Source organism: Bactrocera neohumeralis, chromosome 6 (assembly GCF_024586455.1).
Source record: "Bactrocera neohumeralis isolate Rockhampton chromosome 6, APGP_CSIRO_Bneo_wtdbg2-racon-allhic-juicebox.fasta_v2, whole genome shotgun sequence".
NCBI lineage: Eukaryota > Metazoa > Arthropoda > Insecta > Diptera > Tephritidae > Bactrocera > Bactrocera neohumeralis.
The window spans coordinates 39,650,205-39,722,293 of NC_065923.1; the positions used below are offsets into that span (position 1 = coordinate 39,650,205).

General features: G+C 35.7%; 4 protein-coding genes and 1 long non-coding RNA gene across 5 annotated transcripts in view; all 5 read left to right on the plus strand.

The window, feature by feature from the left end:
* The first annotated feature begins 17,493 nt into the window (after positions 1-17,493).
* LOC126763591 (pupal cuticle protein Edg-78E-like) lies at positions 17,494-18,207 on the plus strand. Its single transcript, XM_050481234.1, has 2 exons — positions 17,494-17,579; positions 17,677-18,207. The coding sequence occupies exons 1-2, from the start codon at positions 17,568-17,570 to the stop codon at positions 18,088-18,090; spliced, it is 426 nt and encodes a 141-aa protein (XP_050337191.1). The 5' UTR covers positions 17,494-17,567; the 3' UTR covers positions 18,091-18,207.
* Positions 18,208-24,285: 6,078 nt separating this feature from the next.
* On the plus strand, positions 24,286-24,855 carry LOC126763590 (pupal cuticle protein Edg-78E-like). The gene is made up of 2 exons (XM_050481233.1): positions 24,286-24,297; positions 24,364-24,855. The coding sequence occupies exons 1-2, from the start codon at positions 24,286-24,288 to the stop codon at positions 24,853-24,855; spliced, it is 504 nt and encodes a 167-aa protein (XP_050337190.1).
* A 5,803-nt stretch (positions 24,856-30,658) lies between these two features.
* Positions 30,659-31,870, plus strand: LOC126763592 (pupal cuticle protein Edg-78E-like). The gene is made up of 2 exons (XM_050481235.1): positions 30,659-31,171; positions 31,252-31,870. Exons 1-2 carry the CDS (start codon positions 31,160-31,162, stop codon positions 31,615-31,617), a joined length of 378 nt encoding a protein of 125 aa, XP_050337192.1. The 5' UTR covers positions 30,659-31,159; the 3' UTR covers positions 31,618-31,870.
* Positions 31,871-49,085: 17,215 nt separating this feature from the next.
* LOC126763587 (juvenile hormone acid O-methyltransferase-like) overlaps positions 49,086-72,089 on the plus strand; it is a 25,841-nt gene continuing 2,837 nt past the window's right edge. The window contains exon 1 of the mRNA XM_050481229.1: positions 49,086-49,117. The gene's annotated coding sequence lies outside the window, so the exon portion shown is untranslated. The remainder of the gene's footprint in view (positions 49,118-72,089) is intronic.
* On the plus strand, positions 59,818-62,419 carry LOC126763597 (uncharacterized). Its single transcript, XR_007667639.1, has 4 exons — positions 59,818-59,857; positions 62,063-62,201; positions 62,264-62,290; positions 62,370-62,419. It is a non-coding gene; the product is annotated as an uncharacterized LOC126763597 (long non-coding RNA).

The following is a 72,089-nucleotide window of genomic DNA, read 5'->3' on the forward strand; positions in this document are numbered from 1 at the left end:
AATCAACTTATTACACCGCCATTACAATAGCAACTCGATAGCGCATTGGTGTTAGTGTGTTGCTAATTATTTTGTGGAGCAGCAAGTAGATTACAATGTTAATGATGATTTGAAATTTCAAGCATTTTTGGAGTTCGCTCCGCAGTATGTCCCCGTATTTGTTTCGGAGTTTCTTCTTTTTTTTTTTGAAATTGCTCGAGGTATCTTTTTTTACATTAATTATCAGCGCTGTTGGCATTGGTAATTTTAGCGTATAATGTTTATGGTATCATTAACAAGTTGGCAAAATGCGAGCGGCATTGCAATGAAGCCGCTGTGGCATCATGCAAGCGGCGCAGACTAATTAATATTCAACCCACATAAGTGCTTATTTGCACACCTATTCTTCTAAGAATTACAGTTTGCCATTCTAGACATTCCGCAGAAGGCATTGAAATCAGTGTAATTGCCGGAGCCTTTGAACACTTTTTGAAGGTATTTAAAACAACTAAATTTCTGGTGCAATTTCAGGCTTTATGGGTTAAATAAAACCGCTACGGTTCCACACCTTCAAAGGTTAGATACCAATCTCTATTATTTCCTCTTGATATACATAGAACTGCATATACATACTATATACATTTATATATAATACCTGGAAAAAATGTTATATGCTTTCAACTTGCAACATTGATTCTGAAATTAATATATACATTTTGAATAAAATAAATTTATTTTGCCGAAAAAATCATTTCTTCTGTGTTTTTTTTTTAAGTCCTGTTTACTTTGGAACGCACGTTGTATTTGAATAATTTGAACCAATTAAACACACTTGCTTGTGGCAGGCAATTATCACCGAAGGCCTTTCCAACGTTCTGAACGTTTCGGAACCAGAAATTTGTTTCCTTATAAAAAATTGAGTGTAACTTCTTTGTTGAACAATATCACTCATAACTTATATTATTGGTCGTCGACTCAACCCAAGACACTAAATTTGAATGTATTGGGTATATGGGTAAAAGATTAACAAATTAAACGGAATTCATAATATAAAGGATATGGAACTTTGTCCACGATTTAAATCGATTCTTCTTCTTTATTTGCCAATTCGTATTCGAATATTGGTGATCATATAACATTTAGTACTATGTACAATATTAATAAGCTTAATATTAATATAATAATGTATTTACATGTTAAGTATATACTATATATTGTATATTGAAAGAAAAAAAAATAAAAAATATCACAGATTTTGAATTATCGCAGCATATTTCTCTCTATCTCTCGCCACATCTATAAGGTTGCCAATGTTCTGGATTTCTGTCCATTGTCGAAAGTTTCGAAGCCACGAAAGTTGTTTACGGCCAATACCCCGTTTTCCTTCAATTTTTCCTTGGATAATTATTTGTAGGAGCTCATACTTAGAGTGCCTCATAATATGTCCTAGGTAGGCTGCTTTTCTTTGTTTTATAGTCCTTAACAACTCTCTATTGCGGTTGACTATTCTCAAAACTTCACTGTTTGTAACTCGATCTGTTCATGGGATTTTTAGGATTCTTCTAATAAGCCATAGCTCGAAGGACTCTAGCTTGTTCATATCTGTGATTTTTAGAGTCCAAGTTTCCATCGCATAGAGAAGCACTGACCAAACATAACATTTTAAAAAACGTATTTTGGTTGTGATGTTGAGGTCATGGCTACATAATAAGTTTTTGTATGTAAAGTCGTTCGCGCAAATTCGATTCGACAATTTATTTCTTTTGAACAATCCCAATTTTCATTGATCTGACAACCAAGGTACTTGAAATTTTTAACTCTTTCGATTGGACTGTTATTAATCATGAGGTGTGTGTCATTGTATATGTTTTTCCTACTAATAATCATGTACTTCGTCTTGTTTATGTTAATGCGTAGGCCATATTCGTCACTACGTAAGTTAACTCGGCTTACAAGTTCTTGTAATCCCATCAAGCTATCGGCTATAAGTGTAGTGTCATCTGCATAGCGTATATTATTTATGAAAATACCATTAACTTTCACACCTTGATCAATACTGGTTACCGATTCTTGAAATATTACTTCCGAATATACATATGTTAAATAACAAGGGTGACAGAATGCATCCTTGTCTTACACCTCGTGAAATAGATATTTCTTCGGTTATATCACCATTTATACTTACATGGGCAGTTTGTTGCCAATACAGATTTCTTATGCAACGAATCTCTTTGTCATCTATTCCCATATAATGAAGAATTTCCATAAGTTTATCGTGTTTAATGGTGTCGAAAGCTTTCTCATAATCAATAAAGCATAAAAATACATCTTTTTGGACATCTTTACAGTTTTGAACCAAGACTTGTATACAGAACAATGCCTCGCGTGTTCCAAGACCTTCTCTGAAGCCAAATTGCGTCTTACCCATTGACTCTTCACATTTCTTATATATTCGGGCGTGAATGACTTTTAGAAATATCTTAAGAGCGTGTGACATTAGACTAATTAGTCTGTACTCACTACAATGTTTCGCATTATTTTTCTTAGGTAGTGGTATGAATGTTGATTTTAACCAGTCTTTTGGATATTGGCCATTGTCATAAACTTGGTTAAAAAGCTTTAGTAAAAGAGTCATATTTTTGTCATTTATTAACTTTAAAATTTCAGCTGGAACCTCATCCGGACCTGTTGCTTTGTAATTTTTCATGGATTGTATATCTCTCTCTATTTCGCCTTTCGTAATGTAATTGCCAATTGGTCTGTGATGAAGATGAAGATTCTGGTTCAATCTACTGTCATCCGAAAAAACGTTTTCAATATATTTTTTCCATATACTTTTCTTTTCATTTATATCAAATACCACCTCATTGTTTTCATTTATGAGGATTGAGGGCGGATTTTTACGATGAATACCTGCGGCTTCTTTCAATTTTTTGTGTAAATGGAAGGTATCATGTAAAAATTGTAGTCTTTCAATTTCTTGGCATTCATTGTTTATCCAGTTTGTTTTTGCATTACGGATCATCTTCCTTATTTTCCTATTCAGTTGTCTATACATGTCATGTTAAATCGATTACAGGGTTTGTAATAGGACTGATTTTCTTCCGCCGCGACTGTATTTTGGAGCATGCGCGCGCCGACTGGATTCGGTATAGTAGGGTTTTCTTAACTAATGAACGAGCAGCTCGTCAGTTGTCTCCGAGCACCTGGTGACTCAGGACAAACATTTTCGCGCGACGTGAGTGGCTCACAAACGTTGGTTCATCTGGGAGCCCATGGAGCAAAGCAATGTCGCTTTTTGTACGCTTTCAGTTTAAGATCTCGACGTAAAGTGCTAGACGTGGTCTATACAGTCGAATATTATCTTAACAATGAATGCTGGGTCTCAAGATGGGAAATGGTATAGCGAATAGTATGGTCAGTAAGCCTATTATGTTAACTATAAGTTGAGCGAAGCGCGAGTTATGTACATATATTAAAACATTCAATTCCGAAGAGTGATCAAAACTTAATGCTTTATTGTGTTTTTAATTTAAGAATAAATAGCTTAAAGAAAATAAGAAATTTTCTCTACAGCTTAAGTGTAACATGATATGCAATGTTCGTAAACGTAATTAACATAAACATTCTTTACAGAACGTGAATTTTCGTATAAAAGTTAAACGATTTGTAAGTGTTGTTCAGGCGTAAGTCTTTCCATGTTGAAACGCCAAACAGTACTGAAAAAAATAACACGATAGCTTGACGCGACTCACGCGGGACCAGTCAAAAAAGGCTATTGAGAAAAGTACCTCTACTTAGATCACCCGTTATAACTCTATATTTATCTTGGTTTTATGTAATTCATACCGCCGTTAGATGAACAAAACTAGAATAGTCTTTAACAACATGTTGCAAGAGTATAACTAGTATTGTTACAAATATTTTCTGAATGAATATGCATAAATATGTGTACGTAGAAAAGATGCTTAGTTGCTTGGCAACTCCTCCCTTTTGTGATTTGCACTCATGTTAGCACCGATTTGATAAACATAATTTAAGATAATTGTTAACGGCTAATATATGTTAGGAAATACTTGTATATGGTACAAAAACAATCAAAAGTTTGCAATTTCCTGCACAGACATACCATTGCCAAAAATGAATTATCCCTAAATTTCAAACATATACATACATATGTATATATATACATCTCACAAAGTAACCAATATTTGAGCTTATTTTGGATTTGAACAATTTTGGATAATGAGATGGCATACTCTAAAGGCATTATGCAAAGTTTTATTCCGTTATACTAATTGCTGTTTGATGTGTACACTGGAAGGGAAAGAACTTGATAGAAATGAAAATTGTGTTATGTGGGAGAAGGCGTGGTTGTAATCCGATTTTCGGACTGTAACGTAAGAATGTCAGAAGAATGTTACGTAGCAAATTTGATGTAAATCGGTCGAGCGGCGCCGAGATATGTGATTTAGCCTAAAATTTAGTTATTGCTTTATCACACTTTTTTAGATACCAGATGTTCACCCCTCCCATACACTTCGATTGGATTGTATCTATTTCTGAGAATTTGGCGACATTATTTTTTTGAGGGCATAACATTAAACGCAAAGGCTGATTTTTATTGAATAAAATAGGATATTTTCTAAACTGTAAGTTTAGATATATCGGTCTTTGAGTTATTTTTATCTAAACCCAAAACAATACCAAATGTATATAATACATATATAAGGGATTTTATACCTCCTTTCTTGAGCAAATGCATTTTTTCAAGAAGGAAGAAGTCGTACGTTGCCATATCAGGTGATTACGGGGAGTGGTTAATGGTTAAAATGTGATTTTTGGTCAAATAATCGTTCTTCGAATGTTGGATTCTCAGCAATTTTTGGTCGTCAGTCAATATGTGCGGAACAAACCGTGCACACACCTTTCGTAAGCCAAAATATTCGGTCAAAATGCGATAAATGGATGTTTTGGAGATGTTCAATTCCATTTCCATGAATTTCAATAATGATTTCGACTGATTTTTGATGAATTCACGCACAGTTTCGATGGAGTTTTCGGTGATCACGGATTTCGATTGGCCCACATACTGATCGTCAATTATGTCCTCACGACCACTTTGAAAACGTTGAAACCACTCGTGCACTCTGCTACGGGATAGGCAATCAGCGCCATAATCTTGTTTCATCAATTGAAACGTTTCGCTAAAAGTTTTACCAATTTTAAAACAAAATTTAATGTTGGCTCTTTGTTGTTCGAAGCTCATTTTCGCACCGATAATACAAACATACTGACACTTAAAACGCAATAACTGCACTTCCAATCAACGAAATATCATGAAATTCTCACTGGACAATCAATAAATATAGCAGATTATAACGCACCAGTCGACATATAGATGGCGCCATGCGCTAAATTCAAAAAGTCCTGTTTACTTTGGAACGCACCTTGTATAAACATGCCTATACATACATACATGAATACCTATGTACATAAGTTAGTTAATTTTGATTTATTATCTCATGACGGTTTTTGATTCATTAGCTCTCCCTACGGCAAACAAAGAAAAAGTTAATGATTAAAACTTTGTTGCAAATTATGTTCAGCTTTCATAAAGCAGAAATGGTGTAAATTGCAAATGTGCGAATTTTTGAAGGTCTTGTCAGTCGGAAACACAGTATGCAGCTCTAAACTAATAACCCAATATAATAAAAAGAAAAATCATCGACTAAAACCCAGTCGGTGTGTACTTTAATTTGCAAGACCATCACATGTCTGTATATATAACCCTTGCCATGACTCTTGATAGTTAATAGTTAGACTCTAAATTTAGAATATTCTTGCAAATGATCAGCACTTCGGGTTTATTATTAATATTATTATTTTAATATTTCTTTGGATATTTGAACTTAAACCCTAAGGGTAATCTTATATACTATATTACCAATTTTTGGAAGTTGCTAATTACGTCTTAAGCTTTCGTGTCTAACTCAGTGCTTGATTAACAGTATGTATCAATTAAACTCTTTGCAGTTTTGCACTTTTTCAGTAAAAATTTAACGATCTGTCGGAGGCTAAACTATGTGACATTTATAGCGGTCGATAAAATCAAACGTCTTTTGTTTTCGTGAGATAGAAAACTCTCAAATAAAATACCCAAAGCAGTTGTAGCTACTCGACAAAAATAAAACAGATAAAATGCAAATTCTTTATGTTCAAAGCATTTGCCATGGTAGAGGATAATCAACTTATTCCAGTAAGAGAGCGACATAAAATAAAAATATATTTTGCCAGATTTTGAGAAAATAACCAACAAGAAAATCGTTAACTTCAGTTCTGTGATCCTAAAGCTAGGATACAAACTTCGTAGCAAACTTAAGTCGTTTTTTGTTAAAAAAGTTTACACTTAATAGTTTTGGTATTCAAAATATGTTTACAAATACGCTAATATCTAATACTATTTGTCAGATCAAGTCCTAATTTTCAAATATACATATCTGCATTCGATATATAAATCAAAAAAACATTCGAATTTTTGAAATTCACATGAATATAACCACTTGATATATTGGTTATAAGAGAAAAATATCATCCAAATAATCAGAAATCCTCATGGTATATTAAGGAAAAGGGGCTTTGACATGATCACGGTATTCTTCGTATTCATTCGTATTCTTAGAGCTAACACACACATTATATTAACGAAAAAATCGAGTATAACATTTCCCACTGACTTTATTAAGATGTCTCACAATATTTTTAATAAAAAGTCTGTCACAGGAAATGGGGTCCAAACATTCAGCACCTTACCTATATATTACTCATCAAATGGAATTGATTTGAACTTCGTCAAGTAGTTCCTGGGAAATAGGATTTCACCTAAAAATGGGCGGCGTCACTCCTATTGTCCAATTTTAACACAAGCTCTCATAGAGCTCTCCCTTGTCAGCCTGATTATGAAATTTAATGCTTATGACTCATTTATTCAGTGAGTAATAGCAATTTTAGTAATTTTCAACATATATTGTTAAATGGGGAGTGGGCGTGGTCACTATTTGCTAAAAAGACATGTTCTCAGCGAGTTTGGTTAAATTGGTTTCAATTTGGAAGATATGTACATTTAACCATTTACAGGTCGATGCCACGCCCACTTAAAAAAAATTAGCCCACAAGTTCCTTTGGCTACTGGGATACTCTGAACAAAAATACAGTTTTGTGTCTTATTTTAGGTTTTCGTTTAATGGCGTTTTGTGGGCGTAGCAAACGTCCAATTAGGTCATCTACGAACACGTTTACCAAGTTTCTTCACGATATCAGAATTTCTACTCAAATTACTGCTTGCACAGACAAATAGACAGACAGACGAATGGACACACAGTCATCCGAATTTCTAATCGTCCTGATCATTTATAACGGGTGATCCAAGTAGAGGTACTTTTTTCAAAAGCCTTTTTCGACAGATCACGCGTTAGTCGAGTCAAGCTGTCTTGTTATTTTTCTTCGAATTGTTTGGCATCTCATCACGGAAAGACATTTTTTCAACTTTATTACGAAAATTCATGTTCTGTGTAGAATGTGTATCGCTCGTTTCACTCAACATAATCGGCCTAATGGCCGCACTATTCACAACACCATCACCCATCTTGAGACCCAGCATTCATTGTTGGACTACGTCCAGCACTGAGTGAAGGAAATACTGAGAGTATACACGAAGACAGTGGAGAGTCGTTCGCAGCAACTCGGAATGACGTATGAAACAATTTGGCGAATTTCACACCAAGATATAAAAAGCGTACAAAATACAACATGTGCAAAAACTGAAGCCACTCGATCATCCCAAACCTCGATAATCGAAGAAAACCGTCAACATAACCTTGAATTTTGATCTGCTTTGACTTGATTTTTTCGGCTTCAACTCACCTTTGCCACTATATTCGGCTGTTCTGTTTCTGGGTCGTAAGCATAGATCCAAGACTCATCGCCAATAATAATACGTTTCATGATATCCTGTTAGTCGGAAAGCATTGCTTTACAGACGTTAACGCGACGCTTTTCACTTTTCCAAATGATCTTTCAAAAGATTTTCTTGACTCGCCGATTCTCAAGTACCAATTCCCTTTATTATGGATCATCAATAGATGTTGATAACTGTTCTGGATGTGGTTCGCCGTCAACGCGTTCTCGACCCTCTTTGAATAATTTGTGCCAATCAAAAACACTTCTGAAGATTTCGACACCAGAAATTTGATTCCGCAAACAAAATTTAATGGAACTTCTTTGTTGAATAATTTCACTCATCGTAAAAATCGCCGAATGCACTTTATGTTCTTCAGAAAAAACAAGCGTACATTAAACACTAATGATTATTTTGATGTGATATTTGGCATTTTGAGCATGAATAAAGAAACGGTTGTGGGTACCGACTCAGGAACAGGCAACATAAAGTTGGACATGTGAAAAACATGATTCCTCCAAACTCTCACCCCAAAGGTTAAGTGTTTGCCTTTGGGCCTTGTTGATGAACATCGCAAATGATAAACGCACAGAGTATTGTAATTATCGTATTGTAATTGAGTAGAAGGCATACCAGTTGGAATCTTAGGGCTACGCGCTATCAAACAAACTTCTCCTTTTGATTGAGCAGTTAAGATCGTAGCTTCAATCAAATTTGGCAATAACTCTTTCACTGGTGCCATTACACAGTTTTGGTGGATTAATGTTTCGCAATAACATAATCAAAGAACCAACTTTTAGATTCAAGCTATGCGGTGGCATGTCAGCCAGTTCCAATGAATTTAAAAATTAAATTGGAAAATTCATTGCCTCACCTTCTATTATAACACTGTCAATTGATTTATATGTCGTAACTACACCTGGCAGTTTCGCTTGAATTTGAAAATTAATGGCATTGATATTAATGTTTTCGGTGCTAAAATGGCGCGTTCTCCCAACCAATCATGATTCCTATATTCCTATAATTCTGAAGAATATTCGGAAAAGCACATTCAATCCATTCATCTATCGACATACATACATATCTATTATATTTAGCATACACAAAAGGCATAATTCACTCTATATTCTGGTATTTAATCTCGAAAAGAATCGTAAATATAAGAAAGTCGTTCTTGTAGTGTCCCAGGACATTTCTAGAGCTTTTAAAAACGTTTCTACATAATTCTGTTCTGAATATTATCCTACTATACAATATTGGATCCGAAGCTTCCTCATATTTGAAAGAAAAAGATCAGAATGGAGCGACGCTAAAATGACCAAGGAAGTCTGCAGAAGCACTATGCAAATTGGAGTACAATCCCCAGAGCGAGGTGCATCTTTCACATCGAAATTTCCAGAACGGAAGCGAGCGAACCATTGTTGTGCTACACGAACTGATACAGCATCGTCTCCGTAAACTTCACAAATTTCATTTGTGGCTTGCGTGGCAATCTTCCCTTTTTATACCCTGAATAGGGTATATTAAGTTTGTCACGATGTTTGTAACACTCAGAAAGAAGCGTCGGAGACCCTATAAAGTATATATATAAATGATCAGTATGTTGAGCTGAGTCGATTTAACCATGTCTGCCTGTCTGTCTGTCCGTCCGTCCATCCGTCTGTATATATACGAACTAGTCCCTCAGTTTTTAGAATATCGTTTTGAAATTTTGCAGACGTCATTTTCTCTTCAAGAAGCTGCTCATTTGTCGGAACGGCCGATATCGGACCACTATAACATATACAAACTGAACGATCGGAATCCTTCACGAAATTTATAATTATTTTCTAAGGCAACAATATAATCTCTGATTTCCGAGAAATTGTTCAGATCGGTTAACTATAGCATATAGCTACCGTACAAACTAAACGATCGGAATCACGTTCTTGTATGGAAAACTTTCACATTTGACAAGATATATTCACGAAATTTGGTATAGATTATTTTCTAAGGCAATAATGTAATCTCCGAAAAAATTGTTCAGATCGGATTACTATAGCATATAGCTTCCATACAAACTGAACACATAGTTACTAAAAGAAATACACCTGTGAAGGGTATATTAGCTTCGGTGCAGCCAAAGTTAACGTTTTTTCTTGTTTTAAACAAAAATTTGAAAATTAAGCGAACTTCTTCATTATTTTCACACATTTTTGAACAACTGTAACTTTTTTTCAACTTCTCGAATTTAATTTTTTATGAAGTTTAAATCTCATTTTTCCAACACTATATGGTGTGACACAATGTGATTGGTAGCACTGGAGATATACGACTGCAACGACATCTATTTTAAAAACGAAAAGTCTTTTTCGACTACCCAATATTTCAATAGTGCATCAAATGACAAATAAGTTGTCTATCAGCCAAGTTAGACAAATGGGCAACAATTAATAGAACACTTTAGAAAAGTGACTACCGTAAGTATTTTAGTCGCTCATATGCTGCTGTGAACAATGACTGAAAAAGTATTACCATTAAGAGAACTGAGCAGAAGACAGAGAACACCTTTCAGTTTCTGGCAGTGAACAATACATCCTTTGAGAATCTGGAAACTGAATTTTCCCCCAAAAAGGCGTTGATAAATTGTTGGTATTAAAAAGGATGACTTTGTGTGCATGTGGGCTTGCAAGTACGAACTACGCTGATGTACAACCACTTAGTTGCGCGCCATTGTGCTGTCGTATACACAATGCAGCAACGCACTTTTCGCGGGTTTTTCGACAGGTGAAGTCAAACGGCGCACATTACCAGCTACCCGCCGCGTACGCTGTTAGCGCGAAGCATACAAAGTGGCAATACTTAAAACCTGACATACGCGCAAGCTTCATAAATTGCTGGCGATGTGCGCGTGTAGAGATTCCCACATTCAGGCGAATATTCACTCAAACGTAGCTGTTAATGTGCAACTGCTCTGCAACACGAGACGTGAAGGCGAACAATGTGTAGACTGATAAAAGCATCGAGCCGTGCGCCAGCGCCGGCAGCAAAGCTTTCGCACGTGTTTTAAGCGTGCAGCGGTGTGTGTGTGTACGTCTGTAAAAGCATGTTGCATTTGCACAACGGCATATTGCACTTGCTACGTACGTGCAAAGCAGGTTCTGTGGCATCATATTCTGTCTGCGTCCCCGTCGCCACTGCGCTCTGTACGCGTAGGTTCATATCCAATATTTCCTGTTTGTGGCACGTACTCGCCAGCTTCACTACGGAGGCAGTGCTTTTCATTTTCGTTTTTGCGAATTTCGCTTTCAGCAAACCTGACCTAAATTCAATGGGATGCATTAATCTTCAACCGCGTTCGTTCATGCATACATATGACCAGGGGCGTCAGCGAGCAGGGAAAGGCGTTGCACAGTGAACCACTTTTTTTGCTGGCTAACAAGGTCAACATGAATTCAAAGTCATCTTCCTGTCCACTCTGGGCAGTCGTCCATTCACCGAGCACACAAAGCGGACCGGCATATATTTACATATTCATACATACACCTGTTTTCATTACAAAGCCTACAATGTAAGCTTGTAGCTTTGCTCACTCAAAGCGAAATGCTTAATCACTATAGACATATTTTAGTTGGCTTTTGTGCGCCATTTAATTCACAACCATTTATCAGCAGTTTATGCTAATTTACGTAATCGTTTAAATAGCTAATGTGTAGCGGAGTGGAATGAAAAATATTCAAAAGATATTTTTAGCAAACATTTTTTCTAGCCACACAGCAACAAAACGACCAATCCACTGCCACTCTTAGTTTCTCATCCATTTACGTTATATGTTATTGTTATTGTTATTGCTTTTTCGTATGTATTTTTGACCACCTTTGCAAGCCATACAACAATAGCTCATCATTATTGTGTTTATAATGGGTCTTCAGCTGTTGCTTTTACAGCTTCTTCTGCTGCTCCATTTGTGTCATTTCGTTAATTCCAAAGATAAATTGGTCACTCGAACAAGTTTCGATTTCGTTGGCCGTTGGCCGTTGCCATCGTAAGCTTTTCACACTTAATGTTGAACCAAAATAAATGAACAATGTAAAAATATAAAAGACGAATCACTGTTGTTTTCATTCAAATGCCTGTCAAAAAGCAAAGTATTGAAAAATACAGTAAACCGCGCTTACATCAGCCAGAGCACCTCAGATTTATTAGAAAATTACACCAACGATGCAATGAACGGTTTTTGTCCATTCATTCAACCTTGATAGACTAATAGGTCTCATGCTATACCACGTATAGATCTAAACTTTCCTAAAATATTTCATATTTCCAAAAATTTCCTTTTCAACCTTTGACATTACATTTGTAATGTGATGCATGTCGATACTAGGAACGAGATTTCATCTGAGATTCTGGTCAGTCAAGTTTAACCTGACACTACAGTGTTTTAATTATGTTATTCCATGATTCTATATGTATTTAAATGAGCACAACTAGGTCATCCAACACAAAGAATGTGATGTAGGTTAGGAATCTTAAAGGTCGAAAAGAACAAAGAAAAAGTCTTATACCCAAAAATTTAAGTTCCACAAAAATATATTTTTTTATACATACATTTTTTATACATCTTTGGATGTTTGCTACTAGAAAGGAATTTTGTCACAAACTGGTATGAGTCCAATAAATCGACAAATCCGTATTCACACCGGAAGCAAGTATTGATTGATTTAATCAAACTCCACCCGAGCATTTGACGAGAGTTCACATTCCCATTATTTGTGTACACCATTACCTAATTTCAATGTCATACAAAGATGGATTAAAATATGGAAGAAATTATTGATAGCAGCTTTGAGCTTTAATTCAAGTTCAACTAGAGCTTTTGTCGGATTTGAAATCCTCATATTTATTAGATACATTTGGCATATACAAAAGCCATAATGCACTCTATATTCTGGTATTTAATCTCGAAAAGGATCGTAAATATAAGAAAGTCGTTCTTAGAGTGTCCCAGGACTTTTCTAGAGCTTTCAACAACGTTTCTACATTATTTTATTCTGAATATGATCCTACTATACAACGTTGAAGGCTTCCTCATCTTTAGAGCAAAAAGAGCAGAATGGAGCGACGCTAAAATGACCAAGGAAGTCTGTAGAAGCAGTACGCAAGTTGGAGTGCAATCCTCGCTCTAATAGAGCTTTAGATAAAGCCCCGTTATAGCACACTTATTAAATTTTTGTGACTCATGTTATGCTCAGCTTTTCTTTTCTCTTGGGAAAACACTCTATTTGTTTCAAAGCGTCCCTCCTCTTTTTCGACAGTATCTTTGCTAAACTCTTACAGTTATTTTGTATGAACTTAACATAAACGTAAATATTACCAAACATAATAAGTTAGGTTAGGTTAGTCTGGTAGGCTCGTGTGCTACGTACAGAACAGTTTTGAAGCGTTGCCAGATGGAGTATTTTATTAGTTCTTGAGAAGTAGTCATCTCTTCTTGTGTTTACAAAGACGCAAATATCAATAATCTGCCTCCATGACAGGTTGTTTCGATAAATGGGGCACAACTTTCTTTCAAGGACCGCACTAAGTATCTTGAGGAAGTCTTGGATAGAAAACTGCTGTAAAAAGATAATGTGGAAAAAAAGTGAAAAGCGTGTAAACAGATGCTCTGCACAACCTGTGGGCTTTCTCCCTCTCTCATGCACTGTTGCTACACAGCTAATGTAAAACCTATTCTGCACTACTGTGCAATAGTATTGTGTATGATACTACGTTGAAATCCATCTACCGATGGCCAATGGAAAAGAGGCCCTACTTGAAATATTGCAGTGTCGCATAGCTTAAAGACTGAACCATTCCGAATACGGCAAGGAGAGTATTATAGTTTTGTTCACATAACGGACCTTTGTAAGTTAACTAAAAGAGTCAGATACAGGGTTATATAAAGAGTCGAAATTGGTGTGGGCAGTCTTCCGTTATGCAAGCTGTAACTGAGTATGAGATATTGATGAAACTTGGTACACGGTCTTTGCTCCATAAGAAGGTTAAGTTCGAAGATGGGCAAAATCGGCCATCTGTCACGCCCACAAAAATGGCGGAAACCGAAACTTATAAAGTGTCATAACTAAGCCATAAATAAAGATATTAAAGTGAAATTTGGTACAAAGGATCGCATTAGAGAGTGGCATATTTGAACGTAATTTTCTTGGAAAAGTGGGAGTGGCCCCGCCCCCTACTAAGTTTTTTGTACATATCTCGGAAACTACTACTGTTAGCTATGTCAACCAAACTCTTCAGAGTCGTTTTCTTCAGGTATTTCCATTTACAGTTCAAAAATGGAAGAAATCGGATAATAACCACGCCCACCTCCCATACAAAGGTTATGTTGAAAATCACTAAAAGTCCGTTAACCGACTAACAAAAAACGTCAGAAACACTAAATTTTACGGAAAAAATGGCAGAAGAAAGCTGCACCCAGGCTTTTTTTAAAAATTGAAAATGGGCGTGGCCTCGCCCACTTATGGACCAAAAACCATATCTCAGGAACTACTAGACCGATTTCAATGAAATTCGGTATATAATGTTTTCTTAACACCCTGATGACATGTACGAAATATGGGTGAAATCGGTTCACAACCACGCCTTCTTCCAATATAACGCTATTTCGAATTCCATTTGATGCCTTCTCTGTATAATATACATATACATTTGGAACCAATGATTATAGCGGAATAAAACTTTACAAAAATACGGTATTTGAAAAATATGTAAATGACGTATAATGAAATCTCGATTATCACTTTATCATGCGAGAGTATAAAATGTTCGGTGACACCCGAACTTAGCCCTTCCTTACTTGTTCCACATTATCTTTTTACAGCAGTTTTCTATCCAAGACTTCCTCAAGATACTTAGTGCGGTCCTTGAAAGAAAGTTGTGCCCCATTTATCGAAGGGAACCTTCATGGAGGGATTTTATATTTTCTTGTAAACACAAGCAGAGAGAGTGTTGAGAGTGGTGGTCAAATAAAATACCATATATCATGCTAAAAGTATGCAGTCACTTTTTCGTTATTAAGATTGCATATGCCACTATCTTAGGGACTTCGCCGTCTAAGTTCCTTAGCAGTTCATTTACCACTAATGTGTATTAGAAGCTGTTTTCAGTAAAGTAAACAATATCGGATTTTTTTTTTTTTTGTTATAAGGTTTTGTGATTAATCGCTATGGTTTAGAAACAAATTTCTAAACTTGGCCATTTTCATAATATAAAAATCCTTTTTTGATACCTGTCAGAACACAATATTAGATGGCATTTCATGGGTTCGTCGTATCGATAAAGTCGATACTAGAAGTTAAATTATACAATTTGGAAGTAATTACAAGTAGCCATCGTCTTCGAGGAAGTTAGGGTGAGTCACAGCAACTTTTTTTCTAAAAGTAGACTCTCAGTACAGTTATGGTCTGTAGGCGAAATTTTCACATAAAAAAAAATCATAAGAAATTTAAGTAAACCAATTCTGGTATCTTTCATTTGGAAAACATCAAAATATTTGAGCAAATAATTTCGGTTAAACATTTCCTTAAATTAGAAATATAATTTTGTTATAAAAGTAATGGTTATTAAAGTTATTATTAATGATCGTTTGATGGCTGAAATATTTCTGGATAACAACTAGCGTCCCTAATTCATTTAAATGCTTCTGAGCAGAACACACCCCATCCGTCTTCGCAGAAACAAATCCAAAAAAAAAGCGTTCATGTTGAGTTCTCACAGCGTAACTTTGTATTCTACAGGTATATACTTGTACATACTCATACATATTTACAACTAAGCCACTTGCCAATTTTTATTATTATTAATTAGCGGGTAACCCGTGAATGACACAAAGGTTTTTGGTAACCCGTCAAAAAGGTGGTGATGCTGTTTGCTTTTGAAAAATTAACGCTCAATATACCTTTTAATGGGAACCGCCATAAAGCCGCAGCTACTTTGCAGCATAGCATAAGCAAATATAAAACAAAAGAAATATAATAATCAGACACCCACCCAGTAGGAAATATGTAACGTTAGTAATTTATATATCTGGAGTAATTAAAGTATTAATTCGGCATAGTACTATAGATAAAACGCAGAGACGTGCTATTTTTTTTTCTTTTCTATACCTTGACATACATAATATCACCTAATCATAAAATTAAAAAAAATCGATTTTTCGATGAATACAAAGCTGGAGAGAAATACGATTTGTTGACATTATTAAAAATTAAAGCCTGAAAAACCCAAGTTCTTCATACTGTATATTTCTCATAATTACGTGAAGTATCAGTGTCGATAAAAATAGTTCGATTGGCGTAACGCATCGCGCATTTAATATTTAGTCGACATAATCGCCCAGCAAAGTCGGTAATTCGAGCAACCATAAATCGATATCACACCACATTTACTCTGAAGGATACTAGGGACGCTGTTCAGTGCACTCCGAAAACTATGGAGCAGAATATCGAAGAAGACCCGTATGAATACATCTGTCATCGCGCGCAGCAATTGGAGTCGAGTCCATTCACTTCATGGAAGCTTTTGCGAAAAGATCTGAACGACCATCTGCTTGTCCCAAATTCGGTGAATGGGCCAAAAACGTGATGACCACCGATTCCGACTTCCACAAACCAAATTGTCATATTTGGAGTGATGGTAATCCACAAGCCATTGTTGAGACGCTCTTACATTCTAAAAAAGTCACTGTTCGGTGTTCTCTATGGCCATATTTCTTCAAAAATGCAGACGCCCATAATGTTACAGTCAATAGGGAATACTAAAGAGCCATGATTAATGACTTTTTCGTGCCTGAATTGGAGGATATTGATGAAGAGTACCTTTGGTTACAATAATAATGTCATACAGCAAACAAAGTAATCATTTTTCTCGCGTCGTGGGCCTGTGGCGTGGTCTCCAAATTTGTGCGATATAACACCGCTTTTGTAGAGTAATGTGTTGACGTCTTGGAAGAGAATATTTGGCGTATTATTGCTGAAATACGACCCCAATTTTCGCAAAAAGTGGTTACTCACCAGTGATGACTCACCAACTACGAAAGGGTTTTCTCATCGGGTATGTGACGGCAACAAATTGTGTTAGTTTGTGTCATTAATGTTGTGGAACTATTTTTTATGTGCGCAAACACTAATTCACGCCCCTTAAATTTTAATAGGAAGTCTGTAATGGCTGAAGGAAAAGTAAACAAACACTGAAAGCCAACCAAAGCAGCTCGAATAATGTTCCGCATATTTTGGAGCATAAAAAGTGTTAATAAAGTTACACAAAGCAAAAACAAAATTTATATTTGCGGCAATTTAAAAATGAAAATGCACCACAATGGTGGCCACTGTGCAGCTCGGCTTTAATATTTGGGCTTTAATTTAATTTTTTTGCTCATCTCAACTTTATTTATCGTTTCGTAGTAATCGTGTTTTTTCTCCAGAAAGGTACAATCTGGTTAAGCGACTCGATGAAACAGTTCGAAGTGAAACAGAAGAAACTGGTACAATTTGTTACTATAAATGCGCCAGTGGACACTTGGACACATATTCATTCTTGTGTAAACTTTCGAGGCAGAAGCATCTATTTCAACAACAAGCCAAACCCGGCCAGCAAAATGTCAAAAACAGTAAGTGTTGAGAGCGAGAGCTCGTACTTATTTCCAGTTTTCAAGAATGAAAAGGCGTTGTATTCATAAATGTACATTGTCATCGAATTACTTACAGACCACCACTTCCATTGCCATCGCATTCGTTGCCACCATCATACTCTGTCATTGCAACCACTTCGTAGCAGCGCGTCCTGATCAATACGATGCCGCTGCCGAGACGCGAAATTTCAAAAGCGAAGTGAAAGAGGATGGCAGTTACCAATATCAGTACGAAACTTCGAATGGCATTGCCGCTGGCGAATCCGGTGTAGGCGGCTATTATGCGAGCGGCTCTTCAGCCTATTATGCGCCAGATGGTCAGCTCATTCAACTGAGCTATACCGCCGATGAGAATGGTTTCCATCCGGCTGGCGAACATTTGCCCACACCACCTCCAGTACCAGAGGCCATTCTCAAAGCGCTTGAATACATTCGCACACATCCGCAGCAGGAGGACCGCAAGGGAGCCAGCGGCCAAGCTCAGTTCTAAGTCCTTAAATGAATAAGTCCACAAACACATACATGCATATAATGTAGGAGCATGTGCAAGCATATAAATACGAGTACATACATAGATGAGTAAATGGGTTTTTTACTTTTGTTGAAATCGAAAAAATTTATTGTTGTTTTCGTTGGTTTGGTTGCAAGCCTGCACAAATCGCTTATAAATATCATTAGTATGTATATACATATAAATCATGATTTTTGTTATAAAATGATAATAAAATACATTCTTAAAATCAAAAAGTGTTGCTTTCGATATTTTCGTCAACTTATTGGATCCCTAAAATGGTATTCGCTAACCTCGGCCAAATCTTGGAACTTATGACTAAAATCATGTTTCTCACAATATTTGACATTCATATTATTTATTCGATTTTTATATTCATGATACAATTTAGAGATAATCCTGATCCTACGAGTGGTACTTGAAGGAGTAACAGAAACATATGGATATATACTATATATACATAGAATTTTTATAGATGGTATGTAAAATCTATGAAAATTGCATACAGCCTTACTTAACAAGCTGAATATCTCGAGAAATATTAATGATAGCGATTTTGACCTCGAACCTTTTTTATAGCAAATAAAATTTTCTACAAATTTGTCATACAAATTTTTTCTATAGCTTCTGTCATTTACGAGATATGTACAAAAAAATGCGAAATTCTTGGAAAAAATCGGGTTTAGAGCCTTGTACTACCTCGCCGGTGTGAGTTACGACTTTGTTGCACTGGGCACTTTTGTAGAGTGAACAATTCTGAGAAATATGCGTCTAAAGTCAAAGCGATGCCATAAAATACCTCTGATCTGTAGGAATTTAAAGATAAAAACTCACGATTGTAGTGTATTTTCTATGGAAAATTTTTATAGGCCTTGGTCCAGTTCTTAGCTTTAATATTAAGAGCTAAAATTTTCAGGGAATTTTTTTTAGGGTATTTCCAAGGAAATTTCGTGACGGGACTGAAAAAATTTAATAGTTCAATAAAAAAAAAACACCCTAATATATATATTAGACTAGCTTGCTAATCATTTTGCCACCCTTTTAGTAAAAAAAGTTCATTGCTCACAAATCTCTTCTTATGATTGATAACTCATTCCATGTGTTCTCATTCCTCTTGTTCTTCTTTGGCACTACAACCGTGGTTCTTGGCCGAAAACACAGTTACGTGATCACTTCAATTATGCATCCCAAATGCAGACAGGTAGCTTGGTTCTTCCATTGGATTTGTAGGCGCCCTTGCTACTGTTGTCCATCCATGGGTCTCAAGTCGAAAGAGCTTTTTGCTGGAGCATCAACTTCCAAGAGAACAACATAGCCTAACCAGAGCTTTCGTCAGATTTTTATGCTCTTAACTATATCCATGTCCCCATAGAGCTCATACCATACAGTTCGTGTTTCCATCTTCTATTCATCGCTTACTCGAACGGCTTCAAAGATTTTGCGGAGAACAATTCTCACGAAGTATTTTTTCATCATCATGAGCGTTATTTTTGTTTATCGATAGAGGAGCAGATCCCCCTCAATTACTTACTGAGCTCCAAGTAGCACCTGTTGGCAAAAGTTACTCTGCTTAGATTATTGGTGGAATTTATACTGGTTCCAAGATACACAAAGTTCTTAAGTTTTTCAAATGTATAGCTGCCAATAGTGACGTAGCTCCCAAATCGACAGGAACACTTACGATGGCGATACCGCTCACTTTAAGGTAGAATTTCATATATTCGATCAATTTCATTTTCTTGTCATTCTTGTATTGCTACTTCAATATGGGACTACAATCATTCCTATTTCATATGGATCACAGCATTAAAATAGATCAGATTTTTTCGCTATACATTACGTTAATCATCACCAATGCTGATATCGGACCAGGACCTGAGACAACTTTTCAGATACAGGATATGAGAACCTATCTTACCAAAATTAATAAACATACCGGTAACGTAATATACGCTCCCCTGAACCCTTTTATATCCAATATAAAGTGTACATAATCAGAACGTTGTGACATACGAACGCTATTAATGTTTTCTTACAGTGACTTTCAATACTCACCTCGGCCATAAAATGGAATTAAATCGCGAACATTTTCCCGCAATTATTTTTACAACTTTCACTGTGGTTTAACTCCAACAATGCATGGATGAACTTAATTCAATTTTTGGCGATGAAGTTTCATTAAAGAGCAGTGTTTATCGATGGTATGGTGAATTCATTCAAGGTCGTAGATCACTCCATGACGAGCCTAGTGAAGATCGTCCAAAATCAGTTGTTGTTTCGGAAACGATAGCGATGCTTCGAAACACGTCTATGACATCTAGGTAGGTGATAAATCACGGATTTACGCGTATGCGCTCGAAAGTAGTAGAAAGTATGGGTGTTTCCAAATGAGCCGAGTCCAACAAAAGTTGTTCGACTACGAAGTATTTGCAAGCAAATGGAAAAAACTGGAAATGTGACAGCCATACCGCTAGAACAATGCAGAACAGTAAACTCTGAGTGGTACACAATCATTTTTTTGCCAGTTGTCTTTTAAGAAATCAGGAAAACCAACCGCCATAGAGGGATCATTCTTCACATAACATCGTACACACCGAACGGCGGTTGATGCGTTCATATTCCGCATGTTTTGGAGCTGCATCAATCAGAGAGGCGGCAATGCTTCAACCGAATATTTTATGACCTCCAATTTGAAAATACCAGAAATTTTTAGAAAAATTGTCCACGCAATTTAATTAATATATCCCTCATTTTTACTGACATAAACGCTGTAAAATCAGATAGAAAATCAAATGGGATGGAAGTCACTATATTGAGTAAATTGGAACTAGAGAACTAATTGTATAAACTTTTGACATAACATAACTCAAGTATAAATTGTGACAAAAAAGTTCAGCTTCTTCAGCGAATTTTGTTTTATCTCTTCGGTCGACTGAAAACGGTTACAATCGTCTCGATGTGAATATAAAAATTGCTTTATCGGGACGAGTCATGCAAGAACGCGTTTCATACACAAAACATCCACCAAGATTACTCGAACGGTCTCACGGGAGATATCGAGCTCTCTTGCCATCTTTGTAATACTTGTCTGACGATTTTCAAGCAACTTCCCTTTTTTAAAACCTTCATCAACGTACTACTAGAGTGTACCGACTTAAGCAGTTTGTGTAAACAACTTAGTCCTTATATCGCGCTCATATTTGACATAGTAATTAAGGACACTCCTACCAACTTAGCTAAATATATTTTTATACTCTCGCAACAATGTTGCTAAGGAGAGTATTATAGTTTTGTTCACATAACGGTTGTTTGTAAGTCCTAAAACTAAAAGAGTCAGATATAGGGTTATATATACCAAAGTGATCAGGGTGACGAGTAGAGTCGAAATCCGGATGTCTGTCTGTCCGTCCGTCCGTCTGTCCGTCCGTCCGTGCAAGCTGTAACTTGAGTAAAAATTGAGATATCATGATGAAACTTGGTACACGTATTCCTTGGCTCCATAAGAAGGTTAAGTTCGAAGATGGGCAAAATCGGCCCACTGCCACGCCCACAAAATGGCGGAAACCGAAAACCTATAACGTTTCATAACTAAGCCATAAATAAAGATATTAAAGTGAAATTTGGCACAAGGGATCGCATTAGGGAGGGGCATATTTGGACGCAGTTTTTTTGGAAAAGTGGGCGTGGCTCCGCCCCCTACTAAGTTTTTTGTACGTATCTCGGAAACTACTATAGCTATGTCAACCAAGCTCTATAGAGTCGTTTCTTTCAGGCATTGCCATATTCAGTTCAAAAATGAAGGAAATCGGATAATAACCACGCCCACCTCCCATACAAAGGTTATGTTGAAAATCACTAAAAGTCCGTTAACAGACTACCAAAAAACGTCAGAAACACTAAATTTTACGGAAGAAATGGCAGAAGAAAGCTGCACCCAGGCTTTTTTTAAAAATTGAAAATGGGCGTGGCCTCGCCCACTTATGGACCAAAAACCATATCTCAGGAACTACTAGACTGATTTCAATGAAATTCGGTATATAATATTTTCTTAACATCCTGATGACACGTACGAAATATGGGTGAAATCGGTTCACAACCACGCCTTCTTCCAATATAACCCTATTTTGAATTCCATCTGATGCCTTCTCTGTATAATATATAGTACATTAGGAACCAATGATGATAGCGGAATAAAACTTTACAAAAATACGGTATTTGAAAAATATATAAATGACGTATAATGAAATCTCGATTATCACTTTATCATGCGAGAGTATAAAATGTTCGGTGACACCCGAACTTAGCCCTTCCATACTTGTTTTGAAATATCATTTACCCGGGAAATTTGATTACAATTTCCTTTTTTGTCACAATGCATTCGGGAACATGCTTTCATTTTAAGAAGATAACTCTCACATTGATTGAGTCTAATAAAAAATCTTTGTTATAGTAGATAGGAGTTATTTCACATATTTTCGGCATTAAACTCATGTATGTATGTATATTAAATATTATATTTTAACTTAATGATCCTTAATATTCATTCAATATACATATACGGTATAAAGCCAAGTTTGAAATTCTTATTTTGGATATATTGGGGCTACGGGTACTATTACCCGATGACATACAATTTTGCCATTACGACATAAGAAATTCATAAGATATCTCACAGGTTGACCAATCTATGGCGGGGGTTATAGAAACCAACCCGACTTTACCCATTTTTAGTAACGGGACACTTTATAAAGTATTAGGAAAAAACATTTTCTACTTGGAACTTTTACAGAGCCCATAAAGGGAAGCTATGTCGCTTGGGGAGGTCGAATGACTTCATTTTATACGCTTTCAATTAAAGATCTCGATGTAAAATGCTCCAAGTCGTTCCATACGTCAGTCCGAGTTGCTGTGAACGGCGCCAGATCGGCTCTCCACGGTCTTGGTGTACATTCTCAGCTACGGCTGCTATATTTTTTTCACTGCTTGCTGAACTTGATCTATTCGGTCGAAAATTATCCAATAAGCGCGCGAAACACATTCTTTTTTAAAGAGCGTGAGTTTTCATAAAGACTATTGAAAAAGTACCTAACTTGGATCACCCGTTAATTTTAATTCTAATAATGTTCAACTGCAACCAAACGAAACACTTCCCAACATACGAGTATCTAGTAGAGAAATAATACAAAATATGTACATTTGTGTGCAAATGTTTTTATTTTTTCGATTTTTGATGCGAAGTGTGAATATTTTTTTTTAACATAACCCCCTTCTGAAATGTAAGTTTAGTTACGTTATGACGACTTAAGAAGCTTTTTCAAAGCTTTTACATTTCGTGCTTTGTTTACTACCAAAATTAATTTTTGTGCGGGTTTCCATTTCCTGACAGGTTATAACCACTATTGTCAAATATTTTTTCTATAATTAAAAAAATGGGCTTTGTTTGGAACTCACTTACACGCCAGTAATAAATTTGTTGGCGTATTTAGTGCCAAATTTAACCATAAAAGAAACCTACAACTTTAAAGATTCCGTATTCATATATGGCTACATTCAATTTGAAATAAAAGATAATATGTTTTTTAATACTTTTTATAGCGTGTACATACTAAGTTTGTGTGCGTTTGTGTGTGTTTGTGTGCTCGCAGTTCATTCAAAAATTAATAATGCTTAACCAAGCAAGACAAACGCTTTTCTGTTATTTTAATTAGTTTTTATATATTTTACATTTGCTAATTTTATTAACCGTCGATGCACTTGCTCAGACTAAATGTGTGGTCGTATGAATATGTTTGTATGTGTATGTGCATTTGTGATGTTGTTCACATTCGATTATTATTTGACCGCATTTTGCTTTCAAACCCTAAATAGACAAACCGATCTTATACTAGACGTGTTCCGCACCCATTCAAGCCATATGCAGACGCGTTCACCGGGTCAATTGTCTAAGTTATAGCTCGATACGCAAGTCGCTGATTGTGATTAACGCCTTGACGCTTGATATGCATAACAAAAGCCAAACTTGACAGCATTTTGATGTGAATCATGTAGGTTGACAAATGATTTTTCGTATAAAACTAGAGCGATTTTGGCTAATCTTCATCAAATCAATTTAGTGTCTTCGTTAGCAAACTACTGCTTTAGACGTTTTCGAAAGATAATCCGATTAGCTTAAAGATGAATAAATTTGTGAGTTTTTGCGAATAAAAAAAGAAAGTTTTTTCTTGCTGTTTGACGGCCGCTCGTATTTTTCAGATCCTTATTGCCACCATCGCTTCACTGGCCTGTGTTGCCCACGGAGCCATTAGCCACGGCACTCATGCTGAGACGCTGAAACATAACAGCCAACTGAACCAGGATGGCAGCTACAAACACGACTACTCGACTTCCAATGGTATCAGCGCTCAAGAAGAAGGTTACGGTGGTCATCATGCCAGCGGCGGTTTTGCATACTACTCACCTGAAGGAGAACTCATTCAGCTCTCCTATTTGGCTGATGAGAATGGCTTCAAACCACAAGGCAATCACTTGCCCACACCTCCACCAATTCCACCACAAATCCTCAAATCTTTGGAATACATTCGCCTACACCCATACGATGAGGATGCTGCTCATCATAAGCAACAGCACCAGCAACAACAACATCGTCCACAGCAACAGGCTCGCCAGCAACAATTCCATCATGTGGCGGCACCAAGCCATCAAGTGAAGAACTTGCGTCGCCCAGCTCAACGTAGACACTTTTAAGAAACCAAAAGACGAGTAGTTACTTTTAGTAATGGGCTAGTTCCTACATCGAAGCTCAAAGCATTGCATTGTACATATTATTCCTAATATCAATAAATACCATTGTCAAACGAAAAATTACTATAAAACCTCAAAAATTCAAACCGATACAGTTTAATGTTTGTATACATAAACAGTTCTTTCCGTATTCATTAAGACCTGTTATTCGGTAACAAGTACGGGAATCAAGCTCGCATATATAAATAAGATTTTGCCTATTCATCGTCGACTGCGCGTACAAAACATAAATCACACGAAGAAGCCATAACTCCAACATCATCAATAATAATATTCCACAACTTCAGAGAACTAGTTCCATAAAAGCTTAATCTTGAGCGTCCAACCGACCTGTTGACCAAAGTGAAATTGTGTTGAGTTCTCGATGAATTGATATATTGGTATGATATTTTTCTTTAAAAAATGCTTGTTTAAAGGAAAAGCTTACATAAGAGCAAATGATTGAATGGTATCTATAAAATATACTCTTTTTCTACATTTTTTATCTGCGGCTAAGGAGAGTATTATAGTTTTGTTCACATAACGGTTGTTTTTCCTAAAACTAGTCAGATATAGGGTTATATATACTAAAGTGATCCGTCCGTCTGTCCGTCCGTGCAAGCTGCAACTTGAGTAAAAATTGAGATATCATGATGAAACTTGGTACACGTATTCCTTGGCTTCATAAGAAGGTTAAGTTCGAAGATGGGCAAAATCGGCCCACTGCCACGCCCACAAAATGGCGGAAACCGAAAACCTATAAAGTGTCACAACTAAGCCATAAATAAAGATATTAAAGTGAAATTTGGCACAAAGGATCGCATTAGGAAGGGGCACATTTGGACGTAATTTTTTTGGAAAAGTGGGCGTGGCCCCGCCCCTACTAAGTTTTTTGGACATATCTCGGAAACTACTATAGCTATGTCAACCAAACTCTACAGAGTCGTTTTTTTCAGGCATTTCCATATACAGTTCAAAAATGGAAGAAATCGGATAATAACCAGGCCCACCTCCCATAAAAGGTTTTGTTGAAAATCACTAAAAGTGCGTTAACCGACTAACAAAAAACGTCAGAAACACTAAATTTTACGGAAGAAATTGCAGAAGGAAGCTGCACCCAGGCTTTTTTTAAAAATTGAAAATGGGCGTGGCGAAACTACTCGACCGATTTCAATGAAATTCGGTATATAATATTCTTAACACCCTGATGACATGTACGAAATATGGGTGAAACCGGTTCATAACCACGCCTTCTTCCAATAACGCTATTTTGAATTCCATCTGATGCCTTTTCTGTATAATACGAGTATATACATTAGGAACCAATGATGATAGCGGAATAAAACTTTAAACAAATACGGTATTTGAAAAATATGTAAATGACTGATAATGAAATCTCGATTATCACTTATCGTGCGAGAGTATAACATGTTCGGTGACATCCGAACTTAGCCCTTCCTTACTTGTTACTTATACAATAGAAAAAAAAACAAAAAATCGCCATATTTACCTGCGGACTAAGAATGAATACATACTTCGCGTTATAAGACATCTGAAATGGTGCTACAATCTTCGAAACATTTTTTGAAAAAATACATTTCTGGAAATATAGTAGCTTCACAAAACAACCTTCCCACTTTTTAGGACGTATATTCTTCTTGCCGAGAGTCTAAATTTATGGCTTTAAGTAATTTGCATATTTGATGCCTGTACTTTGCTAATTATCTGCAGAATACTTGGGCTCAATAAGGAAAGCATTTCCAGGATAATTAGTGAAATACACTAACCAATTGATTGAAATATGGTTAAGTTACATATTTATACCCTGAACAGGGTATATTAAGTTGGCACCGAGTTTGTAACACCTAGAAAGAAACGTCAGAGCTACTATATAATATGGTATATGCATAAATATATGATCAGCATGACCTGAGTCGGTCGGTTCGTCTGTATATACGCGAACAAGTCCCTAAGTTTTTGAGATACCGATCAGCACACGCCCTTTTCTCTTTAAACAGCTTTGCTCAAACCGTCGAAATTTGACTACTATAGCATATAGCATTTATCAAGTGCTTGCAGGATTATTATCTAAGGTAATAATGTTATCTAATTGTTTAGATTGAATCGCTATAGCATATAGAAACTTAACGATCGGAATCAAGTTCTTGTAAGGAATCTTTTGTACATGTGGAAGGTATTATAGCTTCGGTGCAAAACCAGATTTTTGGTGAATCTATACAGCTCGTAAATTATATTTAATATTACAATATAACAATATACAACTTCGAGGCCGAATATCAGAACAAAAGTTATGTTGAGAAATAAATCGCAACTTTTTGTGTTTCTTTCTAATTAATTGTCTACCTTGTAACTTGGTGGAGAATAGCCCCCAAGGGAATCGGACGCTGAAAATCGAAGGACAAATTTTTATTGTGGTAGAGCGAAAAGGTATGTCAGATTGCATGGCCTTCTGAGCTCGGTTATTTTTGGTGTGGATAGCCTTTTTGCATTCCAATTAAGGGGTCAATAGGTAATCTTTTTTCAATTTTTTTTTTTTTTGCATTTTCGAGACCCTTATACCCTTAGAATTAATGTCGAAACTCAAACTATAAACGCGCTTTTCTCAAAACACACTTTTTTTAAACTGCCGAACATGATCCCCGTCGAACTACTCAACCGATTTGTTTAATTTTTTTTTAATGTTCACAAAATGCCTGGCTATCGTCCCTATATTTTTTATAATTTATTGACAATGTTATGACAAAATTTATGTAAAAAAAACATGGGGAAAAATTAAAAAAACAAAAACTTTTTTTTCATTCACCCAGCCATTTCTCCGACAGATGTCATCAAAAAATTCCGAAAAAATTTGTTTATATATTCCACGATTATACATATGTATGTGAAAAAAGTTTCTATTAAAAAAAATTTCAAAAAAACAGGCCGGATTACTGTGCTGACCCCTTAATAATCATGGCAGTTTGCCAATAACTCTCTCTACCCAATCTCTGCTTCGTGCGGAATTGCTGCTTTATGGTATGGGACCGCACCGCAATGCAGGATTCTGGTCTCATGTTCGTAGAAGAAGAAGACTGCAGCGACTTTTATGAAAAATTTGGCCAGAGAATAATGTTTCCTTCTTACCTATGGTATAAAGATTACACGGTTCTGAGATATACGTCATCGCAAGGCTATACCACATCAGGTGTGGCAATAGAGCTTGCACTCCTTGTTGCAAAAATGTTGGCAAGATGCCAACCTGCAACGAATAAATTCCTGACAGCTAATCCGTGCGATCGGTCTTATAGTATGTGCGACTTGTGGTGGAATTTGGTCGGCCCGATTGCGCAACCAAAAGTGTCATTGTCCTTTTCTTTGCATTGGTCGTATAAGTCAAATCAGATCTTTTTCTGGCTAATGGTGTGCCCGTCTTGCCTCTAGCCAACCTTATGCAGTCTGGCTGTCTCTAAGTCTGGGGAGACACACAGGTATGTTTTCTGATGGTCAACTTTTATAGGAACTGATAGTTGCGAGGCAGCACCACCATCTGTATGCCTTTTAGGACTTCTGAATATTTGCGCAGGCCCGCAACCACCGGTGGAGTGGGGAGATATTAGGTATTTGGAGATCGCCTGTGGCTGCTTCCTCTTTTGCCTCTTAGAACCGGAGGTTCTTGAGACGTTATTTTCCCGATCTTCTGTTTCGCGGTTTGTCCTACATATGTGTGTATACATATATTATAGATTCTCTGACGTTTTCTTTTAGGAGTTACAAACTTCATGACAAAGTTAGTATATCCTACTCTGGGTATTAAAGTACTTGACCTAATATCTTCTTCTAATATTCTTGCCTATGTTCCTAGAGAAACAGCGGTTACGCTGCCGTGGATCAACACACCATCATGAAACCGTAATGCAAAAGTGTTGAAAAGTAAGTTAATGGCATGCAGAATTACTGCTTGGAGATTTGACTACACAGATTGTTACCATCGCAAAGGGAATAGTAAGATCATTTATCGAAATGTACATATGTATTTTTTTTTTTTTTATAGTAGGGGGAAGCATCGAAAGCCGGAGTGCGGAACTTTAATCCGCTAAACCTAACCAACTCTCAACTCAAGACTCTCCCACGGAACCACCGGTTAAGTATTACTTCGTGGGAGGGACAATACATTTAAGTATCCTCTATTGCGCGGACTGACGGACGCCTAGTCTGTTGAAGAGATCTCAGTTTGGTCATTATGAATGCTGACGCTTTGCTGACAGCTTTCCATTCATTAGTTGATTGGCACATGAGTGTCGTTAAATTATCGAACGTAAAACTACCACCGAGTGTGGTTTTTAGCTTTTCCCTTGTATTCGAAAATAAAGGGCAATAAAATAATACATGTTCAGAGTCTTCTATATACTCTGCAACGTCGGACAGTTCGGACTAATGTCGTTTTGGAATCTGAAAAGATAGCTGCTAAAGCATCCATGTGCACTAAGTATTTGGGTCAGATGAAAGTCTAGGTCCCCATGTCGTCTGTCTATCCATGAGTAGATGTCTGGTATAAGTCGGTGAGTCCATCGCCCTTTGGATGAGGAATTCCACCGCTCCTGCCACATTTTAGTGCTCTTGTTTCTCTCATCTGTCCTTGCCTATACTGTTTTAGGTGTTGTTAGCTGATATAGACGCTCGAGTTCGTCTCCCTGGATGTCAATAGGCGGCATGCTGGCTAATACTTCAGCAGCGTCGGTTGATATAGTCCGGAAAGCACTTATTACTCGAATTGCAGAAAGCCTATGCACTGCAATTATTTGTTTAGCATACGCTTTTATATCCATTATCTGTATCCATACTGGTGCCGCATACAGTATTACGGAACTCATTGCTTTCGCTATTAAGAATCGCCGGCTGAACCGCACACAGCCTCCATTGGTCATCATTCTCGATAGGGTATTATAAATTTTGTTTGCCTTCGCGGAAAAATACTCCAGGTGCTCTTTAAATTTTAATTTGGAATCCAATATTACTCCCAGATACTTCAGTCGCGGCTGCGAGGTAATCTCGCACTCCCCTATAGTGAGCTCTATTCGTTCTTCTATCTTCTGAGATTCTGCATTCTGCATACTTTTAGGTGCTTTGAAAACTTTGTTTCCTGTTTTATGTTTAAAAATTGATGGTAGCTGATGATAAATGATGCCTTCATATACATATGTATGTATGTTTCTTAAGAAACACATGTTTGCTTATTGTGGCAGCAGTCAACAGATTTGCTATTTGTTTTCTTCACACTCAATATCTGGTCGTCAGGTATTTTCTGAATAGCTGCTCATTTATTTCAAGGGTTTAGTGACATGTACGACAAGCATATGCAAAAATGCCGTTCAAAATATGATAACCGATATGCAAATACAACTAACACCAAAACTAAAAGACGATGCATGTCAACTGCATGTTTTCAAAATATTTTACGCGTAACACTTCTATGGTCAAAACATGCAAAATACATATGTATTTCTATAAGTATATGCAGATGTAGATATGTGTATATGTATATATGTACGTGTGTATGTGTGCATATGAGCATAGCTCGAACATGATGAAGCAGATTTGCATATTAATAATGACACTCATTATTTTTCTAAAAGCGCATTATTCGGTTGCTCTGCTTTGGCTTCGTCAATGGAACCCTGTGTGGTTAAATCCGATTAATAAATTAAAATAATCTGGCATTTATTTGTTTATGTGCGTATCGGTCGTTACATTTATAATCAGTTTTTTACAACTATTCAGCTACTGGCCCGTGCTACAGCGGCGCTAAAACATATACAAATACAAAAACAACAAGCAACAGAAAGCTCAGCAAACGCGGTCAAATTAAAATTGCAAACTGATAAGCGCGTTAAATAAACTCGTTCAGGGCACAAACAACAATTGTGTTTCGGAAATAATAGTAATCGACATAATCTTCATACTCGGATCGATTATTTGCATATAATCGGCGATATTTCATTTTTCTAATGATGATATTGTAGTACACACATAGTGACGCACATAGCGCTGGCGAGCATCGATGGGTGCAGCGCTCGCAGAAGACTACTAGTTGTGCTTGAAGCACACACCAGGGGTCTACACTTGTGAAATATATAAAAGTGTTTAGAAGCTCATAGCAAATCAGTAACAGAATTACCTCTCACAACGCAAGACAGCGCAGAGCCTCGTAGTCTGCATACCTAAACAAAATTTAATAAATTCTCAATCACAAACTCAATTGAAAAACAAAATGTTCAAATTGGTAAGCTTGGCTTAACCGTCCAAACAACTACAGCTTACCTCTGCTAACATTATATCCAATTTCTCTTCATTGTTGTACAGCTACTCATCGTCACAACACTTTTCGCCTTTGCTTACGCTGCTGGTGATCCTGCGGATGCTCACGCCACCATCCTGAAGTATGTGAATGAAGTGAATCCCGATGGCAGCTACAATTACGCGTACGCAACGTCGAATCGGATTCAGGCGCAGGAGAGCGGTGTTGGCAGCTCGTATGCCGCTGGCTCATACTCGTACATCTCACCCGAGGGTCAGCCCATACAATTGACTTACACAGCCGATGAAAATGGTTATCAACCCAAAGGTGATCATTTGCCTACGCCGCCACCAATTCCAGATTATATTCTGAGAGCGCTTGCTTACATTGAAGCGCATCCATTCGAGAAGATTCAGCTGAAAGGAAAGTAAAAAAGAAATAGAAGTAAATAAGTGGAATTTTCCGTCTCATTTGTGTTTCTAGAAATCGCATTAGTTTAAGAAATTAGCAAATTTTCATTTACTCACTTTGGACAAATATCGCTTAGGCATCAACATATACATATGTATATACCATATACTTTTTATAACACATTAATCACTGTTGAAAAGTTTTTTACTTACATATTAACATAGATAATTGTATTTGTAAATTGTAAATAAAATCATTACCGTAGATAATTACAAAAAACTGTGAAATTTATTTATATTGAAGAACTAATTTAGGGAGAGAATTCTCATATTACTCACAGAGGCTGATTAAACACTGATAGCTTTCTCATTTAAATAGCTCTAATCTGTGGAGTAAGTAATGAGTGGAGTCGATCATATAATACCCTTCACATTTGTATACCCGTTGGTCTTGATTCCAGTGGGACCAGGCTCTTCAGCTGAGCTGTAAGCTATCGGGGAGGTAGGCAGGTCGCGGATAATAGGTAACCGCGATCTCCATCACCATGTCAGGTAGAGCAGTTAAAGTTATTTGACCGATATACATTGGGACGCACGCAAATCTCGACAACGACTTCCCTGCTGCCAAGCCCTTTTGGGCTCTAGTCAAGGAGTTCTTCTTCTTTATTGGCGTAGACCCCGCTTACGCGGGTATAGCCGAGTTTACAAGAGCGCGCCAGTCGTTCTTCCTTTTAGTTGTTTGAGATTCCAAGTGTAGCCAGATCCTTTTACACCTGGTCTTTCCAACGGAATGGAGGTCTTCTTCTTCATCTGCTTCCCTCGGCGGGTACTGCGTCGATACTCTCAAAGCTGGAGTGTTTTCATCCATTCGTAGCCGCTGTCTCCTAATTCACTGAACTATGTAAATGTCGTCGTATATTTCGTACAGCTCATCGTTCCATCGACTGCAATATTCGCCGTTTCCACTGCGCAAAGAACCATAAATCTTTCGCAGAACCTTTCAGTTTTCTAGAAAGCTGGTAACGCCGACCCATCAGTGGTTGTCATCGTCCATGACTCTGCGCCATATAGCAAGATGGGGATGATGAGTGACTTGTAGAATTTAGTCTTTGTTCATCGATAGAGGACTTTACTTCTCAATGACAGGAGATATTTCGTCTTGCCCTCGTTCACTACCAGACTCGTTTGCTTCGCATCTTTGTCTATTCTGAAGAAAGCAGAACTAACGGCGCGGTTGTTGAGACAATGATATCAATATCATCGTCGTACGCCAGCAGTTGTATACTCTTGTAGAAGATTGTTTTCTTCAGCAGAAGATTGAAGAACGGCTAGGAGAGATCTTTCCCGATACTGACGGAGCTTTTTGTATTGCTCAACGTCAGTTTACTCAGCCGTATTAGTTTTGCGGGGATTCCGAGGCTGTTGTGTCCTTTTCATTGGGGGTGTTTTTTTTTTCGTGGCGAATCCCAAACCCAGCACATAACCTTGTGGAGAGGTAATTCCCCTTTTCACTTTAGCTCGTTTTTAAACGGATGGTTTTTGACTACCCAGAGGATACTAAGTCTAAGGTCGAAAGTCGTGAGCTGCTTGAGCCATATGTAAAAGAATTGTTCCAGGCCGCTCCCAAGTGAATGGCACTAGGAGAACTTTCACACTTGTGTGAACTTCTACATATGGCTAAAACGTCAAAGGATATGAGGATATTAAAATGATTAAAATACTATGTAATGAACACCATCCACAAAGGAACCGGTCCTAAAGGACACCTCTATAGAGAACAATTTTTAGAACCAATTCCCCTCCTTTACACGGACTTTATCTTAATCGGACGCGGACAGTTATTTGTTACACTATCGAACCAAACAACCCTACGTCGACTTCCACTTAGCTATGTTTATGTCCTGATCTGAATATACATACATACATACATACATATATACATACATAGAAATATTCTTTGGTATTTTTTTTGAGCAATATAATATGACAATTCTGTAATAAAGTGATAACTTGATGAGTCTTAAATTAATTTAAAATTATTTTAGATCTACAAAAGCTGCTACCTCAACCGGACACCTCTCTTTAGCGGACAAAAGTTGCACGGCGGCGAGTGTCCGCTAAACGGAGGTTTCACTATAATCTGTTATTGTACAATTGTGGATCAAATGCATCTAACTACTATTCACCTAATGAATTATTATCATAAGCAGCCTGATAATAAAAATATTTTAATAATAATTAATATAATAATATTTCAATAATAGAAATATGTATGTATATCAAACTTCAATATACACTGGCGGCAGAAATAATAGTGGCCAAGCCCATTGACTTATTTCAAGACCCAAAAAAATTTTTATCAATATAGGTTTGCTATCACTTGTGGCTATGCTTAAAACTTCTAACGACTCGAAAATGGAATTTGTTGATGCAATTACAAGTACCGCAGTTCGGGACCATTCTGAGAATGCGATATTTGTGAAAATTCTATGGTTACATCGCTAAACACTCGATAATTTTTACGAAAAATATGATTTATTATGTTTATTAGCCATCAATTTGTAATATAAGATGAAAAATTGTGGAAATCATTTTTTATAATTTTCTGTTGGACTTTAACTACGAATAACTTTGAATGAGTTGACTCAGCCAAAAAATGTTCTAGACCTTTTTTGTAGATCGGTAAATTTCCTATAAGAATAATTGTTGATTCTCGCTCACCAATTATTTGTTTGTGTACATTAAAAATCCAAACAAAAAAAAAACAAAATTACCTGTGTTATTTATATGGGAAATCGAAAATGTCGATGAGGCACCTCTTAATATTAATATTAAGAGCTCAGGTCTTACCAGAACTTGTTTTTAGTCATGTCGGATGAGATTTTCATGGTAACTAAGAAAAAAAAAAATAAAAACTATTTTTGGCCCACCTTAATGTACATACTTATGTAGATACTTATAAATATTCATACGCCTGTGAAAAAATTAGAGCTAAGTCAGAGAAACTAAAAACATAGAGATGCAAATTAAATTCTGTATGATGTTTGATTGGACGGCTAACGGAACTTATAAGATTGTAGTACGGAATTCACCATTTTCGCTGCTATTTAGCAGAAATAAGCACGTTCTCTGGCAGAAATACATATGTATATAGTATGTAAAACGACTGAATTCATGCGGGAATGAATAAAGAGAAATGCTTTGAAGAAAAATATATAAAGTAAAGAAGCATCCTCTGCGTCACATATGCATGATTATCTTGTATCATATGAACCATTTTTTCAGAAAAATGGAAAAATGTTAATTTTTTTTACAAAACTGTGAAAAATTAAATAAAACATAATTTAGTTTTATTTTTTAATTTTTAATTTTAAATTAGTTCAAAAAAGTTATATTTATTTCGAATATTACAAAAAGAAGATGTGCCAATTGAACTAAAATGTGCTCATATAAACACGATATTCTTTTCATTTCTTCAAAAAAAAAAATTAATGGCCTTCAAATTCGCACCAATTCTATGGCATACGCATGCAAGCTATAGAAGCATAATACATACATATGTACATATCTTCTGTTTTCATTTCTTGAAGAATTTTTTTTAAATTGTTCAAGACTTTCTCGTCGATACCGGGGCAGACATACCGGATCGGACGCCAACGCAAAAGTGTTTTTTTGTGGGGCAATGCAAACCCCAAATCGTTGCGCATAAAATTATAGGTCTTAGTCGACATATAATTTATGTTTAAAGCCATTGCTTTCTCCTTTTCATCGTAGGAGTTTTTTTCTTTAAAATCAACTTTGCGAATGTTATCGCATGTTCATTTGCAACGCCTGTTATTATGACGTTTTTTTTCCAGAGCTTGAAATTTTTTTGTCAATAGGAAAACTTTCCTTTTTAGCTCTTTAATCTTTTTTATTTGCCCCAAAGAATTGCTTTGAAAACCCCTAGCTACTCGAGCGTAATGCTCGTGGTCGCGAACAGTGATATTCTCGCTATCTTCGCACTTCATTTGTATTTCATGAAAGCGGGAATATTTGTCGAATTCTTCAAATGATATGTCATTTGGATTTCCCATCTCTTCAAATGACATATCATTAGATGGTGTACACTCGGGTTTTAAAACATCATATGGTTTGTACAACCGGCGGCAAAACCCACTGTGGCGATTGCTGACTAGTTTCGTCAGCTTCAAATTTTAAATTTAGCACAGGAAGAGCTTCATTTAAAATGCGCCTTGACAATATATCTTTATTGTGAAAATGTCTTTCACATATATATGTATATATAATTTTTTTTTTTAACTGAAGATTACAATTATTTCTAGCAAGTTCCGTTTTAGGAAACGTAAAAAGTTTTGTTCCACCGGCACAGTTGCTAACGCAGCAACTTTTGTACGGGCGCACCGGTTGAAATAATTGGGTTGGGGCCTCATCTAAAAAAAATTGTAAATAAATATAAAGATAAATATAAATTATATATAATAAATACTAAATTTCAATATAAGTATATGTATATGTAAGAATATTAAATATTATAAAAGTCACAGACTTGAACGCTCAGAAAACGCTTATTTTTATGTGTAAATGCTGGCTGGGCAAACTATCAAAACACACACACACGCACTTGTATGAGCACCCGCAACCAAATTACCAAAACACTCACACGCACTTAAATAAACACCCACAAGATAATAAATATTGTTCAAAAAAACTAGAACACACGCTTTTAAAGCATATCAAACTAAAAAGTGAGAAATAATGCTCGACATACATATGAAAAATAGGTCACAAAGCACCCCACGCTTTTCTCCCAATAATGCAGGAATTTTTCCTTCGTTATTATTGTTAGTTTATACAGAGAATTATTTTTCACTTTTTAGTTTGATATGCTTTTATGTGTTTTAGTTTTTATACCCTGAACAGGGTATATTAAGTTTGTCACGAAGTTTGTAACACCCAGAAGGAATCGTCGGAGACCCTATAAAGTATATATATAAATGATCAGTATGTTGAGCTGAGTTGATTTAGCCATGTCCGTCTGTCCGTCTGTCTGTATATATACGAACTAGTCTCTCAGTTTTTAAGATATCGTTTTGAAATTTTGCAAACGTCATTTTCTCTTCAAGAAGCTACTCATTTGTCGGAACGGCCGATATCGGACCACTATAACATATAGCTGCCATACAAACTGAACGATCGGAATCAAATGCTTGTATGGAAAACTTTCACATTTGACAAGATATATTCACGAAATTTCGGAATATATATTTCTGGCCTAAGCAACACTAAGCGTTGCCAGGTGCAATCTGACATTTCCATTGGAAAGTTTGACATTTTTTAGCATAACATCACTCAGAACGTTTTGTCATTTAATCGTGAATTGTTTTATTTACAGGGAATTAAAAAATTCATCTCGGCCAAAAAATGGAATTAACTCGTGAACATTTTCCTGCGATCATTTTTCACAACTTTCGACGTGGATTATCACGACAAGAGTGCATCGATGAACTAAAATCTTTGTATGGCTATGAAGCACCATCCTATAGCACTGTGAAAAACTGGTACAACGAATTCAATCGTGGCCGACGCTCGCTCAAAGACGAATTCCGTGAAGGTCGTCCAAAAACAGCCGTTGTGCCAGAAAACATCGATGCCGTACGTGAACTGATAACGGAAGACCATCATGTAACATACCTTCAGATAGAGGCATGCCTATGCATTTCTCCCACCAGCATACATTCGATATTGCATGAACACCTGGCCGAAAAAAAGGTTTGTTCTCTTTGGATCCCGCCCAATTTGACAATCGCTCAAAAAAAGGCTCGTTTAGATTGGTGTAAAGAAATGACCTGAAAAATACGATCGCTGGGTGCTTCAAAAGAACGCTTATAAGATTTGTTTCATCACAGGTGACGGATCATGGATCTATGCGTATGATGGGCCCGAGCCTTGAACAAAACAGGTCAACGTCTCAATGTTTTCGGAGTGGAAAAAGTGCTTCGAAAATTGGTTTGAGCGCATGCAAAAGTGTATAAATCTTGATGGAGAATATTTTGAAAAACAATAAAAGCATTTTCGTTGATAAATATTCCTATTTTCATTATTAGGCCAGAAATATATATAGCAGCTCTCGTACATATATGTTACTTTCTAAGGTAACAATGTAATCTCCGAAGAAATTGATCAGATCGGTTAACTATAGCATATAGCTTCCATACAAACTGAATACATAGTTACTAACAGAAATGCACCTGTGAAGTGTATTTAGCTTCGGTGCAACCGAAGTTAACGTTTTTTCTTGTTTTAAACTATATTTATTTTTAATTTTTTAGTTTGATGTGAGAAACCCCAAATTTATTAAAATCAGTTCAGATATTAGGTAGGTAGAATATTTCTCTCTGTATTTTAAATTTTTACGAATTCTTATTTTCCGCGGGAACCAAAAAAGCAACTGTACAAACTTGGCTAATCCATTTCTATTGTTCTTGACTAACACTTATAATTCAAATGGTCGACCCGAAAAATAGGTAAACTAGGTAGGTGGGCTGTCTCATTTTCCATTTTTTCAGGCAAAGGGGTTCAAATATTAAGTAAGTAAAATATTTCTTTGTGTATTTTAAATTTTTAGGAATTCTTATTTTATATAAAAAGAATCTATTTTTTCTTTTATAAGATTTACCAATATTATGAAATATAAACGAATATAACTTAAATCGTATTCTCCGCCATTAGATTCGGTGACAATTTTTGAAAAGTTCACATCGACAATACAGCCAAAGTTTAAAAACAAGGAGTTTTCCATTGCAGTTGCTTTTCGGAGGCGTTTTGAAAACTAGTATCTGCATTTTTTTACTTCAAAAATTCTATTATAATTATTAATTTTTTTATTACCTAAAAGTCACATGTTTTGTATTATTTGATATGACAGATGTCGCTTGCAGTCTGTCGCGCTCAATGTGTTCAGCACTTGACTCTTTGACAAAACGCCAGTTTCGGCCATTGGTTGAGCGTGACAACGGAGATGCGAAAGATGCGTGCGACACTTGTTATTATGAATGTATGTATGTACATACATGTGTATGTGGCTCGCATTTGGGAAATGTGCCAAATGTGCCAAAGAAATATTATATGTACGTACACGTACATATGTATATGCCATAGAAATTCTATTGTTGCAAATATGGAAATGATAAGGAAATAATGCGAATATGCACATTTCATGAAGGTCATCAATTTTCTTTCAAGAAATGAAGTTCATTTGACACATCTTCACTTTGTAATAGTCGAAATAAATATAACTTTTTTGAAATATTAATTTATTTAAAAATTAAAAAATAAAATTAAAATTATTTTTATCTAATTTTTCCCGATTTTGTAAAACAAATTAAAATTTTTACCATTTTTTGGAAAAACATGGTTCATTTGATACAAAATAATCACGCATATGTGACGCAGTGAATGCTTTTTTACTTTGTATGTTTTTGTTCAAAGCATTTCTCTTTATTCATTCTCGCATGAATTCAGTCGTTTTACATATATTTCTGCCAGAGAAGGTGCTCATTACTGCTAAATAGCAGCGAGAATGGTGAATTCCGTACTACAATCTTATACTCGTAAGTTTTGTTAGCCGTCCAATCGAACAACATACAGAATTCAATTTGCTCCTTCTCTATGTTTTATGTTCTCTGGGTGAGTTCCGTACTACAATCCTATAAAATGTTCGACATCGCACCTGCACCTTCTCTATGTTTCTACATTGTCTGGCTGGTACACATTAAAATCGGAATCATTTTGTTTGGATAACGTGTAGTTCGTATTGTACGACTAATTTGGATATTTATAATAGTGAATCACGCAGTAACAATAACAGTGACTGAGGTAAAAACTTAAAAAAACATCGTATTTGTTTCGTTGGTCATCCCATACATATGCTGGTGATCTAGTAGGGTAAACGGAACATTTGGAAGTCGGGTTTTGTGTAAACAGCGCATTTTGCGCCGACACAGATTTCTGGAGTGCCATTCGGGCTATAAGTCCAAATTGCAAACGTATATATGTACATATATATCACAACAGTCATGTGTTGAACACAATACTCGCGACAAACTGCAAACGACATCTGTCAAATATCAAAATACACACTTTCTTATGGACAGACCTATTTTGACAGCTGCACGACTATACGATTACACGACTGCAGGCCGACAGTTGTCGTTCTCGCTAACTTCATTATTTTCTTATATTTGCCAACGACAGTAGGACGACAGTAAAGTTGACAGTAGAGAGACGAAGAAGAGTGGTGATGCCACTAATATGTAAAATGTAAAATTATTCAAAGCTCTAAAAAACCTGACGTTATTTTACAAATAAAAGCATAAAATAGCCCTGTTACATCATTTGCAATAAAAATTGATAAATTAAAACAAATCAATTTATCTATTTACTTAATTTTTGCATAAAAAAATTCACTTTGAACAAAATATTAAAATTTCATTGAAGCGAAAGGAATTAGTATGGCAACAACGAAATTGTGCACATACAAATTGGACTACTGCGTTGTCTTGTGTACATGCCGGCCATTGTTATGTCGCTGCCTTCTTACAAATATTCATGTAGTAGGATGCACAACGCCATTTTCAGTTCACTGTCGTGCTGCTGCGGTCTGTCGCGAGCATTGTGTTCCACACTTCATACATTTGATTTCTTATTAATTTACTTGCAGTTTTTTTTGTATGTACATATGTATGTATTTCGCTCAGCGTTGGTTAACGTACTTATATCCCAGTATTTTTTGTTGTACCGTTTCAACAAACTTACTTCAACATTTCCACATACTTATGTACATACATACATACATATGCATGTATTTGCAAAAATAATATGTAATACATGCTTAATATGATGACGAAGAAAATATCAAAGTAGCAGTTTTAAGGTTTTTTATTGTTTGGCAAACCGCAGATTTTATATGTCTATCAGTGAGCGTTTCGTTGTCAAATATATGTACATATATTTATACATACATATGTACAAACAAGTTAATGGTTGTCACCAAATAATTAATTACTCGCTATTTTCAGTTGTAAAGTTGAACTCAAATTTCTTTATTGAATACATTTCTTTTCTACAAAATTTTGCTTATTTACTATAATCTTACATATGTACGAATTCTTACTTACTAGTACTTATTTATGCTCTATAATGATAACGTAAGCAATAATTATAGCAAAACAGCAAACCTCAGTTTGGTCGAGAAACGGCCTACATTGCGGCGGCACGGCTTCCGCTCTGGTTTAGTGCCGACGAAATGTGCTGTTGTTATAAATTTTGGAAATCAACTTTATTGAGCTACAATGATATTGTTTATTTGCAGAATAATGCTGAATTGAATTTCTGTTTATAGTTGCAACATTCTTGTCAGTATATTTTACTAGCTACGACAACTTTGTTGTTGTATATTTTGTTAGCTATGCTAGCTGTGATAACTCCCCGCTTCTTAAGCATCAGCGTCTCGCTGATTAAGAATTATTTGCTACTGAAAGCTGTGGGTAATCTATTATTGGTGGAATAAGAAATGAATTTCTGTTTTTATACTCTCGCAACAAAGTTGCTAAGGAGAGTATTATAGTTTTGTTCACATAACGTTTGTTTGTAAGTCCTAAAACTAAAAGAGTCAGATATAGGGTTATATATACCAAAGTGATCAGGGTGACGAGTAGAGTTGAAATCCGGATGTCTGTCTGTCCGTCCGTCCGTGCAAGCTGTAACTTGAGTAAAAATCATGAGATATCATGATGAAACTTGGTACACGTATTTCTTGGCTCCATAAGAAGGCTAAGTTCGAAGATGGGCGAAATCGGCCCACTGCCACGCCCACAAAATGGCGAAAATCGAAAATCTATAAAGTGTCATAACTAAGCCATAAATAAAGATATTAAAGTGAAATTTGGCACAAAGGATCGCATTAGGGAGGGGCATATTTGGACGTAATTTTTTTTGGAAAAGTGAGCGTGGCCCCGCCCCCTACTAAGTTTTTTGTACATATATCGGAAACTACTATAGCTACATATGTCAACCAAACTCTACAGAGTCGTTTTCTTCAGGCATTTCCATATACAGTTCAAAAATGGAAGAAATCGAATAATAACCACGCCCACCTCCCATTCAAAGGTTATGTTGAAAATCACTAAAAGTGCGTTAACCGACTAACAAAAAACGTCATAAACACTAAATTTTACGGAAGAAGTGGCAGAAGGAAGCTGCCCCCAGGCTTTTTTTAAAAATTGAAAATGGGCGTGGCGCCGCCCACTTATGGACCAAGAACCATATCTCAGGAACTGCTAGACCGATTTCAATGAAATTCGGTATATAATAATTTCTTAACACCCTGATGACATGTACGAAATATGGCTGAAATCGGTTCACAACCACGCCTTCTTCCAATATAAAGCTATTTTGAATTCCATCTGATGCCTTCTCTGTATAATACGAGTATATACATTAGGAACCAATGATGATAGCGGAATAAAACTTTACAAAAATACGGTATTTGAAAAATATGTAAATGACGGATAATGAAATCTCGATTATCACTTATCGTGCGAGAGTATAACATGTTCGGTGACATCCGAACTCAGCCCTTCCTTACTAGTTTGGTTTGAGTATGATATATAAAACTAATGATAGTATTACTGCAACAAGAATTGCTAAGAAGCTTAAGCTAATTGAAATAATGTTTTTTGATGTTATTCGTTCTAGTTCATTTACATTATTTAAATGTAGTTTATGTAAATAGTTTAAGTCTAATTTAATTTCATTTTCCGTTAGGTTATTCTGAAGTATTGCGGGTAAGATTGGGTAGGAACTTGTTTGCCAGTTTGTGTAACTAACGTTATTCAAAGTTATAGTTTCGTTAAAGAAGTTTATGAGAAAAGTACCATTTAGTTTAAAAGATGTATTATTATAAGTAATATTTCCAATAAAATTTGAAAGAAATATTGTTCCTTCACTAATTAATTCAATTATAGCTTGGTTTACATATTGGTAATCGCAAAGCGTTTTTTCTTCGCTAAGGATCTGTGAAATGCAATGGGTTTTGTTTAGTTTTTTAAGTTGGTTTCTCTTGCATATAGTAGTATCATCTACTTCAATGCAATTTCCAAGTATGCCATATTTGTCGTTTTGGGATATGAAAAGATTGGTAAATTTTAAATATTCTCGTTTAAGGTGTTTTACAGTCGATCGTATGATAATATTATTGTAAAGGGTATCTTCGGTTTTTGGAAGTGAAATTATATATAAAAGAAGTGAGTCTTTAATAATCATAGAAGGTTCTGCATATTTGAGTGCTTGCAGCTCATTTTTAAAAGGTAATGTCGCAGTTTGAGAGAGAATATTTGCGATATCTTCTTTATTTAGAATTTGTGAATGAACGATACCTTGTTTTGCTAATTGCATTGATATTATATTTTTTGCAATTTCATCTTTTACGATACCTAACCTATTATACGAGTATAATGTTTGTGCGAATAATTCCTTATTATTCTTACACATTTCATCCACAATACTGTTATAACTATCTAATATTTTATTATTTGTCTTAATACGGTATTGGTTTATGGTGTACTGTACGTTACTGTTTTCAGTCAGTTCCTGTGTTGTGGAAAGTATTTGGTCCCAGTCAGTGGCATCGGGATTTCCTGCTAACCATTTCCAAGCAGATCCTATCCAATTGATTGATTTTGAATAGTTGCATTTTTTGTTCGCAATTGGCTTCATAAGCTATCTATCTCGGAAAGTTGATGTTTTAATTGTGGAAATAAAATATTTGTTTTACTAATTTCGTGATATATAGTAAGTTTGAAGTCGTTGGTAATTTTTTCGTAATCGTCCAAGTCGATAGTGTGGATAATTTTATACGTCCCTTTTGTAATCTTTCCTAGTCCTTGTTTGATTGTCACGAGCGAGCTGTCATATTCGTAGGTGCCCACTGTTGCAGTTGTCCAGTAAGGTAAGAGTCTAAAGAGTAAATGTCAGTTAGTTCTTTAAATGTGATTTATGAATCTTTCTGTTATCTTTAGTAGTTATTGTGACGGTATTGTCTTTAGCGACAGTTTTCTTCTTTGGGTTTCGTTTTCCCTTTAATTTGTTTGTTCTTTTTAAATATAGTATCACCACGTTCGTAATTCCTTATTTTTGACCTATTTTTGTTGTGATAATTTAGTGTACTTTTTTGGTTTCTGGTTATTTCATTTCGAAGGTCAGAATTAGCTATTTCCTTAAATTTTGTTAAATCTTTGTAGTTGATTCTCTGTGTTCTTCCATAGAAAATATCAGCTGGTTTCCTTTTCGTAACTGAATGTGTCGTGTTATTATATCTGTCAACTGCAATGTTGACAATTTCTTTAATAGAGTAATCAGGATATTCCACTTGGAGACATCTGATTATTTCAGCACGTTCTATCGCACCATTGACTTCGCTTTTCTGAGGTGGTGCTAGATAGATTTCAATTCCTAACCCTTCTAAATAGGGCCATCATTGTCCATGACCAAAGTCTTTGGTACAGTGAAATAGTGTAGAAGCTTTATCAATTTATCCCTGATATGCAGTACTGATTTATTTTTTATCCTGAAAAATTTTACAAATTTAGTGAATTTGTCAACGTACGAGATATATTTTTCGCCGGACATTTCTATAATGTTGATATGCAGTATTTCTGTTGGATACGAAGGTATGGGTGTTGACTGTAACTTGAGTTTTTGTGAATGCCGGTCGTACTTATTACATCCGCAAATTTCACATGATTTAGTCTATTTTTTAATAAGTTTAGTCATTTGTAAAAAAAAGATTTTTTCCAATATCTGGTCTTTATTTTCTTTACCAGTGCGATGGGCTCTTCTGTGTTCTTGTTCTATTATTTTAAATTTGACATCTTCGTCTGCGATATCGGTAACTACTTTCTGTGTTATCCTGATACGAAATTGAGAGAAATTTTCTTGATATATTTGCTGTGGTAATGAAATTAATTTCTCTTGGATTTTAATTCCATTGTTTATGTTTGGGTTTAGAACGCTTTTCACATTTAATGAAGTGTCGTCATTTGTTTTTCCTGGTTTGTAAATTTCTTCTATCCTTGCTTTCCACTTTTTTAACTTTGGCATTGTTATTACTGTTGCTTAATGCAAACGTCAGTGGCTGGTGATCAGTAAGAATTTTTATTTCTTTAGCTCTATACAGGTAAGTCCTTAATTTGTCGAGGGACCATACTATGACGAGCATTTCTTTCTTTATTGTCGAGTAATTCTCTTCGGTTTTATTGAGTGATCTAGAGATGTAAGTTATGGGTCTGTCTTGACCGATTATCCCTTGGGAAAGGACTGCTCCGATTGCAGTATTGGAAGAATCTGTCGTCAGAATAAAGGGTTTGTTGAAGTCTGGGAATACCAGAATTTCAGAAGATGTAAGCAAATATTTTATGTCATTAAATGATTTCAAGCCTTCCTCTGTTAGTGAAATTTGTATCCGTTTGGATTGACTTGCTCTTATTTGAGCATTTTCACCTCTAGTTAAATTGGTAAGTGGCTTGACAATTTTTGCAAAGTCTTTTATAAATCTCCTATAATACGATGCTAAACCCAGGGAACCTTTTAATTCCTTAAGGTTAGCAGGTGCGGAAATTTTTTTAATAGCGGATATTTTGTCAGGATCTGTCAAAATACCTTCGCCGGTAATGATATGACCTAGAAAATTTACTTCTGTTCTAAAAAATTTGGATTTTTCCAGATTGACTTTTAAATTTGATTTGTACAAAAGCATGAACACATCTTCAATATTTCGTAGGTGTTCCTCTTTAGTTTTTCCCATTATTATAATGTCATCGATATAAACGTAGCAGGCTTTTCCTATAAGCGTTTTGAGAACATCATTGATCATTCTCTGAAAAATGGAAGGGGCATTTTTAAGACCGAATGGCAACGTAGTAAATTCATATTTACCATTGGCTGTAGAAAAAGCTGTCTTTTCTATGTCCTTTTCCTTCATCCTAATTTGGTGGAATCCGGATGTAAGATCGAGTGTAGTAAAATACTTACATTCGCCTAAGCTAGCGAGAGTGTTGTTTATATCAGGTATTGGATAGGAATCAGGTATAGTTATTGCGTTTAGTCGTTTAAAATCAACAACTACTCAATACCTTTTTTCTCCTAACGGACCTGGTTTTTTTTGGAACAATCCACAATGGGGAGTTATACGGACTCTTTGAAGGCCTTATTACACCACTGTTTAGAAGTTCTTTTACTTGTTTTTCTACTTCGCCCGTAGGTTCGTTGGGTAAGGATAAGATTTTGTATATATCGGTTCTTCACTTGTTGTTCTAATTTCTGCTAATACAGTTGTGTCGATTGTCCCACTGTCAGAGACTGGTCCGAAAAGTTCCGAATATTTATTTATCATTTCCTTAACTTAATGTTCATAGGGGTTTTTTTGAATATTATTTATTTGTTTAGAGATATTTTGTTTTAGTGGCAGTACCACATCCTTGAGGGTTATTGTGTCATTTTTTCTATTTATGATTGCTCCCAATTCTTTGAGGGTATCATCGCCAATGATACCATCAAAAGATTTTAAATTGGGTAATATAAAGAAATCAAAATTATTTGTAATACCTATACTTCCGAAGAATGGACATAGTTTATGGGTCATATTTACTTTGTGGCAGAGTGGGCTTAAAAGGACACTCAAGTTTCTTTGAATTTTTTGACATTTTTTCGGAGACAAAGTTTTTATTCAACCGTATCTACAAGAGAACTTCTTCAGGTATCCCCGTATACAGTTAAAAATAGGAAGAAATCGGATAAGACCAGGCGTCTGTCATAAAAGGTTATTTCAAAATCGTAAAAGTCTGTTTGGATATTAAATAGTTTTTGGGATTTCCTAGGGATGTTTGAAGAATAATTGGATGGCCTTACTATAGGCATATTGTTCGGTCGATTCATATAGTTTATTCTTCGTGATGTGTGGGTGAAATCGGGTCACCACGCCTTCTTCCATAGGGATTGCTGGTTTGAATTCCATCTGATGTGGTGGTGCTTGATAATATATGCATGTTTTTATTATAGCGGATTAAACTTTTTTTTTCGGCATTTGAAAAATATTTAAATGACCCTTGGTACAAATATTGATTTTTGGAATCATTTGATGTTTTTGCATTTGATTAGAGCTACCTCCAATTTTTGTATATATTGAATAGTTTCTTAAGTTAATGTTTTGAATTTCAAGGCAGGAAGCATATGATTCGGGTAGGTTGCTGGGGCGTTGAATGAATATTACTGCATTCTAAACAATTAGCCGTTTAGGCCTCTGATAAATATATCAAGGGCTCGATTCCTATAGGTTTCCAGTAGAACATTATTTGTTTCTCTTGAATAATCATGACTCTTTATTTTGTTTATTATCAGCGATAGTTGGTGATTGACTCTTGCGTAGAATTGCTCTAAGGTCTCTCTAAGGTCGCGTTTGTCTGCATAGTGTAGTGACAAACAATTTTTGATTGTTCCCCAATCATAATTGAATATGTTATATGAGATTAAGGCGGAATCTGCAGGACCTTTATTTGCTCTATACAGTGGCTTTGTTCTGACTACTTCGTAGTCCTGCAAAACAGATTCGACGTTGTGGATCCAGGATATGAATTGGATCGGATCTCCTTCGAATGTTGGGAGGTTCTTCACGCTGTCAGTTAATCTGCTAATTTTTATTAAGTCTGACTCAGTTAAGTGAATATGGTTATTTGAAATAGAACTTTCGTTATGGGGACTAATTCTACTTTCTAACTGATTTATCCTATTGTTCAATATTTTCGATTTTTCTATTTGTGCATTAACAGTACCTGTTAGGTGTGTAATAGCTTCTTGAATTTGCTCCATTACGGTGATTTACAATTTCGACTATTTATTGCTTTAACAATATGATACTTTATATATATTTATTGCTATTAACATTTTTTTTAGATTTTTTATATATCGGGTATAAATTTTATTTGCTTATTAAGATTTTTAATATTTTTATATATATCGGGTAGTTATATTTTTTATGTAAGCTTAATATTAACTAACAGAAGTATCAGCTTCAACTTTGTCATTCTCTTTGGACGTTCCACTTGGTCCTGTTTGAAGCGTTAGTCCTCTACTGGGGGTGGATGATGTCACTTTGGGCGTTGATTTGGCGGCTTTTTGTTTTAGTTGCCCACTTTATAAGTATTTTTAATTTGATTTGTCAAACACTTAGCTTTATTGTTTAACAAATCTTAAGATATGTCACGACACTTGACGCGCTTTTTTTTTTGCGGCGTTTTTTGTGTACACTTGTAATTAAATTTCCGAACAAGGTTCACATACTGTTTTTAATGACTTATGTCAAACTCGTCTGAACTTTCTATAAAAATTAAATTCCGTCGTTTATCCTTCTGGATAAATGATATTTGTGCATACAGATTCACTTTAATACTTTTGGTGTAGGCAACTTCAAATTTTTTAAAGTTCTCGGGCGCCAATTAATGGTTGCCACCAAATGAGTAATTACTCGCTCTTTTGAATTGTAAAGTTGAACTCAAATTTCTTTATTGAATACATTTCTTTTCTACAAAATTTTGCTTATTTACTATAATCTTACATATGTACGAATTCTTACTTACTAGTACTTATTTATGCTCTATAATGATAACGTAAGCAATAATTATAGCAAAACAGCAAACCTCAGTTTGGTCGAGAAACGGCCTACATTGCGGCGGCACGGCTTCCGCTCTGGTTTAGTGCCGACGAAATGTGCTGTTGTTGTAAATTTTGGAAATCAACTTTATTGAGCAACAATGATATTGTTTATTTGCAGAATAATGCTGAATTGAATTTCTGTTTATAGTTGCAACATTCTTGTCAGTATATTTTACTAGCTACGACAACTTTGTTGTTGTATATTTTGTTAGCTGTGCTAGCTGTGATAACTTACATACTTACATAAAAAAACAAATAGAAATGCAATAGATGCACACTAGCAAATATATATATACTTATATATATATATATGTATATATGTATATACAAATGCATTTGCTAATAAAATAAACGTGTTCTTTTAGATAAGACCAACGCACTTATTGGTCTGATAATTAATTTAAATACATAGGTTAAGAATTTTATATAAAAGGAGCTGCTCAACAAAAATAAAATTAGATTTGAAATCCAATCTCCTAGAAAACATTCTTAATATTTATATATTTTACTTCCCCCCACCAGTGGTAAGGGGTAAAAGAAAACTTAAAAAGAAAGATTTCGAGTAAAATAGCAGTGCCTATCACTTATTACCCCCCACCCGAGGTAAGAAATGACAAAAGCTAGGTATACCATTGTATAATAGAACGGCACATAAGAGACATAATGATGTAGCAATTCTCATTAATTTTATCATCCTATTTTTATTTTTCAGATAGAATAATATTTCGATTGCTCATCAGAATAAAATCAATAGGTAAGGAAAGAGTATTTGTATTTGTGTTTGGTGAAGAGGTTGATTTTTTCATCGAGCATCTTTATTAATCGTTGATTGAATCATTCAGAGATGAATCAACCGAATGAATATGCTGCAACGAATGCTACCCTGAATCGTAACATATTGGAATTGATCGGCCAATTTTCGGAGGAGTTCAGGAACATGAATGGTCGAATTATCGATATAGGCTGCGGTCCTGGAAATACCACAAGAGATATACTTGTCCCATGTGTCGGCAGGGAGGCTGTTATTGTTGGTAAATATTGTAAATTGGAAAAAATAATGTTTGACAAAGTTTTAGTGGCAAATGATTTCCATCATATATGATATCCTTTCATGTTTAAATATTTTGGTGGTGATCATACGAGTATTTTGTCTGTAGGTGCTGATATATCCCCAGAAATGATTGAGTATGCAAAACAGCATTATGCAGTTGATGATAAACTATCATTCATTGAGTTAGATATGCAAACGTCTGAGCTACCAAAAAACTTGATCGAACAATTTGATCATGCAGTTTCGTTCTATGCTCTCCACTGGTGTAAGAATACACAGAAAGCATTACAGAACATCTACAAACTTCTTCGACCAGGGGGTAAAGCCATTATTTTAACCATTTCCCATAACGCGATATACGATATGTATCTGGAACAGGAAAAAGATCCAAGATTTGCACCATACATGCAGGTAATATTCATAAGCATTCGCTTCTTAAATCTTTCTCATTTTTCAATGGATTTCACATTCAGTAAAAATAAGACTTTCGTGCTTCGGACACGGCCAACTTACCGCAAAATATTCCATGAAAATGTCTTTCTTCTTTTATGAATTCATTATGAGTTCATTTGAAATTTGAAATTTTTTCAGGGTTCAGAGAAGTGGACACCTCCTCACCAGGGTTGTGCAGATGCTGACGAGGTGATGAAGAAAGATCTAATTGCAGCCAAATTCAAAGTAGAGTACTGTGTTAATAAATGGAATAAATTCACCTATCCAAGTTTGGACACTCTAGTTGGTAAGATTTTTTTAAAAGGTCATCATTACGGGACCACGAATAAGAATAAGAAAAATAGATAAATCAGAATATTCGAAATTCAAATATTTTCCATTGTAGATTTGGTGATGTCTGTTAATCCATGTGTAAATAAAATGCCAAATGATGTCCAGAAAAAATGCAGGGAAGATATGAAGGAACGTCTCAAGACCAAGTGTGTTTCCACCAAAGGAGGTTCCACTGTAGATTGTCGCTTTTCGGTACTCACAATTGTAATCCAAAAACCCGAGAATTCAGAGGAAATTAATTAACAGACTTGTCTAATTGTTGTCTAGAAGAGCAAGCTAAATTTCGTGCAAATTAAATTTATTTCATGTAGTTAAATTAGTTTCGAACAGATTGTAGTCTCAAATAAAATATCTGAATGTTTTCTTGTTAAAGCATGTGCTAGTCGCATGCCATTTGTAATTGTATTGCAAGAATAAAAAAATGTAAACTTATGAAAACAAAAAATATATAAAAGAAATTTTATTTATTTATTGATCCAATATATTTTTAATAAATAAAAATAAAATAGGATTTCCCGCAACTGTTGTAAATAAAATTAAGAAATCACCGAGTTTATTTCAATTCAATTTAAGACTCATACAAAATATTTGAAACACATTTCGGCTATAAATACAAATCAGCTCCCAGTCTCAATTTTCCATTTTACAAATTAAAAATCTTCCTAAAAATCATTGAAAAACATGGGAATAAACGGAACACGAAAGATAACAAAACTCATTTAATTAATATCGTTCATAAAACACACGTTCCACCGCGTTTTTTACTTTGTTTGTAGTTCATGAAACACACGCAATAACTAATTATCATCATTTAGGATGAGTTTACGTGAAAACATCGATTTTTACTGAGTTTCGAGAAAAAGTAGTTTATTTAAATTTGATTTCTCCACATCGTAAAGAAAAATTTTTGGCGTATCCTAAAACACATGCGAGAAAACATCTTTTCTGAGTTTCTAGTTTATTTAAAGTTGATTTCTCCACATCGCCAGAAAAATTTTTGCGAGACCTAATAAGTATGATCTACTTAGCATGATTCGTGTCCAGAATGATGATACTAGGCCAGAACAGGTCGATCTATGAAAGTCATTCGATCTCAATTCGTGAAAATCTCATTAATTTCTCTCAAAATTTTGGACAATCGTAAAACCGGAATTCTAGTAAATCGTTTTGCAAGCGATTGAAATCATTGGACCGCCTTTGCTGTATCATAAAACACACGTTCCATGACCTAGAATCCGTAGAAACGGTGTTTTGTCACGTATTCATTCGTGTTCTCTGTTTATTAAGAGAATTATCATTAAAATGATACATCGAACGTTTATGATCCAAGGCTATGACCCATGAATAACCACTCATCTAGTTTTTGTGTACACACTCAAAATCCAAAAGTAATTCATAAAATAAATATGTTAGAGCAATGGGAAAGATGAACATTCTTCAGTTTTTCGTAGCCTGATTGGCACCGATGAGCATTTGACGATGGTAACTTGTTCTCCTGTGGGGATTGCGTGGTATCCAGGTCCTTTCATTAAATTGTAAGCAAACATATCTGGGGCGAAGGACGCCAGTGAATTTATTAAAATTGTCTTCTGCGCTTCGCATTGATTTAGGCGGATGTGGTGATAGAGTTTTTTAATCTGATTTCGTATGTGATATTCGGCATAAACTATTTTTGCGTTGACATATTGGATAAGATCTACATTTTCTGTGTCAATTACTTTGTTTGTTGCAAACTCCATTCCTGGAGCTGATTCCATAATGAAACGTTTTGGTATTTCTGTTTGAATTAATGTATATCCACAAATAAAACTTTTTGCTCTTTGTTCCAGGGAGAAAGTTTGTTCCTCATCAGTGATTATATAGGTTGGCGGATCGGTAGCAGTGGATTCAATTCTGATAGCCTGTCCTCGATAGAGAGCTGTTTATTTGCTGAATTTGCAATCATCCTGTGGCTTTACTGACCAGAAAGCTAGTGTGCCTCTGGAATCTGTACACGTTCCTGGGATAAAATCACACTTGGCTCCTGAGTTGAGAGATACTTTATTGGAGTAAAGTTCAACGGAGGAGGTGTATGTAGTGTAGAAAATTCTTACAACAGCGTTAACAATTACGTCGTCCCAAGTTCCAAAAGAGTCGCTATACTGGGTTCCTTTACATCGTCCTGTAGTTGCCGTTTTTCCTGCAAGTGTAACTGGTCTGCTATTCGGAATGTCTCTGACGAGCTTATCGATAAAAATGTTGTAGGAAATTTGTAGAGAATTTGAATGATGTAGTCTTTCGCATGCTTTTTGGTCCAATTCTAAGAAATACTCTCGGAGATAATTGTGCACGACCGAAACGTGAGAAAACATTCCACAATGATGAATGGTGCGATCTATCTGTACTCTGCATTCGTTGATTTCAACTGATCCATATTTATTCAGTTGCATTAGGTTCCACGAATGGTATGTTGCATTCTTCGACATCCAGTAGCGAGTAAGAAGTAATATTTAAGGTAGATCCGCTGCAGTCATACCCTACGAGTCCTTCAATACTCCTTGCAATTTCCCATAAAATTAGGAGCATAAACGTTGCTTGAAGTCGGATCATCTGGAACAGTAGTTGTTTTTGAAATTTGATATATAGAAGAAAAGAAATTCAAACCGGAAGAAAAAAAAATTGTTATTCTTAACATTGTGTGTGTGTGTGTGTGCACCATTTTTCTCATATCCCTGTACTTAAAGTTATTTGTTTGAGAAACATGTATCTGAGTGCTGTTCCTAGCATTATTCTAATGTTTGATTTTTAAAATGTAATTCGTTTAAAATTATTTTGCTTGAGAAACCTGCATTTGAGAGAGACGTAATTTATTAAAATGTAATTTTTTCCTAGTAGCTTTGTAGTTAATAATTGCATTATTGTTGTGAAGGATTTCGACAACTTCATAGAGGCCTTCATATTGGTCACCCATTTTTCCTCTATTAGGCTCTTTTAGTAAAAAACACTTTATTACCCACGTGAAAATTCTGAGGGTTTGCGTTTGCATCATAATATTTTTTTGAACGAAGTTTAGCTTCGTCGAGGTTTTGACCTGCATTTTTGTGGAAATCACTGATGCGGGTGAAAAGCTCAGTTAAATAATCACCATAGGTGGTATCAGGGTGCTCATTGGGTGCCCTGCTTGATGGCATCCTGGCCAATTTGCTAAATACTAATTGGTAAGGTGTGGAACCTGTCCCTTCATGTACACTGGTATTGATGCTAATGATGCTAACTCACATAGTTTATCCCAGTCAGTGTGTTCATTGGCATATTATTTTAAATATTCGGTGAGGACTTGGTGTGATCTTTCTAGTGATCCATTACTCTGAGGTCGATAGGTCGTCGTATGGTATTGAGTGATTCGAAAATGTTTTGCAACATTTTTCATTAAGCTTGATAGAAAATTAGACACTTGATCTGTAAGCATAGCTTTTGGGGCTCCGAAGACACAAACAAAATTTTTCATAATGGCAGTTGCTATTTCACTGGAATCTCCACTTTTTAATGGAATTGCTAGAGAATATTTTGTTAAGAGGTCTTGAATAGTTAAGATGTATATATTATCCTTTTTTGTTTTCTTGAGTGGGCCAACCATGTCCATGGCAACTTTATCAAATGCGGATTTAGGGGTATCTGTTATGACCATAGGTTGTTTAGTTTTTACTCTGACTAATTTTTTTATTTGACATTCGCGACAATTATGTATGTATGAAATAAATCACATCTCGTCTCATCGTAGGCCAATAATAATTCTGTCTGAGTCGATCGAATGTCTTTGTGGTACCTTTATGACCGTTAATGGCGCTCGAATAATATTCTTTAATTATTTCATATCTGTCTTGTGCGTCTGGTGTGATTACATCTTGGGGGCAAATGTGTTGACTAAATGTTGTTCTATGGTTTTCCAGGGGACCTCGTTGAAATAATTAGTTTTTGCTAAACTGATTGAGTGTAAATTTAATTCTTTAACGTCTTCAATTGGGAAATTAATCTTGTCTAATAATTCTGTCGCGCTGTTATCGCATGGCTCTCCTTACGTTGTAGTAAAAATCAAGGAGTTATCTTGGCGTATAGTCAGACTGTCTCGACACTCGATTACTTGGTAAGAAATAATTCGCGAGTTGGGAGGATTGCGCGCCCTTTTCTGATTATCTGGATAATGATAGGGGACTCTTGGATTTGGAAATATTTCTTCGTTTGGATTGCTGAAAGAAGAGTCGCTCGCGTCTATGTGTTCACTATTTTGCTCTATTTCGTTTTCTTCCGATACGTCGCTACCACTATGCATCCCGTTAGTTGATTGTGCTAATAAATCGTTCATTACGTTGGAAAAACCTGGCAAATTCAAACTGTCGTTGTCAAATAACCTGTTTTCTTCAAATTGAATGGTGTCGTGGAAGCGAATTGAGAAGTAGATGGGCCTGATATATTATTCTCATCTACGATGTCGTCTGGTTTTGAATTGCTATCTTGCCGTGAATTTATTTCGGTGTCAGTTCGACTTGCGTCATTTCCGTTGGAGGTGTTGATGATTTCGGCCTCGGCAAAAATGTGATCTGGACTATTCGAGTTTCCGATACTGAGTTCTCCAGCTACGTCTGAGACTTCAATCCTTGTATTATCGCCTGCTATTGTTTCATTTCCGTTCGCACTATTATCGCTATTAAAATCCGATCCTACTGCGACGTCGTTTCTATTTGCAATCTCGGGATCTTGAAAACCTGATATTTCGACGCGCTCAGTTTTATCGTCATTTCTTTCGTCGTTTTCGTCGACTACGTCGCTCAGAATTCGAGTTCTTTTTTGAAATCTATCTTGTTGGATTTTCTTTCGCTTTGAAGGGGCTGAAAAAATTTATTCGTCCTACGAGGAATCTTCAACAATCATAAAAAGATTTTTCACGTCGTCTATGACGGCTTCTTCACTGTTTTGGTTGCTGCTATTATTTACCTCATCGACTGTTTCGGATGGAATATTTCTAGACAGTGCGTCCGCATTGGCATTTACGAGTCCTGGCTTATACACAATTTTGTAATCGAAATCTTGCAAATTTAATCTCCAGCTAACAATTCGTGAATTCGGCGATGTAACAGAGCCGAGCCATACGAGTGGCCTGTCGTCTGTGACCAATGTAAATTTTCGACCGTAGATACCCTCTCTCTCTTGTAGAACCCCCAAAGGTGATCTAGTCACAGATGCCCAGAGCATACTTAAATTATGGAGGGAACACTTCTCCAGCCTGCTGAATGGCAGTGAACCCACAACACCAGGAGAAGGAGAACCCGATTCCCCAATCGATGACGATGGAGCAGACGTTCCATTACCCGACCATGAAGAAGTTCGAAAAGCAATCGCCCGCCTGAAGAACAACAAAGCGGTAGGGGCCGACGGATTGCCGGCCGAGCTATTCAAACACGGCGGCGAAGAACTGATAAGGAGCATGTAGCTTCTTTGCAAAATATGGTCGGACGAAAGCATGCCCAACGATTGGAATTTAAGTATGCTATGCCCAAACCATAAAAAAGGAGACCCCACAATCTGCGCCAACTATCGTGGAATTAGCCTCCTCAACATCGCATATAAGGTTCTATCGAGCGTATTGTGTGAAAGATTAAAGCCCACCGTCAACAAACTGATTGGACCTTATCAGTGTGGCTTTAGACCTGGCAAATCAACAACCGACCAGATATTCACCATGCGCCAAATCTTGGAAAAGACCCGTGAAAGGAAAATCGACACACACCACCTCTTCGTCGATTTCAAAGCTGCTTTCGCCAGCACGAAAAGGAGCTGCCTTTATGCCGCGATGTCTGAATTTGGTATCCCCGCAAAACTAATACGGCTGTGTAAATTGACGTTGGGTAACACGGAAAGCTCCGTCAGGATCGGGAAGGACCTCTCCGAGCCAAACCAGGTTTCAGACAAGGCGATTCCCTATCGTGCGACTTTTTCAACCTGCTTCTGGAGAAAATAGTTCGAGCCGCAGAACTAAATAGAGAAGGTACCATCTTCTATAAGAGTGTACAGCTGCTGTCGTATGCCGACGATATTGATATCATTGGCCTCAACACCCGCGCCGTTAGTTCTGCTTTCTCCAGACTGGACAAGGAAGCAAAAAAAAAGTGGGTCTGGCAGTGAACGAGGGCAAGACGAAATATCTCCTGTCATCAAACAAATAGTCGTCGCGCTCGCGACTTGGCACTCACGTCTCTGTTGACAGTCATAACTTTGAAGTTGTAGATTATTTCGTCTATCTTGGAACCAGCGTAAACACAACCAACAATGTCAGCCTAGAAATCCAACGCAGAATAACTCTTGCCAACAGGTGTTACTTCGGACTGAGTAGGCAATTGAGAAGCAAAGTCCTCTCTCGGCAAACAAAAGCCAAACTCTATAAGTCGCTCATAATTCCCGTCCTGCTATATGGTGCAGAGGCTTGAAAGATTTATGGTCCTTTTCGCGTTAGCCACGGCGAATACCGCATTCGATGGAACGATGAGCTGTACGAGATATACTTAAGACGACATTGACATAGTTCAGCGAATTACGCTGGCTAGGTCATGTTGTCCGTATGGACGAAAAACACTCCAGCTCTGAAAGTATTTGACTCAGTACCCGCCGGGGGAAGCAGAGGAAGAGGAAGACCTCCACTCCGTTGGAAGGACGAAGTGGAGAAGGACCTGGCTTCGCTTGGAATATCCAATATGGAATTATCCAATATCCACGTAGCGAAAAGAAGAAACGACTGGCGCGCTGTTGTTAACTCGGCTATAATCGCGTAAGCGGTGTCTACGCCATTTAAGAAGAAGAAGAAGAAGTTCCGATGGTGCGAATAATATTGTCAGTAATGCCTCGTAATTCGATTATTTCTTTAATGTTTATAGGTGCGCACATATTTATAGCTCCAATTTTAAGTAAATTAACTTCTGCGCCACTATCAATCATCATGATTGTTGGTAATTTTAATTGAAGTGAGTAAAGGGTGACTGATGCGATTTTAGTAGTTTTAATCCGCATGTGGGCAATGCGTGCAAATATCGATGCTGATTTTGTATTGGGGGATTTCTCAGGTGCTGAAGGCGGCTTGATATTTTTAGAAATGTCAAGAGATTCAGGAGTAGTTTCACTTTCTTTGGAATTAGTAAGGGCTTCTGAACGTCGATCGTCTGTAAAATTTTTATGCAAGCAGGGGAATTGTTCGACATGTACGAAATTTCTTCGGAAATGTATGGCTTGATTAGTTTGTGTGGCGGTGATTGGTCCCGCCGATATTCTGATCGGGGAGTGTAGCGTTTTTTGGCTGAGATTCCTTTTGACGATTCATGTACGCTAATTTTCTACACGTGGATAGAGTGTATCCCGGGACACGGCAAAGTTCGCAAAACGATCCTGGAATATATTCGGATTGACGATTTTGTTGGTTGGGGAGATTTCCTGCATTGGTTGAATAATTTTGATTATTCCGCGAATTGTCGTAATTTCTATTTCCATAATTTCTGCCGTTGTTCCATTGATAGCGATTTTCAAAACGATTTTGATTTCTCGGATAATTGTTCCTGTACGGGTTTCGGTTAAAATTTTGTTGAGCGTTTGAATTTTGTGTAGTGTTATTATTTCCTTTATATGGACCTTGTTCCTGTGGTAGTGGGGAATTGTTGATTGTTTTGATGCTGTAGGCAGGTGTGCTATGTTTTTTCCTTTGTTGTGTGACTCTTGTAACTCCAACAAAATTTTCGAGCTCGAAAAATCTACTTGCATCTCGTGCATACTTCGATGGCATTTTTGAAAGATTCTTCTAGGGTGTTACGAGGTTTAGTCATGCACTGTATTCGCAGTGAGGGAAGAAGACCATTAAGAAAAGCCTGAATAGTGTCTTTTTCAAGTTTGATTTCCTCAGCGGGAGACAGAAATTTCCGTTCGAGTTTCTCAGTGTTAACAATATCATTGTATAGCATTTTGACTTTGTTAATGTAATCGACGACATGCTCATGCGGTTTTTTTGAAACGTCTTCAAGTGCAGCTTTAAATTGGTTAGCAGTGCGACAGGGCTCAAAGAAATCACGTAATTTAGATTCTAGTTCCTCGGGTGATTGATACTCCAAATTTTCCATTGTGGTATGAGCGCGTCCCTCAAATTTTTGACGAAATAAGGCACGAAAAGTCGGTACTGTTGCTTGACTCATCATAGTACATACGCGTTTGCAAGCTCGCATAAATTCTGTCACTGTTATATTGTACGAGTAACCATCAAAAGTGGGTACATAAGCAAGCGCGTCTTTTACCATGATTTTTAAACCACTACCGGTGTTAGGGCTCTCGGTTACTAGAGGTTCCGGGTTTTGTTTACGATTTTTAAGTTCATCAACTTGTTCGGTGAGAATTGATAATTGATCGAAAATTACGTTGACAGTAGGGGGTAGCGAGGTTAGGTCATGGATATTTGGTCGCTCTAAATCCGGTTCAGAGTGCGTTGCACTAGTCTGGGTATTTGTTTCGGGCATAATTTTTACCGTTTCTTTTAGTTCTTTGATCATCTCCGATTGTTCTTCGATTAATTTTAATTTTTCGGTTAATAAACGATTGAGCTCCCAGACTTCGTCTAATTCATTTTTCTTCTCTTGAAATTTGTCGGAATCCACTTCTGTTTATAAAAAAAAATTATAGTTTGTTCGAAAGGAGATTATATTTTCTTCGAGAAAAAACAAATTTAAAGATTCGGAATGAGGATTAAGCTATTCGGTGCTCCTACTAGACGTGGTGAAAAAAAATTCGAATTCAAAAACGCTGTAAGAAAGTTACGAAATAAATAAATAAACTTTGTGAAATGATTGTGACAGTATTTGTTGATTGTACACATTGTTCTCTCTCATGCGAAATGTCGTTTGTAAAAATCGATATATTTTTAATCTTTTATTTTGACGTTGAATCTGCTCGCTATGCGTTTGTTAAATAAATTATTACAATTGATTTGCTGCGTTTTTGCTATGTTTTTCAATATTTTTTATTCATTTCTATTTAAAGGTGAATATGACTCTGGAGGTTCTAGTAATTCCTTCTCTTTTAATGAACTCTGGAATTCTAAAGATTTGATATAATTTTGGAGACACTTTCCTCGTTGTCGCGGTTTAACCCTGCCCTGGCATTGCACGTTAATTAGACTAATATTTTTAATTGTTTTTTTCGGGCTACGCTCGTCCCGGTATTTATATTTGTATTTTGTATTTGTAGTTTCATTAGATGGAATTAACTAACCGTGCCAAAGTACCAAATTCTGTTACGCCCCTCCTACGTCATATCTTGTCTTCTTCATTCTTTTATTTATTTTCTGAGGCTAAAGTACCAAACTCGCCATTATCACATTCTCTTTTGTTTTGCATATGTTTATGTTTCAGGTCTTACGCATGCCTGAGGTAAATTTATTTATTTCTGATTCTGTTTCTGTGTCAGGTCTTAAACTTGCCTGAAATAATATTGATTTATATATTTCATTCGCAATGTATGTAATTGATTTATTTTATGTTTCAGTTGGTGCGTTTCTTCGCTAGGTTTTGGAATTAGAAAGTTTCGATATACATACATATGTCTTCAGTGGACTATCCCTCATCATCACGGTTCTATCCTGCCTCAACATTGCAGGTCAGTTCACTCACAATCATCAATATTTATATTTTGCATTTGCGGGCTCCTTCTTGGTATTTGTTATTTGGTTATTTGTATTTGATTGAATTGTAAACTTAGTGATCCACAACACTAAGGTGATGATTTCTGTTCGGTCCTCTTTTGACATAATCGATTCCCCTTTTCTATACATACTCTCGCTATGTTGCTAAGGAGAGTATTATATGTAGTTTTGTTCACATAACGGTTGTTTGTAAGTCCTAAAACTAAAAGAGTCAGATATAGGGTTATATATACCAAAGTGATCAGGGTGACGAGTAGAGTCGAAATCCGGATGTCTGTGTGTCCGTCCGTCCGTCTGTCCGTCCGTCCGTGCAAGCTGTAACTTGAGTAAAAATTGAGATATCATGATGAAGCTTAGTACACGTATTCCTTGGCTCCATAAGAAGGTTAAGTTCGAAGATGGGCAAAATCGGCCTACTGCCACGCCCACAAAATGGCGGAAACCGAAAACCTATAAAGTGTCTTAACTAAGCCATAAATAAAGATAATAAAGTGAAATTTGGCACAAGGGATCGCATTAGGGAGGGGCATATTTGGGCGTAATTTTTTTGGAAAAGTGGGCGTGGCCCCGCCCCCTACTAAGTTTTTTGTACGTATCTCAGAAACTACTATAGCTATGTCAACCAACCTCTTCAGAGTCGTTTCCTTCAGATATTTCCATATACAGTTCAAAAATGGAAGAAATCGGATAATAACCACGCCCACCTCCCATACAAAGGTTATGTTGAAAATCACTAAAAGTGCGTTAACGGACTAACAAAAAACGTCAGAAACACTAAATTTTACGAAAGAAATTGCAGAAGGAAGCTCCACCCAGGCTTTTTTAAAAATTGAAAATGGGCGTGGCCTCGCCCACTTATGGACCAAAAACCATATCTCAGGAACTACTAGACCGATTTCAATGAAATTTGGTATATAATATTTTCTTAACACCCTGATGACATGTACGAAATATGGATAAAATCGGTTCACAACCACGCCTTCTTCCAATATAACGCTATTTTGAATTCCATCTGATGCCTTTTCTGTATAATACGAGTATAAACATTAGGAACCAATGATGATAGCGGAATAAAACTTTACAAAAATACGGTATTTGAAAAATATGTACATAAATGACGTATAATGAAATCTCGATTATCACTTTATCATGCGAGAGTATAAAATGTTCGGTGACACCCGAACTTAGCCCTTCCTTACTTGTTTATAATTGAATTTATATTGGAATCGATATAATGGGTTGTCAAAAAAGTATTGCGGTATTTTTTTGAATTTTGTTTTTTTTTTTTATTGAAATTGAAATGAATTTTTGATGACTCATGCCCAGCTCTTCACCGATGCTACGGCTGATGCTATGCCGGTCTCTTTCGACCAATTCAGCGATTTTATCGCAATTTTCGACGACAGGCCTTCCGGAGCGTGGCGCATCTTCGACTACCTCTACACCAGAACGAAAACGTTGAAACCATCGTTGTGCGGTGGAAATGGAAACTGTATCGGGTCCATAAACTGCAAATGCATTTTTGCTTTTATCGTAGTAGTACTGGAGTAGTAGTAAATATGCCGTATTTTCTCTTTATTTTGCTCCATGTTTGCGACGCTATAACTCACGAACGAATTAAAAGAAACGACAATCAATCAAACACGTGTTAGCGCGTGAAATGAGCTTTCCAAAAAGGTACAGCATGACCCGATACGTCGAATAAAACTAGAACTACGCACTTTCAGCGCCAGCTAGCGAAAATACCGCAAAACTTTTTTGACAACCAATATTTTAATTTATTAATTTGAATTTATAGAATATTGCGTTGCATTGAATCCTTTTTATACCCTGAACAGGGTATATTAAGTTTGTCACGAAGTTTGTAACACCCTTGTATGGAGAACTTTCACATTTGACAAGATATATTCACGAAATGTTGCATATATTATTTTCCACAGCAACAATGTAATATTCGAAGAAATTTATCAGATCGGTTAACTATAGCACATAGCTTCCATACAAACTGAACACATAGTTACTAACAGAAATGCACCTGTGAAGGGTATTTAGCTTCGGTGCAACTGAAGTTAACGTTTTTTCTTGTGCTAATTGAATTTAATTCATATTGGAATCAATGTATTTGAATTTTTATTAATTTGAATTTGTAATGGTTTCAGGTTCTCCTGCGTGATGACGTTGCAATCGCTATTCGGACAATACGGCGGCTATTGCAAGCCTGTTGTTATGGGACAATACTTATGCGCTGTAGTGGAGCTGTCAACGATAATTTTGACAGGTTGGGTTATGTTGCCCATGGTAAGTAATGTTTACTCTATTATTATGGTATTACATCTATTAATATTCTCTCTTTTTGGCAGGATATGCAGGTTTCTCTGTCTACAAGGGTAAGTATGCAATTATTTATTCTAATTATATATGACCATCTTTAGCCAGGTGATTAGTTATTTTATATTCTATTTTCAGATATTCTTGGATATCACCGGAACATTGGGATATTTAATCTCCGATTGACTATGTATATGTAATTGGGCGGGTCGATTTAAAAATCGCCCATCGCTCTATGAAAATCATATTCTAGGGATCAAAATAAGAAACTTTGCCGGAGGAACCATACCTCTAAAACGAATTTTGATGTCCCCCAATTTGGGTCGAACTTTTGGGTAGGGGCAAATTTTGAAAAATCCCACTTTGACCCATTTAGAGTGCTCCAATCGAGTCCAAATGTGTGACCGACCCCCACTAACTTTGGACGGTCGATCCACCCATGCCAGTGGCACACCCCTTGGAACTCCCCTGGGGGGTTCCCCATACAATCATTTCAAAAAATCACCATTTTTGGCCTTTACATGAAAAAATCATCTAAATGGCTATGTCTTTTCTTCATTTTTATTTATTTATTTATAATATTATCTATCTTTTCTCTTAAGAAATTTATTTAGTCAGAACATATGTAAATGAAAAAATTAATTTAAGTGAGTTATAGAAAAGAAACTAAAAAAAATTATTGTTTGAAGTCTTTTTTACTTTCAAGTCTTGGCAATTTCGCACGGCTCTCTAATGTCGTCGCCATGGCGGCCTCTACATTTTCCGGTATAACCCGATTGGAAACGCTAGCTAGCAATTGAACATGTCGTTCCGTTCCTTGTATGTGTGATGGAATTTTTGGATTATTAAACGGTGGATCATCTTGATTTAAATATTCTTTCAATGTATCGTACGGAATGCTTCGCGTGAATGGTGGTTGAAATACGATATTTATATCATTCAAATTGATAATTTCCGTATAACTTGTGCAATTAAAGTTTATATCTGTTTTTTTATAAACTCTAAGTTCCATTGGCTCGTTAACATCGGTTCGATAAGGTAGAATTTTCTTAATGGCACAGTCGCGCTTTTCTTTCCTATCATCAAATAACATTGGTGACAAGATATTTTCCGAATGCGCATAATATGAATTATCTTTAATTACTTGATTCGACAATTTTGCGTAAACGAGGTTCTAGAAAGCGTGACCAACCAATGAACTTGAACCATCCTAGTATGATACTTCTCATCAATTTTATCTATCGTTAAAGTATCATCTTTTCTGCCATCGAATGAAAACGCTAACAAATTGGTATCATCTAACCGTTTGCGAAGCACTTCTTGTCTGCATTTCTCTTTTTCTCTGCGAACTTTCGATTTATCCATGATGAGGTTTCCCATGCTTATCTTTAATTTTAAAATCTTGCAAAAGAGCGGTTCCCAATGCTGATGCTACTCTGTCAGGCACAGCAAATCTGTCACATACCAAGACAAAGTTAAAACAATCGTATCTCTCTGTGTATTGTGAACTTGTGCTTGGTATGTTGGCATTGATGACATAGACGTTGCTCCTTGCTCTTCAGTTTCCATCATAAATGCATTCATTGTTAGTCTTCTCTGATTACGTTGATCGTGCATGAACTCTTTGAGGCGTTCGGGAACCCAGCCGCATGCACATGGAGCTGCCTTCAAATCGCATTTATGTACATGTTCCAATGTAAAAAATTGTTTCCAGAGATTTTACATACTCTGTAAATTGTTGGGTGCTGTTTCTTCTCTTGATTTGCTCTTGATACTTTTCAAGCAGTTTATTCAATTTATTACATACACTTTTTTTCAGCATTATTTCCATACCAAGTTTTTCCCAAAGTCCAATCAAATTATCTTGTACTTGAATAGTGAATGATTTATGGGAAATTATTATTTATAGCCGAAATGTGTTTCAAATATTTTGTATGAGTCTTAAATTGAATTGAAATAAACTCGGTCATTTCTTAATTTCATTCACAACAGTTGCAGGAAATCCTATTTTATTTTTGTTTATTAAAAATATATTGGATCAATAAATAAATAAAATTTCATTTATATATTTTTTGTTTTCATAAGTTTACATGTTTTATTCTTGCAATACAATTACAAATGGCATGCTTTAACAAGAAAACATTTAGATATTTTATTTAAGACCTCAATCTGTTCGAAACTAATTTAATTACATTCAATAAATTTAATTTGCACGAAATTTAGCTTGCTCTTCTAGACAACAATTAGACAAGTCTGTTAATTAATTTCCTCTGAATTCTCGGGTTTTTGGATTACAATTGTGAGTACCGAAAAGCGACAATCTACAGTGGAACTTCCTCTGGTGGAAACGCACTTCGTCTTGAGACGTTCCTTCATATCTTCCCTGCATTTTTTCTGGACATCATTTGGCATTTTATTTACACATGGATTAACAGACATCACCAAATCTACAATGGAAAATATTTGAATTTCGAATATTCTGATTTATCTATTTTTCTTTTTTTTCAAAAAAAAATCACATTGAAAAATGAGAAAAAATTTGATTTACAATAATCCTCTTTTGATTTATGTTTTTCTTATCCTAGTCTCTAGTCTAGAAAAAATCTTACCAACTAGAGTGTCCAAACTTGGATAGGTGAATGTATTCCATTTGTTAACACAGTACTCTACTTTGAATTTGGCTGCAATTAGATCCTTCTTCATCATCTGGTCAGCATCTGCACAACCCTGGTGAGGAGGTGTCCACTTCTCTGAACCCTGAAAAAATTTCAAATTTCAAATGAACTCATAATGAATTCATAAAAGAAGAAAGACATTTTCATGGAATATTTTGCGGTAAGTTGGCCGTGTCCGAAGCACGAAAGTCTTATTTTTACTGAATGTGAAATCCATTGAAAAATGAGAAAGATTTAAGAAGCGAATGCTTATGAATATTACCTGCATGTATGGTGCAAATCTTGGATCTTTTTCCTGTTCCGGATACATATCGTATATCATGTGATGGGAAATGGTTAAAATAATGGCATTACCCCCTGGTCGAAGAAGTTTGTAGATGTTCTGTAATGCTTTCTGTGTATTCTTACACCAGTGGAGAGCATAGAACGAAACTGCATGATCAAATTGTTCGATCAAGTTTTTTGGTAGCTCAGACGTTTGCATATCTAACTCAATGAATGATAGTTTATCATCAACTGCATAATGCTGTTTTGCATACTCAATCATTTCTGGGGATATATCAGCACCTACAGACAAAATACTCGTATGATCACCACCAAAATATTTAAACATGAAAGGAAATCATTTATGATGGAAATCATTTGCCACTAAAACTTTGTCAAACATTATTTTTTCCAATTTACAATATTTACCAACAATAACAGCCTCCCTGCCGACACATGGGACAAGTATATCTCTTGTGGTATTTCCAGGACCGCAGCCTATATCGATAATTCGACCATTCATGTTCCTGAACTCCTCCGAAAATTGGCCGATCAATTCCAATATATTACGAATCTGGGTAGCATTCGTTGCAGCGTATTTATTTGGTTGATTCATCTCTGAATGATTCAATCAACGATTAATAAAGATGCTCGATGAACCAATCAACCTCTTCACCACACACAAATACAAATACTCTTTCTTTACCTATTGATTTTATTCTGATGAGCAATCGAACTATTATTCTATCTGAAAAATAAAAATAGGATGATAAAATTAATGAGAATTGCAACATCATTATGTCTCTTATGTGCGGTTTTATTATACAATAGTATACCTAAAAATCTTTCTGTTTAAGTTTACTTTTACCCCTTACCACTGGTGGGGGGAAGTAAAATATATACAGAAATAATAAGAAGGTTTCCTATGAGATTGTATTTGAAATCTGATTTTATTTTTATTGAACAGCTCCTTTTATACAAAATTCTTAACCTGTGTATTTAAATTAATTATCAGACCAACGCATAATACATAATAAGTGCGTTGGTCCTATCTAAAAGAACACGTATATTTTATCAGCAAATGCATTTGTATACATTTGCAAGTGTGCATCTATTGCATTTCTATTTGTTTGTTTATGTAAGTATGTATGTGCGTGTGTGTGTGTGTAAGGGTTGTTTTTCTGTATTGTATTCTTATAACATATTTTTCTTTTATTTGCTGCAGTTTTGTATGCAGTCAACTGATAGTGGACTGTATATTATTGTTCAAGTAATTTGATCAGCCATTCCCAAATGAAAATCAAACTACACTAGTTAAACTTCATTTTATCAATTCATCTATATACATATACAAGTTGATCATTTCAACGTTTTAGCTTAACAAGGAATTTTTTCATTTGGATATTCACAGATATGATTTAAGGAAATGTTGAAAGTGTGTGATCAAGCCAAACAAGATGATGAAAAATAAGAAACTTTTAATCCAGTATCATTTATCCGATAATTATTGCGGCCGTATCACACATCAAAGTTCCTTAAACGGAATAAACAAAAGATCTAAATTCTCGTGAATTTTCCTCAAATACGGCAATACCTCGGGGATTATATCGAGATTAATATTTTGTCCTTGTACTTTTGTTGTCCTTTGTACAAGTTGAATTTGAATTCAGGATAAGAAGTTTCAAGCGATATAAATAATGTGCTGTATATAATGCAGGAAAAGAATCAATTTCTTGCTCAAATATAATTTTCAATGCCATGTCCTCCAACTTGATCAAATCGTATCCGCAATGACAAAATTGCCAACTTCATTTAACATTTAACACTTATTGCCCGATAATGAAAAATGTTCATTAACAATAATAAATTATAAATAAATTACAAATTCACTAACCGTTTTTTATTGGAATCGAATTCAAACTCACACCATTAAAAATTCAGATGACTTTGTGATTGAAATTGCAAGAGATTACCAACAGTTAATTTTCCATCACAAAGAATCCCGTAGAAACTTCTTTAAATACATGCATCAAAGAACAAAAACAAATCATAAATATCATAATGTATTCAATTGAATTGACAATTATTTACAGTGACGAGAATTACTTTGCGGTCTTGGTGTAAAGGAAGATGAGTGAAATTTTATTTTTCGATAATCCAGACACCATTAAAGACATTCGCGACTAGCTCTTTCAAAGACTAACCATAGCAACTACCAACGAATTCGGTTACTTTTATTCAAACCATCAGAATTATTTATCTTCGGTTTGCCTAGATTTAGTTTCGTAATGTTTACATGAAGGGATTAGCCTGAAGAGGCCTTCAATCTCTATATTGTATATGGTATAATGGATTCATCAAATAATTATTCGACATGAGATTTATTTGGTGATATTCGGTTAAGAACAACTTGAGCTGATGATTTTAAAAGAAAGAAAAAATAGGAGATAATCTTTGAAATCGACAATATTATCCATCACTTTGTGTTGTCCCTTGTTTATACTTGTACACTGAGAAATAAATATATTTTTAAGTGTTCGGTACCTATTTCTGTTGTCGATTCATTTTCATTTCCAGGCATCGACATGGGTTTTCAATTGTTAAAATTATACCGTAGCTCTGAGTGAATTCCCTCCGCTATTAGTCAAATTAAAAAATGACAATAATATTAATTGGAGGAAGGCTCCTTCATTTGTTTGCAAATTTTATCGAAAAACTTGATTCGAACTTGATCTTTTCGGTGCGTTGTTTTCTAACGCCCCGCCTTTCACGCGACATTTTGTTTTTTTCCCACTTTTTTCTAAAAAGTGTCCAATCTTCCGTCCGTGTCATAGTCGTACATCTGACCGATTTGAACCTCAAAACTACTGCCAAACAACAATGATTTGTCAATCTTAAGCCAAAATTAAAAGAAATTAATAGAAAGTCAGTACCAACTCAGTGGGTTCTCAGGTGAGTTTGGATTGATTTTCCTACAATTTTAACCCTCGAATGGCCCTTGAGACTATCAAACAAGTTGGAAAATACGTGAAACGTAAGAATTAACCTGTCTACGTGTCACAAGTCACGATAAACTCAGGCATTTACACTAAAAATCTCTATATACCTATTAGGCAAAGCATAAGAAAATAATTGTCATTATTTCCACTCCCTCATGTTAGGTGATTGTCACTTACTATATTACATTACCTCCACATGAATTCAACTAATATTGCTATCTACAGACAAATAATTATCTATAATAATTTTTAATTTGATTCTTCTTTTTGACAAAGATGTTACTGTTTTTTTCCTGTTATTCTCTCGTTTTTTTCCACTCGTCTTAATTATTTTTTCGTACATTTTGACGAGTACGAGTTGGAAATAATGTTAACATTTGGAAGTAGATTGTCAACATTATTTTCAACTCGTATAATAACAGAAAAAAAAACAGTAACATCTTTGTCAAAAAAAAATCATATTAAAAAAGTGATTATAGATAATTATTTGTCTGTAGAGTGGAAATAATGACAATTCTTTTCTTATGCTTTGCCTTTTTGTGTAAATGCTTGAGTTTATCGTGACTTGTGGCACGTAGACAGGTTAATTCTTACGTTTCACGTATTTTCCAACTTGTTTGAGAATCTCAAGGGCCATTCGAGGGTTAAAATTGTAGGAAAATCAATCCAAACTCACCTTAGAACCCACTGAGTTGGTACCAGGGATAATGGGATGCCCAACTAATTCCAGCGTGACAGCGCCTCAAAATAAGCGTTTTTTATAACATTTTCCATTGTGGCCACATCGAACAAAATAAGAATTTTTGGGCATTTAAATTAAAACACCCAACATTTATTACGATTGCAAATTATTATATATTGGACTTTTAATATATGGCGAAACTACTTAAATCCTTTTTTGTGATTTTATGATATATTAAAACAACTGACTTTTTATATTTGACTAATTAATAAGGTGAATTAAGCCTGTTAGTTCTCAATTAATAAATGTTGTTAATCATTTGTAATTGAAAAATTAATTATTCTATACATCAAATAGCAAAAATTTCGCATTTTCTTTGATTTTCATTTTTTTTTTACTTTTTATTTGCGATCTTGAACGGCGGCAACAAATTCCTCCGTTTACATATATTTTTGTAAGATTTCAATCTGGCCATCGCTCGTTTCCAATTGCTAAACGTCAAAACCTCCCCAATCCAGTCAACTGACAAAGTTTAGGTGGTTTTGACGTTTAGCAATTGTTCTCTCACTTCCAGTGAGAGAGGAGTTGGACATCTCTTTATCTCTGGTTGGTACTGACTTTCTATTAATTTCTTTTAATTTTGGCTTAAGATTGACAAATCATTGTTGTTTGGCAGTAGTTTTGAGGTTCAAATCGGTCAGATGTACGACTTTAGAAAAAAGTGGAGAAAAAAACAAAATGTCGCGTGAAAGGCGGGACGTTAGAAAACAACGCACCGAAAAGATCAAGTTCGAATCAAGTTTTTCGATAAAATTTGCAAACAAATGAAGAAGCCTTCCTCCAATTAATATTATTGTCATTTTTTAATTTGACTAATAGCGGAGGGAATTCACTCAGAGCTACGGTATAATTTTAACAAATGAAAACCCATGTCGATGCCTGGAAATGAAAATGAATCGACAACAGAAATAGGTACCGAACACTTAAAAATATATTTATTTCTCAGTGTAAAAGTATAAACAAGGGACAACACAAAGTGATGGATAATATTATCGATTTCAAAGATTATCTTCTATTTTTTCTTTTTTTGTCGAATAATTATTTGATGAATCCATTATACCATATACAATATAGAGATTGAAGGCCTCTTCAGGCTAATCCCTTCATGTAAACATTACGAAACTAAATCTAGGCAAACCGAAGATAAATAATTCTGATGGTTTGAATAAAAGTAACCGAATTCGTTGGTAGTTGCTATGGTTAGTCTTTGAAAGAGCTAGTCGCGAATGTCTTTAATGGTGTCTGGATTATCGAAAAATAAAATTTCACTCATCTTCCTTTACACCAAGACCGCAAAGTAATTCTCGTCACTGTAAATAATTGTCAATTCAATTGAATACATTATGATATTTATGATTTGTTTTTGTTCTTTGATGCATGTATTTAAAGAATTTTCTACGGGATTCGTTGTGATGGAAAATTAACTGTTGGTAATCTCTTGCAATTTCAATCACAAAGTCATCTGAATTTTTAATGGTGTGAGTTTGAATTCGATTCCAATTAAAAGCGGTTAGTGAATTTGTAATTTAATTATAATTTATTATTGTTAATGAACATTTTTCATTATCGGGCAATAAGTGTTAAATGTTAAATGAAGTTGGCAATTTTGTCATTGCGGATACGATTTGATCAAGTTGGAGGACATGGCATTGAAAATTATATTTGAGCAAGAAATTGATTCTTTTCATACATTATATATAGCACATTATTTATATCGCTTGAAACTTCTTATCCTGAATTCAAATTCAACTTGTACAAAGGACAACAAAAGTACAAGGACAAAATATTAATCTCGATATAATCCCCGAGGTATTGTCGTATTTGAGGAAAATTCAAGAGAATTTACATCTTTTGTTTATTCCGTTTAAGGAACTTTGATGTGTGATACGGCCGCAATAATTATCGGATAAATGATACTGGATTAAAAGTTTCTTATTTTTCATCATCTTATATGGCTTGATCACTCACTTTCAACATTTCCTTAAATCATATCTGTGAATATCCAAATGAAAAAATTCCTTGTTAAGCTAAAATGTTGAAATGATCAACTTGTATATATATAACTAGCTGATCCCGCAGCCGTTGTCCTGCACGAAATTATGTCTTTTCAATTGAAAATACAAAAATTCATATTGTGTTGATTATCATTTATTTGAGATTTTTCTACATTTTTTTTCAATGTAACGCAGCTTGATAAACAACAATTTTTGGTTTCTGTCAAGACGATCGATCGATTTGTATGACCGCAAGTCTCTTCCAGTTTAAGTCAACAACATCGGTATTTTTGCCAGCTAATATTGCGCATACATTTGAGGAATCGTACTAACGATAATTTGTCCAATGTTCGTATAAACATTCCTGATGAGTCCATCTTTCGTGAATTGATAAACGGCATATGGAATTGATATCAAGCCAACGGAAGTATCAACCGGTATTGACCCATTTCCAATTATTAGCGTATACGATGTAAAATGTCTTCGGCAATGTAATTTTTGGTCGTATCCCATAACTGACGCGAATTTTAAGGCTGATCATCGCGAAAAGTGTGCGAACTTCATTCCAGTGATTATCATATTCCAGCAATTGTAATTTTAATTGTATGTATAATATCAAGGTATTTCCGAATAGAGCAAGTTCTCGCGAACGGTTCACTGACGAAAGTTGAGAAAAAACTCGTTAATGTTAATTTAGTTGCTGGGTTGTTTTCCCTGTCTGTACTGTATTCTCTGTGTTGAAATAGACTATTTGGTCATTCTCAAAATTAACTGCGAGACGCACAACAGTCGGAAAACGTTCATGAATCGCAAGAGTAAATATCATACAAAGCGCTTTATTGCAGTTCACGTATCGACCGTATCGTTCAAGATCAATAACCGCCATGTTGCTTCCTTTGGTGGCGTACTTACAAACGTCTTTTATCTATTTCACCAAACTGCAATATTAAACATTGATATGAGTTTTGAATGTGAATTAGACAATAGTGGAGTATATGGTACTATCCATATGTTGTCGACTTCGATGTGTTGTTAACTTCGATATTCACGCCTCTTAATTGAATGCTAAATGTTCTGCCATTGTCATCTGGAGAGCGACGCTGATACATTGGATATCCATCATTTCTAGTTTGTGTTTCCGAAAGAAAAGCACGTGGATAGTGTTTCGTGCATTTATTGTCAGA